This window comes from Cavia porcellus, unplaced genomic scaffold, assembly GCF_034190915.1.
Source record: "Cavia porcellus strain 051 isolate PalLab524CR breed Dunkin Hartley unplaced genomic scaffold, mCavPor4.1 scaffold_17, whole genome shotgun sequence".
NCBI lineage: Eukaryota > Metazoa > Chordata > Mammalia > Rodentia > Caviidae > Cavia > Cavia porcellus.
This window is the reverse complement of record NW_026947500.1, coordinates 55,834,476-55,904,920: the sequence shown is the minus strand read 5'-3', so window position 1 is coordinate 55,904,920 and position 70,445 is coordinate 55,834,476. Positions and strand designations below refer to the sequence as shown.

The following is a 70,445-nucleotide window of genomic DNA, read 5'->3' as shown; positions in this document are numbered from 1 at the left end:
ACATAAGAAAACAAAAGAAACAAAAGAAGCTAGAGGCATCATGATATATAACTTCAAAACACACTACAAAGCTATCGTATCCCAAACAATATGGTTCTAAGCATAAAAACAGAGAGATAGCTCAATGGAACAGAATGTAGAAAGTAGACATTATTCCACATTCATGAAGCCAAAAGGATTTTTTGGCAAAGAATCTAAGAACATACAGTAGGAAGAAAAAGGCAGTCTCTTCAATAAATAGTGCTGGCAAAAGTGGATATGCATATAAAGAAGAATGAAAGTAGATCCGTTCATCTTACTATACAAAAATTCAGCTAAATAGATCAAACGCCTCTTGCAGATAATTTGTTTTGGTTTGGGCTGTTTTCCTCTGTAGAATATTCTTTTTTTTTGTATTTTTGATTCAGAACAAAAATAATGCATTTTAGAAATATCATGATAGTTATAATATTTAAGCTATAGAAGTATGAGCTATTTTTTAAAGCAATAATTTCTAAAATTATTTGGAAATAGTAACTGATTTGGACAGTAAAATTTTTTTCCTCAGGTAACTTGAAGTAAAAGTTAATGATCTCAGAAGACACATGAAATTTGGAGCAATATATAGGAAAGCAAACTGATCATACCAGAAAAGGATCTATAATTTTAAAATAATATCTGTCTTACAGTCATGACATATCTTCTCCTGATTTCTCACTAAAATGAGATGGAAACTCTCAATAACACTGAAAACCAGTGCTATTGATGGGATTTGAGGATAATATCCATTAAATGTGAGATTAATGACCAGTCCATACTTTATTTGGTGTGATCCTAAGTATGGTGTGATCCTGGGAAAAAAAAAGAAACGAGGGGAAAGTATTTTATTTATACCTTATTTTCTGATTTATAAGTGGGGAATTGAGAGTCTAAATGATGTTCAAAATGAAATAGCTGCTCTCTCACTCAATTTTAAGTGTCATAAGGATAGGAAATGATCTTCTCTAGTTGACATCTTATAAACAGAATCTCTCATAGTGCTAGGAATATTTTTTGAGTGAATGGATGGAGGTGGCTCGGAAAGGCAGAAACCTAATTAGAGAAACTAACAAAAATTAAAACCAAACAAAGAAATGTTTTTGGGCTAAAATAAAATTGAAGACTCATAGGTTTGAGGCAAAATCAGGAGACTTAAATATAGAGATATTTGGGGATTTTATTTTTAAAATTCTAAGAATAGAGAAAAAAATTGCAAGAACTTAGAAAGGCCCCCCCTTGCCCCCAAAGTTGTCCAGTATGGAAGGATCAGACATCATTGGAGGTTAAGACTGAAAGTTAGCCAAACATAATTTGCCAGGAATAGAAGCAGGCCACGCACTCTCAGAGCTGGCCCACACTCCTGCAAAGGCATTTCTATTACAGAGCAAGTCCTGGCCCAGGCATCACTACATTCTAGGCCCATCTAGTCACAAATTAAGGTTGTTTATTTATAGGAATCATCTGTTTTTTCGTTCTAGCAATAACAGTTGAAAAATACCATTAAAAAACCATCAAGTCCTTAGAAACAAATTGATTGATTGATTGATTGACTGATTGACTGGTTGCAGTGGGCCTGGGGATTATACCCAGGGCCTTGTGTAGCAAGCCACTGAGCTGTATGCCCAGTCTCAAGAACAAATTCATTGAAATGATTATGAGACCCGAACCACGACAACTCTAATCTTCGATAGAAAATGAAAGAAGATCTAGACAATTGGAGACTGCTTATTTTGATGGGAAACTCAGTATTTTTAGATATTAATTAAGCCCAAATTTATCAATGATTCAATCAAAATCGCAGCAGACTTTTGTGCATGTATGTGTGTGTGCCTGTGTGTGTAAGCTGACAACTTGATTTGAAAATTCATACAGAAATGCCAAGGCCCTAGAATAGCCAGGGCTGGGGATTTAGCTCAGCGGCATAAGCGCCTGCCTTGCAAGCAGGCAGTCGTGAGTTCGATCCCTGGTACCGATAAAAAAAGGAAAAAGGAAAAAGACAAAAAAAAAAAAAAAAAAAAAAAAAAAATAGCCAGCAAGATTTTGAAGAAGAAAAATAGCTGGAAGCCAATTTGATTTTCAGATTTTCACAGAAGAAGAACTCCAGAATTATGACTCTTGTAGTTTATGTGGGACATACACAGATGCCCACCTCTGCTGAGAGAGAGGCATAAATCTTATCCTCCTAATGTAAATAAATCTTTATTGGGAATAAAAGGAGAATGTCTCTAATTCATAATCCTTTAAAATGAAAACAAATGGCTCCCCCTTCCATCCCCCTTTGAAAAGTAAGAGTGCTCTTCTAAAGTGGGTGCACCATGTGTTCCTGTGGGACAAAGGGAAGTGTGTTCTTGTGTGTACCATAGGAATCTCCAGTGCTCAGGACGCTTGGTATCTGTAGGAAAAGAGAAAATCCACGAGAGACTGACTTCCCAAGCAGGTCATAACGTCTCTGTCCTAACTACTGGACTCTCCTCTACACTTGTAGGGAGAAACAGCAATACATAAAACACTATAGAAATGAGTGTGTCTTTGTTTCAGTGAAGATTATTTTGTTTACAAAAACACGTAGCATCCTTAACGCCTGGACCATAAATTGCCAACCCCTGTTGTGATGAGTTTAGGTGTTGACCTGACTTGGTTAAAGGGCCCTCAGACAGCAAATGAAACATGATTTTGGAGGTGTGGTTATGAGAATATTTGTGGAAAGACTGGCATTTGAATATTTGTGGAAAGACTGGCATTTGAATTTGTATATGTAAAAATTCTTCAAATTGTGCTGTTCAGATCTGTTATGTTTACCTTCATAGTATTTATTTCATATAAAAAATCACTACTAACTCCTGCAAACATCAAAAAGATAGTAAGGAAATATTATAAACAATTTTAGGTGCATTCATTCAGCAATCCTTAAAAAAATGAATCCATCCCTTAAAATGTATAAACTGACAAAAATCAATCAAGATACTACAAATAGCCATGTAACAATGGAAGAAACTGAATTCTTAGTCAAAAAGCTCTGGTAAAAGATGTCCCAAGGACAAAATGGCTTCACTGGAAATATCCAGCAATCATTTAAAAGAATTAACATAAGTTTTACATAACTTCTTTCAGAATAGACAAAAGGAGGAACCATTTTCCAATTTATGACTTTGTGATTTTCCAAGTTATGAGACTAATATTAAACTAATATCAAATCAAAGACAATATGAAAGTAAATAAGACAAGCTACAAATAGAACAATATCCCTCATGCATATTGACACAAAAGCCCTTAAGAAAATCTTAGCAAACCGAACTCAGAAATATCTAAAAAGGAGTTACTATAATGAAGTGGAATTTCTTCTATGGGTATGAGGTGAACTTAATGTTTGAAAATCTTTTGACATAACCAGTATTACCAAAATGTAGATATATAAAACTTTTTATCTGCAAAGTAGTAAAAATCAATCTGTTGTCAGATTTCATTTTTCTAACTTAAAATATTGATCAAATCTATATTTGTTCATTTTTGTTTTTTGAAAAGGGTCTTGCTGTGTAGCCCAGACTGGCCTTGAACTTGAACCCAAGATCCTCCCCAGTGTTCAGCTTGCAGCTATGTGCCACCATGCCCATTTTGAATCTCTATATTTAAATGATACTTAAAAGATAATATGTGTTTAATCTGAACTGTTAACGAAATCTATGTTCTTATTCATGTGTGCAAGGACATGTCACATATCCTCTTGCATAGAGATAAATGTAAAAATGAAAAATAAAACAATATTTTTTTTAAAATGGTGGTCTTTCTGAGTACTAGAATTATATGTAGCTCAAATTTTCCATTTTAAAAATACATTTTCTGCAATGGGTCTGAAGAAATACTTAGATCCAGGGAAACTAATGAAATTAATGTAGAAACAAATATGTATTACTATTCATCTTAAATAATTTACTCATCTTTTTTTAATCTTGAAAATTTTATTAAATGCCCATGAGAAATTCTATAATGCCAAGAAATATTTCAGATACTTTCCTTTTATTATAGCTTTAAAATACTATAAAAGACAATTGTGTGACATTTGGTTATATATTTTTAAATTTATTATTATTACCTGGAATTCAAACCAGGTTTTTTGTAATGAACTACATGCCAGTCTTTTTATTTTTTATTTTGAAATAGAGTCTTATTAAGTTGTTCAGTTACCCAGGCTAGGCTAGAACTTGCAATCTGCCTGCCTTAGCCTCTCAGAGTGGCTGAGATTTACAGGGATGTGATACCATACCTGACTTTACTATAACATTTTTAATGACAACCAAACCAAACTGTAAAATAGATTAACACTGACAAACTGAAATAAAATGGTACAATTTCACAACAGGGAACTATGATGGTCAAATCATAAAGAATTATCTTTTTTAAAAATTTTATTTAAAGAAAGACTAAACAAAACAAAAAATGGGTAGAAATAATATGTACTTTCAAAGAAAATAATAAGAAATCACTAGTTCATGATTACAGATTGTCCTCTTACAAATAGTTATTCAAGACACTAAAGTGGAGCATATAAAATGGGGATTCAAACAGCGAGACTGCAACCAGTTCTGTTCAACTATCCAACAAAAACTTAGAAACATGGTTATCAATCCTATACACTTAAACATACATGCACTTATCAGTCTCTTCAATTATGTTGAGATTGAATAAACCCAAGCAGGCTAATACTACTCTGAACAAAGAATAACACTATTTCTGGGTTTCACATTATGACACTCCAGGATCAGCATTGGATACTTTAGTGTCTCTTTTTCTTCAAAGTATCTGTTCATTTCATCATGTGTCATAAGATCAGTTCTCATAAACTGTTTATAGATTATACATATGCATGAATCTTAACATGTATCTCTTCCTTTCTATATTAGAGGGAGAAACAAAACAAAGCAAGACAAAATGAAACATATTCCTATAAACACATGAAACTAAAAAGACATATAAGACCATTGTACAAGGAGTTCTACCATAGTTCCTGTGTTGTCTCTTGTTATCTTCAATAGAATTGGCTATATCATCAGACATAGTATAATTGAATATAGCAGTACATAACAGTATTAATAAAAACACAACTTTGTATATAGTATAAAACTTCAAAAACAGGCAGCTATCAAACCAGAATGTGTATCATAGAATCTTGTCATCTTCAGTGTAGTTGCCTATACTCTCAGACTTGATACTATCAACCACACCAGTCCCAAATAAAATCTGTCAATACCAAACAGCAATCAAACAAACCAGATTAAACCAAGATCAGTCATGACAAAACAGCATAAGTCACAGAGGGCTCCAGACCAAGCCAGCAGGAAACCAAAGATGACCACTGTGCTACATCCTGATGCCTCTGGGATAGCTGTTTGTGCTCCCAAATCCAACGCAAGCAGACAAACTGGGACAGAACAAAATCTATCCAAGCAGAGCAGTGTGAGCAATGTGGGCCCCAAATCCCGATACACTATCAACAATATCTTCTGCCATCTTCCTAGAGACTCTCCCTCCCCCTTCACTTCCCCAGGGTACACTGTGCACTTTTGGGTCTGACCAAGACCCTTGGTTTTAAACTGGTGGGGGGCAACCCACTATGCACCCAAGTGGTTCCGAGCCTTCTCTCTCCTGGACTCCATCTCCAACTGTATTCCTTTACTTATTAAAGCCCATATTTCCAACCTATCCACAAACACTGGTCCAGCCATCCCCATTACCCTCCGGTTCTCCATCACACAGAGCATCACCTTCTCATATTTGATCTCCAGTCCATGTACTCTTCTTCATGTTAATTATATTTCCTATAAATAACATCTTGGTGGACCCTACCTCCAGATTCACTCCATGTGTGGTTCTCTTTTTCCTTTTTTTTTTTAATTTAGTGTATCAAGGCCATCTATATTAGATAATACAACCAACTTTCTCTGTCTCATTTTTGCCATACTCTCCTTTTGCCACTAGTTGTCTGCTTATCTTCCCCATTCCGCCTTCCACTCCATTCACCAAGGCCTCCCCACCACCTTTCCTGGAATCCCAGAACTCCTGTCTCTCTCCAGAATTTCCTGCAGCATTCTCTGTAGAGTTGGATTGGTGGTTGCGAATCTCCCAAGTTCCCCCTTGTTTTGGAAGCATCTTGTCTCTCCACCAATTTCTAGAGACAGTTTGGCAGGGTATATCAATGTGGGTTGGAGATTATTTTCTTTCAGGGCTTGGAACATTTCGCTCCAGGCTCTTCTTGACTTGATGGTTTGTGTCGAGAAGTCCGCTGCCATTCTGATGGGCCTTCCTCTACAGGTTATCTGCCTCTTGTCTCTAACAGCTTTTAATATTCTGTTCTTATATTGAATTTCTGGGATCTTGATTCTTATATGCCTGGGTGTAGCTCTGCCCTGGCTGTAGATGGCTGGAGTTCTGTATACTTCATACATCTGAACATCACTTCCTTTTCCTATGCCTGGGAAGCCTTCCCTAATTACCTCTGTGAATAGCCTTTGCAGTTCCCCTGTTTGTAGCCCTGCCTCTTCACTCACATTCCCTCTTCTCAAGTTATAGATCCTCCCGTTGTCTTCCAGCCTTTGTATTGTTTCTGTTTGTCTCCTTGTTATTTTCAAAAAGTATTTCCTTTCATAATCCCACACTGCAAAATTGTCCTTCAGTTTGGATAATCTATCCCCAGTTTCCTTCAAGCAGATTTGCCATCTTTCCATAGGGTTCCCAATTTCCTGGTAATCTCTTTGAATCTGCCTCATGCACTCCACACTTTCTCCACATTCCTCACCAAACAGTTCTCTCCTCTGAGCTCCTCTCTTCTTCTGTCTGTGTCCTCCCGAGAGGCACTCAGCATCTCTTTCATCAATCTTCTTATATCTTGCTTTACTTGGCTAACTTTACTTTTGAACTTGTCTATGAGGTCCCGAAGGTATCTGCGCATGTTCACTGGTGCTGTGTCTGATATTGCATGTCTGCTGTTCTCATTCTCCTTTGTGTTTACCTGCCTGGGTTAGTGCTCTCAGGGTTGGGACCTGGGGACTTTTTCTTGTTGCTTCCTCTTTCTATCCTTTTTGTTTCTTCCAGGAGGCCCCAGCCTCTTTCTTTGTTAGTTACAATTCTTGTGAAGCACGCTGGCTAGGTGATCCTTCCCACTGCAGTGTGCCATTGAGTGGCCCCTCCCCTCCAGATCAGTCAAGCTGCTGAGGCCTTCCCTCTATTACTGTGTGCCGCCTCCCCACCAGGTCAGTCAAACTTCTGAGGCCTTTGCTGTGTTAGTGTGTGCTGCCACAGGGAATTGATTTTGGATAACCTATTGGGTCTCAGCCAGGTCACGTGACCCAGGCCTAGCTCACTCCACCAATCCCGATCAGGAAAGGAACAACTTACTGAAGTCACTGCTGCCCCTTGTACTTGCCAGTCTTGCGGGGTCCCAGAATGTTGTCTGCTAGAGCCCCCCTTTCTGTGAAATGGCTCCACTCCCATCACTCACCACAGGTTGATGCAGGCTCCCTGCCAGCTCAGCCCTCCACCTGGCTGGCCAACCCCTGACCTCAGTGTGACTGCGCCTCCAGTGAGTTGAAGTGGTGGGACCTCTGATGGCTTCGCAAGCCACCAGCTTGGGCAGGAGCACTGATCCTTCAGCTGTTCCAATAATAGCACCGGGACTGTATGTTTGACTGGCTCCTCCCACCCCAGTCCCCTCTTGGGAGGAGAGAACCCATCTCCCTCTGTTCAAGACTCCCCACACTGCACCATACTGAATTCCAAGCTGATCATCCCAGGGAGCCTCCAAAGCTAGCCGCCATCCATCCGCCATCCCTGCTGGAATCCAAGAATTATCTTTTTAAAAACATACCTTGAAAATACCAACTGTCCATTTTGACAAATTAGATGATTTCCCCCAGATAGATGCTATTATGAAGATATAAATCAAAAGTACATTTGTGGTCATTATTATACTAACAGTTCAGTACTAATATAATGTCTTAGAATCAGATATAATTACAGTGAAACCACATGGATTAGCTCTGCCACTTATTTCTTCCAAAAAAAATCAATCAGAGAAGCTGAAATAGTGAGTCTAAGGTCATTTTTACCAAAAAGAAAATTACATTTTTATTAAATACATCTATTTCTATTTTAAGTGGATCTTAAGAAATACAGCATACATTTAACATGCTAGAATAGAATCTCAGAGAGACCTCTTTCCTGGTTAATGTATTACATATTTTAAACTCTTCCAGGTGTCCAATTACAAAATTATAGATATGACTTTTATCCCTTGAATGAAAGAAGGTATAGAGAGTAACAGAAAAATACCTTGAAAGTTTTTCTTTTGTGGATCCTTCAGGAAGTAGACACGCACGCACACACACACACACACACACACACACACACACACACGCACACATACACGCACACACACTCATACACACACACCTGTCTGTAGTAGAGGGAGAACCAGAGAAGATGCGAAACAAACGAAAGACTCATGTAATTGGAAATCGGGAGGACACAAAGTTTCTTTACTTCTTCTGTATAGTTTTAACTCTTAGACTTTCTGTTCCAGGAACCATGAACATAGTCTGATAACAAAAGTGACCTGAGCATGAGCTAAAGGTCTCCTGTATTTCCTGCTATACCTATAGGTGTAAAACCAAGACTATTTTCCACAGACTCCCTTGCCAGCAGGATGCTAGTTGGATACTTCCAGTGAGTGCCACTCAGTGGGATTTGAAAGGAAGAAGGAGGGAAAAGTCCTATGGCTAGCTTTAGAAAGATTGTATGATTGGCAAATGAAAGATGTCTTATTTGTGGCATTTTGATTATCTCCTGTGTACTGGTGACTCTGACACTACAGCTGTTGGAGACCTTTGGTGGTATATGTCCTGTGGTTCTTCCATATCTGCCTTTCCTCCGAGTCCTCCCTGGCCTTCCCTTTTCCAACTGTCCTTCTGTGGGAGCCTCAAAATTTGTGTAATAAATTTATTTCATTTCCAGATACCCAGAGACTTTGTTTTCTTGACCCAAACCCTAAACAAGAGGAGAAGATACTGGTTTCAAGAGTGAATGAGTATACTCATGTCACCTCTTTTGAGTAAAAGTATTATTTTTGTAAGAAAGCTAAGCAGAATGAACAAACGAAACACTAGCTCACCATGGATAATAAAATCATACATTCGGGGCTGTTGGGCATCATAGAATATCAAAATTTCCATTATCACACTTTTAATATGAAAATATTTACACTCTTAAATAATAGGAATACGATATTGTAAAGTGACCAGTTTATTGGTAGCCATATGAAAAACTAGCCAGTTTGACTCACAAAAGAGTGATTTCATAAGGTTCAGCCTAAAAACAATGTACCTTTTATGATTATTTTGGGTAGAAATGTAATGAAATATCATGGATCCCCAACTCCAGCCACAATCTCACTTGAATCCAAAGATGGGCCAGGAGAGTGACTTTTTCATGCAGATCGTACCTCTGTGACACTTACCATTCCAGCCCCACACATAACTCCTGCTCTCTCAGAGGAATTTCTCCTTCTCTGGCTTTCCCAGCTCTGATGAGATTGGCTCCTTCCCCACCCACTTGCAGTCAGTGTTACTCCCAGTCTGGAACAGCCTGGGTGTATTGTAAGACGTGCTTAAGTTACTTTTAAGATGTGCTTATGACAGTCACACACCCGGCCCCGCAGGTTTTACACCGCCCTTTGCACACCGAGCTAGGGAGCTGTGTTGTACCTCTTTTGTTTTCCCTGCTCTACATTTGAGCTCTGTCACAGGGTCCTGCTATTCACGTATAGACTCAGACTTTACGTCATGGGGATCCTGGGTGTGGCACTCTGGAAGCCCTGATACTCTGCTTTTCCTGACTATTAAGACACCATTTTCTTCATTTTAGATCCCATGGCACTGGCAGATGTGTAGACTGTTGTGGAAATATTGCTATAGTATTGGGCATGGTACTACCACTCATCTTTTTTTTTGTACCAGGGATTGAACTCACAACCTCATGCTTGCCAGGCAGACACTTGTGCCACTGAGCTAAATCCTCACCTAACCACTCTATCTTTAATTAAAAAAAAAAAAAGGTTGTTCAGAGCAGGTCCAGGTTAAAATAAAATCCTGGCATAGGAAGCTAAACATATGGAGGAAATTTACCTCAGAGCTTCAGGCTGTACAGACTTGTAGTTGAGGTTAAACCTAGTGTCTTACCTGCTTGGTTAAAACTGATTCAATGATACTTTGTTTTTTTCCATGAGAAAAAATTATACAGACTCAGGTAGATAATCAAGAGCAGATGTCTCCTCCTTCATGTGCTGGAGCTGCCTTAGCACACCCTTGTCCCCTTGGGCAGTGTGGCCTGGATGTCGCGGGATATCACATTCGCTTCCTTCCCAGCACCCACCGTCAGCTGACTGCACCGATCTTCACAGGACAGTTTTATAGCGACGATGCCACGTGCTAAGTTAAAACAGGGTTTTATCACAAAAAAAAAAAAAAAAAAAAAAAAAAAAGCGAAGCAAGAGAAATAACTGTGAAGGGATCCTCGGCAGGCTTTGCTGTGAATAATTTGAATCCAGTGCTAGGTGAAAGAAAGGGCTTGCTTGTTCCACTGTGCTATGCTGCATCTCCATTTTATAGTTTGCAGGAGATGCAACACTTTAAACAAAATCAAAGAAATATAATCAGATTTATATTTTGAATTGCTCTTTAGGTGCATCAGAAAGAGACAAGGATACACAAGGGACAGCTGTGAAAGTTGAGGCAGCAAATGATGATGACACAGAGTTCTCATTATGATTCTTCTGGTTTTAGGATCCCTTTATGCTTTAAAAATTATTGAAGACCTAAAAGTGCTTTTGTTGGGTGAGTTATGGCTAATGATCTTTACCATGCTAGCAATAAAAACAGAGTACATTTTAGAACAGAAGAAAACACAAACACATTCTGTTAATCATCAAAGTGATTACAGCATCAAATATCATGTAGCCTCTGGAAAATTTTGCTTAATATTTAAAAGATAATGAGTGTAAAATAGGTTAATAATATCTTAATAGTATTATGTCAATGATTTTGACCTCGTGAACCTTCTGAAACAGTCTTGGGGATCCCCAGTGATCTCTACATCATACTCTGGGAATCATTGGCTTAAACAAAAGTCATTTCAAAAGAAGGGGAAGAATAAGACTACAGGCCTTAAGGAAGCAGAAATGGCAAAAGTTCATGATTTGCTTGAAAGATGTAATTTGCAAACACAAGCTCCCTTCTGCATTAAGTGTTGCTCTTTTGAAGCTAATATGTGAAAGGAGCACTGTGCTAAATGCTTAATACTTACTTTCATGCAATGCCTATGGTATGGTATTTCATAAATCCTATGGTAGGTTGCTAAAGTTCTGCAGCGAACAACGTATCATCGTGTGCACGGAGACATGTAAAGCATCCTGGCTACCCAGAGCCAGTGGTCTGAAGGAAGTCAAGTTATAAACAAAAGCCTCAGCCAACAGGGCTATGCTCCTGTCCTTTCAGGGAGTTGCTTACATCACTCGCCTGAGAGTCTTATCTCTGCAGCTCTTTCAGAGAACTGACTTCTTTTGTATTTCTCTGGGTCTTGGTTCAGACACTATTCCTGCTCTAGTTATTCACTGCTCCTCACTGCTCAAATCTCGTGCCATCTGTGTCTCTTGACTTCTATCTTTAGCCTGGATTCCATTCTTATTTCTCCGCTAAGCCTAGTTTCTCAGCATCTGTTCCAACTTTCTTCCTGTTGCTGCTGCCCCATTCTGGTATGTTATGTAAATTGATTTTCCTGTATTCTAATAGGCAATCTGGTCCAACTACTCGCAGATACTCTGAAATTTCCTCTAGTCACTATTTGCAAGGTGACTCCACAGCCATCCCCGGCTCACGGTCAGCCGGAGTTAAATCTTTGGTTTTTGACATGAGCCCTTCCAGACCTGAAAAGGTAGGATATGGTACGAAGAGAAAGTGAGGCAAGGCCAAGGGCCTAAGAAGTGCTTGACAAAAGAAAAATTGCTTCTTTGACCTCCAAAAATTGCCAGTAAAGTTTCTGAGGATTTCATTTTCTGTTTTTTTCCACAATGCACAATATCTATAGTAATATAACTTTGATGATTATGTGGAACTGTGTGCTGACTATTTGAAATGATTGTGTAACATGGAGAAGAACTTTTGAAAGCAGTGTCTTTGCTCAGCAGTTTAAGAACAGTAGCCAATTCATTTAGATAGCTACAAGATGAAGGTCATTTTGAATGTTATGTTTGTTTTGACAGTGGAGAATATACAGAACTTAAAAAAAATAAGTACCCCAAATATCACCACATTAAAAAAGCAAATAATAATAAGAAACAAAATATTTAGTTTTTACATTTCTCTGACTACATATTTTATAAGTGGCATTTTTTTCCTTTAAATTTTGTTTGCTTGAATTGAGAGCCAAACATGTCCACAAGGTTTATTAGGTCTCTTTAATGTAGTCGCTGCCATGTGTCTTTCAAAATGTTTGAGAAATTATTTTTATTTATTTTTTTGGTTCTGGGGATCGAACTCATGACCTCACACTTGTCAGGCCGCTTAGCTATATGCCGCTTAGCTATATTCCTGGCTTTTAAAAAGTTTTTTTCCTTTTATAAGTATGCATTTGCTAAAAAGACAGGTAGCTTTTAAATAGAATTTTCTATTGTCTAGATTTTGCTGATTGCATCCCTGGGGTGTTCTTACACAGTGGCCACTGAATTAACTGCATTATGAGACTGCTTTGAGGTAGTGTTTAGTACTTAACATCTCTTTGCAAATCCTTTTATACTCTTATGACTGGGGATCATTGTCCAGATTCATTAGTTTATTCAGATTTGCAAGTGGCAACATTCTAATTCTAAAACAAATTTTCCCCATATAGCAGCTGAAATAAAGAGAAAGTTTTCAACACGAAGTTTTCTTAGCCTTAAACTAAAGAAAGGCATAGCATGAACTGTATTCCTGCTCTTCCTTTAGCTATTGAGAGCCTGGTCAGATCTTTCTGCTTTTTACAAGATCCACATAGCCTTCATTACCTTCTTAGCTTTCTAAGCTGACAGTAAAGTTCCAGGCTTATCTTGGACATTTTTCACTCTGGATTTGAAGGCTTCTGTTTTTCTAAAGAACTCTGGCTTTTTAAAACAACAATTTATAGCCGGGTGTGGGGGCTCATGCCTGTAATCCCAGCACTTGGGAGGATGAGGCAGGAGGATTGTTGTGAGTTCGAGACCAGCCTGGGCTACAAAGTGAGCTCAAGGTCAGCCTGAACTGCACAGAGAGACCCTGTCTCAAAAAAAAAAAAAAAAATCCAAAAAACAACAACTTACATTAGTGAGCACAGCACAGATATGACTGAAGCTCATAGGTATTAAATCTGTCTTCATTTTTAAGTGAAAGCCTTTTAAGTGAATAGACAGGAAATAGATTTGTTTGTTTTTAAGATATTAAACATTCTGAATTTATATTGATGTTTATAGTACAAATTCTTGGCTATTGAATATGTTTAACCTATCGATTTTACCTGTTTATTTTCTTTTCTCCCATGCTGAAAATCCTAGTTCTTGATAAAACCAATATAATTATTCATTGATTTATTCAATACTACACACAAAGTTATCTCAGGAGAATATCAACGGTTCCTACAGTAATATGATCCATGAAAACACTTTAAGATGTGTGTAGTTTTTTTTATGTGTTTTGTGTTTGCCAGCTTTTCCTTACTCACTGCATTTTTATGTTATTCAAAAATAATTTCTGTATGCTTATGCCACAAACTGATACATATGTTTGTTTATTTCATTTTACTTTTGGCTTTCTGGAGTTGCTTTCAATTAATTTTTATAATTGTTTAGAATGTTCTTATGTTTTCAAGGATAAATTAATAAAACAAATATGTTCAAAGAAGTCAAATGCCTTAGTGTGCTCTTTTCATGCTTTTATTTCTTAATTCTCTTCTGTTCTCTCCACTTTCTCCCTTCCACTCCCTTACATGACCACTTAATTTTGATGTATACTGGGACAATTCTAAGAATTAAAAAGGGGTTTATTGATAGCCCTACCTTGAAAACAAGAATAAATTGCAATTCTCTGGGGCCAGTCGGGCAAGTGTGTCATTCTCTCTTAAATCTATTATCATTAGGGGCTGGGGATTTAGCTCAGCGGCATAAGCGCCTGCCTTGCAAGCAGGGAGTCATGAGTTCGATCCCGAGTACCGATAAAAAAAAAAATCTATCATTTAAAATTTTGTATATTTAATCTGAATATTAGTGTCTGCTCTAGACAAATGATGGGATATTAAACTCAGTTCCTCCATTTAGCTTTCTTCACTCAAATTTATTTTGGGGCTATTTTGAAATAAAGACAGTCTCTACTCCTTTTACAGCTGCAGAGTTTGCATTGTGTACTTGGATTATAATTTATTCAGCCTGTCTCCATTAATTAAAAAGTAGTTTTATTTCCCTATTTTTGGTTTTTAAAAAAGTCCTTTAATCAGTAACCTTGTATATAATGTCTGTATGTTTTTACCAATATCATTTTTGGGGTAGATTCCTAGAAAGGGAATTACTGACACACATAACAATTCTTCTCTGTGGAAATTGTACTTCTTAGCTGCTTCCTAGTAAGGTATGAGAAGTCTTTATAACAACAGTCTCTTGGTACTTGTCAATTTGATATATACCATGTTTTTGAATTTTCTTTGACTATATATATATATATATATATATATATATATATATAGTTTTGTTATTTTGGTACTGGGAATTGAACTCAGGACCTTATACTTGCCAGGCAAGTATTTGTGCTACTGAGCTATGTCCCTGGCCCTAGTACTGTATATTTAAACTGAATGGTAAATACACACACACACACATTACAGGGACAGATAAAGAATTCTAAGCAAGGTTAAGATTGTGAGTCATACCATTTGGGGAGTATGGCAGAGTGACAGACAGATTGCTCCTGGAATTCTTCTCTTTATTTATTGGTCTTCTTGGAAGTGGACTGGGTCCTGTCACTAGTCGTGGCCAATGAAGTGTGAGATATGTGCTGTGATATTTCTGGATTGGAGAAGACATACAAACAGTTTCTAAACTCTCCTGTCTCCTACTGAAACTGAGGAGACACTGTGAACCTCTGTTAGGCTCTGTCTATCTGTAGTCCCCGCTGAGTGACCACGGAGCAGAGACCCCTCCTGATGTGCTCGGCCTGTGGAACAAGAGCAGAAATACATTTTTATTTGTGTTGAGTCACGGAAGTATTATGGCAGTTTTTAACAACACTCATATACTCGGTTTAGGATGAAACAAACTGTTTCTTTTTTTTCAAACTGTTTCAAAAGAATTACGATACCTAAAGTTTAGTGAATATTAACACATTCATTATTTTCTAATTTAGGCAATGGTGATAGAATAATATAATTTAAATACTTTTGAAATGTTTGAGTAGATAATGGGGCTAGAAGTGAATAAGTAGTGTTGATCAATACTGTAGTAATTGATGACTCAGGCCCAATTAGTCTGCCTGCCTGTTACTTATCATTTCCTGTGGGACTGACACTGGTGGGCTTTGGGAGAGGGAGATAAATAAGGAGGGCAATATCTCTGCTTTTATGGAGTTCTTGTCACAGAGAAAAAATCGGTAATAAAAAATGAATAGATTAATTAAATAACTGCATGTTTTGGGGGCTGGGGATTTAGCTCAGCAGCATAAGCACCTGCCTTGCAAGCAGGTGGTCATTTCGATCCCCAGTACCGATAAAAAAGAAAAAGACAAAAAAAAAAAAAAAAAAAAAAAAGCATGTTTTGGAAAAGTGTTATGAAGGAGGTAAGAGACGTTCATCACAGAAAAAAAAAAAAAAAAAAAAAAAAAAAAGAAGGTGGTGGTCAGCCCTAAATGAGATACACAGGAAGGAAAACATTTCAGCTAGGTAATCAGCATCTCCTAAAAGCTCCACCTCTGAACACATGAGGACGTAGGCGGATGTTCTTGATGTTGTACACTAGAAAAAAGAGCTTCGTTATATTTGTATTATACCAAAATACCTGTAATGTGACCCTAACTGTTCTGTATATATTTTTCTTCTCCCTTCTCCCTCTGGGTGACCTAACTGATATGTTAACCATTGCTGCCCTCTACAAATAACAGATGTGGTGCTAAAATAAGGTAACAAAAGGTTGTTAATTGCTGCTAGACCCCTCTGTTCTCTGCTGAGGAAAACAGGATCTTCCCCATTAGCCTACCTCCTGATCCACGCCCAAACCCCTTACTTTGTAAATTGTGATATATACTTAAAGGTGGCAAGTATAGGGAGACACACAGCTTTTGCAATCTCCTACTGCACTGTGTTGCTGGGCCCAGCATAAAATAAATCAGCACTGCTTTTTAAAATATGTTTTGCCTCACTTTTTGAACTCGAGTTTGGGGGCTCGTTTGTGGATTACAAGACTTGATCCAGATGATAACTCATGGTTTCTCCTTCTTAAAAATGTTTTGTGTGTGTTGATCAACTATTTGTAAGATACAATATGTAATCTATTAACTAGTGATTTCTTACTTTTTTTTTGAAATTCTGTATTTACTTGTACCCTTTTACTGTTTTGTTTTTCTTTAAATAAAAAAATGAAAAGACTGTTTTGTGCAGCTTAGTGCTTTCTCTCAGCTCCTCATGCTTTTTTTCCCCTTCTTACTACAAAACTGCAGACAGTAGATTCTGAAAGAATGTCACATTCTTTCTGCTGAGTTAATTGCTTTTGTCACAATCTTCCTTTCTCTTAGAATATCTTGGGAAGTATGGCCACAGTTTTCAGTTTTAATAGAATAATTCGTTTGCTATGAGAGGAAAGGTTAAGAGGACCCGAGTGGAGCAGTTCGGAGGTTCATGGTGATGACTAGGTAGGGGTGGCGGCAGCACAGATGGGGCAGTGGGTGGATGTGGGATAGATTATGGAGATAGAATGATCAGAGCTTGCTGATGGATTGCATATGGGGTAAGAGGGAGAAGTTAAGGTTAATTACTGGTTTTCCAGCACAGATACCTGGGTGGTAAGTGGTGATGATGACCAAGACAGGGAAGCAGAAGAATAGATTTTGGAGGGAAATGAAAAGCTTTACTTTGGATGTGTAAGATCTGAGATGCTTTGAGACATCTAATGGCAAGCGCACAGCTGATTGTAGGACTTCAATTCACAGAAGAGATTTAAGTGAGAGGCCTGAACTTGAAACTATTCTCATGTAGTAATATAGCTATGAAAATATAAGAAGTGGCCTGGGATTGGAAGATAAGAGAATCACCAAAGAGTGTAAAAAGAATGATATTTGTGTTACAACAACTACTATTACATAACATTTAATAATTCAGCAGACAGCTGAATCTACTGGATAATCTGCTCAATAATCAGTTATGTTGAAGTTTAATTGCATTAACGAAATATTATAACTAGCAAAAGAGCAACTGAAAATGTGAGGAGAGAGTGTAGCTTTTAAGTAAAAGTCAATGTTGGGCAGATAGAAAGCCTTAAAAGGTCAAAATCTTTTTGTTTAATAAGACTATTTGAAAAAATACATATACGTATATATTTACAGTATATTAGTATAAGGCAGGCTGGCACCTTTGCTTTTATGGAATTTAGAATAAAATCAAAATATTGCCGAATCCATTTTATCCCATCATAAAAATAACTAAGAGAAAAAAAATCAATGTGTTTTTATATACCCTAAATATTAGGATACACTTGGGACAAGAACTCAGTGATGGAAAATTTATAGTACTATAGACATACATTCTATTACCAGAATTTATGCCTTCCTATATAGTCAGATTAAAGGTAACTTTAGAACAATAGGTTTTCAATTGCAAAATCAAGGCTGAAATTTTATAGACGATAAGAGCTCTCAAATCTCTAGAGAAAAATGTAGAAAAATAAAAACTTACTGAAGGAAAGCAATGTGCACTCTACATTATTATGGTAACAAATTAATAATGGTATTACAATAAAATCTGGTATAATCACATTTTCCTTCTTGGTATTGCAGCATTAATCTCTGTTTCATGGGGGATGGAACAGAGCAAAAGACATATAATGGGATGGGATGCAGACTATTTCGCTTCTTACAACCAAGGCAGTGGGGCCATTAATTACTGAAATTTTTGTTGCTTAACAATTGCTTGTTGTTCATTCAGCCTTTTAAACAGCTTAAGTAGTCCCACCTCACAGTTCCTCAACTTCACACTATTGCTATTGATATTATGCATTTCATAACTTTTTTTTTAATCCCTTTCTTGCACCTCAGTAGCAAAAAAGGCTTGGAGCATCCAGGCATGGCTTTGACACTGCAATAACTGAACACATAATAATTCCCCAAGAAGCAGGCTGAGGGGCCAAGAATGGGCAGGAAGTTACCCATTTGCCATTTCAGTAAGGGAAAGAAACACATACAGATGGCTTTGCTAGTGCTAATTCTTGTGCGATCAAGTAAAGAGCTATTAATTTACAAAGGAATAAGGCATATAGCTATTTCCAAAAAAAATCAAATATAGTTCATTTTAATACTTTTCAACTGCTTTTGATGAACTCATTAGCTCTAGTAATGATGTCAAATTTATTATTTTCTATACACTGTTAAGTTTAGATTGCCATTTCTTCTTTAGAAATGTCAATTGTACTTTGCAGAAATAGTAGCCGTAGGATTTTTATGAACAAGCACTTCACCAGACACAAATACCTAGAAAAGATGTATATAATGTGTCACCACAGGCATATTTATTTCTATTATGGACTTATTATGACCCTGTGTTCAAAAACACATTATTGAAATGAGGTTGCATTACCTCACATGTAAAACTTTCTCACTGTAATAGCCTGAAACATCCACAAAGGGAAAATATGCAAACTTTTTCAAATGAATTCTCGCAACTGAAAATTAGAGATAGACTACTAAACATTCAAGAAACAGTCAATCTTACTGTCTTTTGATTTCAGGAAATAAAACAGAGAACGTCTGGAGTATCTACACTATCTGGAGAGAATACACATCACTAAATGATTCTAAAGTAATCACATGAATAACAATATCTTATTTCTGGAAGCAGTCAAATGAGACCCATATGAGTAGTTACTATAATATCTGCTTTAAATCTTCTGTAAACAGTTTCTGTAATCTTTCCTGAACATGCATCTACATCATTCATTAGTATTCTTTTACTGTCAAGCATTTGGCATCTCTGTGATAGATAATATATATCTTAAGAGAGGCAGGCACTGCAGCATGTGGCTACTGATGCAGCCACTCAAGTAAGCTGAAGTTTGACGGGAAGCGTGTGGCAGAATCTCAGAGAATGACAGGTCATGGCTGCTAATTAAAAAGGGCTTTTGGTGAATCGCACTCTAGTGTAAAGTTTTGTTCTCACTTAGACATAGGGCCATGCAACCCTTGAGATGTCAAGATTCGACTCTATTACTCAAAGTAAGAGTATGAAATCACCCCTGCCTCATGCATAGGCTTAATGCTTGTGTTATATGACATTCCAGTAAACTATTAGATAGCTGCAGATGATATCGGCATGAAGAAATAGTATTCATTTACTTGGAGAGGGAAATGAAATGTCCACTAGTCTTAAAATCCTTGCCATCTGATGCAAAGAAGAATAATTGCATTGTGTTACCCTAGGAAATCTTTGGAGACTCACAGCATATTAATGAAGGTTTCTTTTTAGCTTAATGGGAAACATTTAGTAGTTTGTCTACAGATGTCAAGATCTCCTTGAATTTTAATTTTCTGTAGAACAGTCTCAGTGAGATGTACCACTGTACAAATATCTGATATCCAGAGTCCCTGCTCTCAGTGAACTATTCATATGTGACAAATCAGCATTCAGGGTATTTTGATGGATATTAGTAAAATATCAAGGCAATTGTCCTGCATGAGATATAACTTGACATTCTTGAAATAACTAATTTTAGGTATATCAATCAAGCAATAGATTTTAATGAAGTATAACTTTGATATTAATATTTGTGTAGACATAATACATTGTATTTCTTTAAAGCAAAAATTAAAATGATAAAGAAGACTCTATTTGTGGTGAGAAGATTATAAAAGTCAGTATAGAGATGACTTCAAAGGGATCTTCCAAAGGAAATGAGCAGATAGATTCATCTCCCTGTGTGAAACAGTTGTGAAGCTTTGGTTAACACAGGAGGATATGTCCTAAATGGATGAGTTGAAATAGACATGTTTTTAATACACATTTCATTCAGTGTTAAAATGTCATAGTAACAGTAACTGACAGGAGACAAAGTGCAAAAATAAGTGGGAGAATTGTTTTTATAATAAATTAGAGTGGGTTCAAGACTATATTACTATCTCTTATATTTGTCCTAGTTTATGTTTTCAAGAATGTGAGAGAAATGGGCTAAAGAAACTGAACAGGAGGGGCTGGAGATTTAGCTCAATGGCATAAGCACCTCCCTTGCAAGCAGGTGGTTGTGAGTTCGGTCCCCAGTACCAATAGAAAGGAAGAAAAAAAAAAAAAAACCAGAAACTGGAGAGTGTGACACACATGTGACCTCCATTCCAACTTGCAGAATGAGGTATGATTATTATACAACATGAAATACATATTTGTATGCACTCCTAGTTCCAGCACAGAGCCTCTAAAATCCTTGTAATATCTTTGGTGATAGGAGTGGTTTTTTGGTTAGAATATTTGGTTTTAGCTCTTGGTTCCTGTCAGAGTTAGTAAGATCCTTGAAATTTGGTCAGAATGGTGTATATTTTTGTATGTTAATGAGATGACTGATGACTGGGGCCTTATGGTACACTCCATGATATGACTTAGGGTCCCTTGCAGCTTCAGGATGAGGGCTAATCATCAGAAAAACCAAAGTGTGATTAGAGGGTTGGGTTAGAACTTATGCCTCTATCCCACAACCTCCTAGAATCTGAGTTAATTGCTAACAGCACACAATACAGGCATTCATGCCTAGATAGGGAAAGTTCCATTAAAGTCTAAATTGTAGGGTTCACAGAACTTTTGGGTGCTTTGCAAGGTACTGGGAGGTGGCATACCCAGAGAGAGCATGGACATTTTCCTCCTGCATCCCATCTCTTCCGTTTGATTGTTTCTGCCTTGCATCACTTACGGTAAACAAGTTGCAGTTAGCACACTCCTTTCCTGAGTTCTGTAAGCTGCTCTAGTAAATTACTGACAGTGAGGAAGGGCTATGGGAACATCCTCCATTAACCAGGATGGGTGGAAATGTGGGTGCCCAAGACATGCAATTAGTTTCCAAACTGGGAAATCTTGTGAAAATGAATCCTTATCTTATGGGATCTGATGTTAACTCTGGTAGTCAGTGGGGAATCGAACTGAATGGTAAGACACCCATCTGGTATCTGAAGAGGTGAAGAATTATTGTCATGAAAAAAACTTACAGTTTTTGTAGTATGAAGCAAAAAGATAATGAATTCCTGGTTTGCACTGCTGTACCCTAGCACAAAGAGCTTCGTTATTGTTCTTATGTTTGTGTTATGCCAAAATACCTGTAACGTGGCCCTAACTGTTCTGTATGGGGCTTTTCTTCTCCCTTCTCCCTCTGGGTGACCTAACGGATATGTTAATCAATGCTGTCCTCTGTAAAGACTATAAATCCCTGGGGACCTAACCTAAATGATATGTTAACCATTGCTGCTCTCTACAAATAACAGATGTGGTGCTAAAATACAGTAACAAAAGATTGTTAATTACTGCTAGACTTCTCTGTTCTCTGCTAAGGAAAACAAAGATCTTCCTCATTAGCAGATTTCCTGATCCATGCCCATAAACCTTACTTTATAAACAGTGATATGTACATAAAGGCTGCAAATATGGGGGAGCGAGACACAGCTTTTGCAATCTTTAACTGCACTGTGTCGCTGGGCCCAGGATAAAATAAATCAGCGCTGCTTTTTAAAATATGTTTATGCCTCATGTTTTTGAACTCGAGTTTGGGGGCTCATTTGTGGATTACAAGATGCCCAATAAGAAATAATGTATTATAATTAGTAATATTATAATGTGTTAGACAAACTGGGAATAATTTAAAGGTTAAATATTAGGGTTTTTATTTATTCTACAGATCATGTCTCCATCTGTGTTCCTTACTATTCTCTAAATTCAAGCTGCATTTACTGTAACAGTTGACTCCCACATAATGTTTATTTAGTGTCTCTCCACAGAATTAGCTTTTTATATGAAACTGTGTGTGTTGACCTCTCATTAAATTAGATTTACAGCCTCCTCTACTTTTTCCTTTTAATGATTTTTGAACTTTACCTGTTTTCTAAAGTTTCTTGTGGGCATATGTAATTACTGCTTTGGATCCAATATATCAATGTCCTATTCTTTTTATTCTAGAACAGTTATTTTATTTGATATCATAGTTATATAGTATAACATTTAGGAATTTACCTCTGTTAATTTTCTTGACCTATGAGAGTGATTGTCAAATTCCTGATATTAGCTCAATGTACTTGTACATAAACAGTTACGTGTATGTATGTGTGTGTTAGATGACTACAATCAAGAAAAAGATTTAAAAACAGATTAAAAATTGGAAGCTAATAGTTCAAGGTAGATAAGAAGCTAATTAATTACCTTTCCTACCATACAATTTCATTGTATTACTATATTGTATAGGAAAATTATCAAATACAGTTTTATCAAGGAACAGTAGATTTGAAAAAGAATTTGGCACTCAATGTTTTACTCTGTCATAATGTTATAGCTTGTATCTAGATGTCCCCCCAAGCTTCAGGAACTCATAGGCGGAGCTGTTGGGAAGTGACTGGATCATGAACGTGTGCTACTAGATCATGGGTGTGTGATGCTGGATCAGTTCACTGATAGGTTTATAGCTAGGTGTGAGGTTGAGGGGAAGCCTGGTAGGAAGAGATGGATGACTGTGGGCCTGACCTGAAGGAGCCTATACAGGTAGCTCTCTTCTGATGGCTTCTGCTTCCTGCCTTCCACACCCTGGCCTGCAGTTTCTCATCTGCCTTGCCCCTCTGCCATGCTGCCCTGCCTCGGTGGCCACCAGCTATAAACTGAAACCTCTAAAAACTGTGTTCTAAAATAAACCTTTTGTCCTTTACCTTGTGAATGCTCAAGAAAGTAACTAAAATACATAATTTTTATTTATTATTTTAAAAATATTCTGAGAGGAAAGTAACAGTAATACTAAATACAGATACATTTCTAGGACTAGAGTCTAGAATTCTGTCGTGTGTAATTTGTAACCTTTCCGTGTAGTTTCCACAATCATTTTCATTAAGGCACTTGGTCTTAACCACTCTACTAGAGACATAAGGAATCTCTTATGTCTACAGACATGAGGAATCTCTTGAGAAAGTTTTAGAGCCAGGCATATTTGTGTATTTACTGTCCTAGAACCTGTCCTACCTTGATGGCCTTTTGCTTTTCTTCTTTGGAACACTTTTTGACACTCCCTGGTTACTTCTTAAATTCCCAGTTTACTGGGAATATATACTTTCCACTTATTTTAATCTTCCCCTTTCTTTAAAACAGTCTCTTTTCCTTTGCTGATGCTTTTTAAAGCTTTATATAGCTTATAGTTCTTATTGTTGGTTTTAGTCACTTTGTGGATGACATTTATTGCCTGTACTCTTATGCTCTTAGGTGTCATTTCAGGTAGTAACGGATATACGTGCTTTAATGTCTCAAATGAAAATGGTAGGTACACATTTACTGTGGTTCATGGTAGTTTGTCAGTAACCTTTTGGAGACTCCTGGCCTTAATCAGTTTTTAAGTGTGAGGAATCTCTGTTCAGATGCATTTATATTGAGGCATAAATGTGTATTTATTATTTCAGGATTAATTATCCTACCTCCATTGTCTTTTGCTTTTCAAATCATTAAAACAAATATTGTTTGGATTTGTAACTAACACCTGTTACTTACCAGGTGCTGTTTTAATTTTGGGAGGGAAAACACCAAGTTGAAGAAGATATTCCTTATAGAATTGTGCTTAGCAGTGGGGAAGATACGCAAATAAGTATTCGAAATCATAGATCCCAGTCTATACCAGTGCTCTGGAGAGCGGGAACTTTGCAATGCAGTTTGTGAAATGCTGGAAAAAGATCTAAATATTTTGGTTGAATCTTCATATATGGAGGCAAGAAATGAATTTTAGCCAGAAGTAAAGGGCATGTGAAGATATTTACTGCTTCAAAAGCAATATCTCAAATATAGCAACTTTTCTGGCCTAGAATTCATGGCATAAACCACAGTCTACCTCCAGGTACCCTTGTGCCTTCTTATGATCTGGGCCTGAGGAGTGGTCACAAGGGGAGAGAGTAGATGTATTCTTCAGCAAAGTGTTTTGAAACAGTGTTGACAAAGTCCACTGGTGAAAATGTTTGCCTTTAGTTCTGGAGTAGTAGATGTGGTAGAAATAAGATAATAGCTTTCCTGGAGAAAGGTGTTTTTTTTAGTATCGGGGATTGAACTCACGACCTCGTGTTTGACAAGTAGGCACTTATGCTTGCTGAGCTAAACCCCTGTCCCCTTGGAGAAAGATTTTGATTGTCTTTTTCAACTTCATATTTCCTCCAAAATCTTGGCTTCTTAAGAAACTGAAGTTCCTATACTTTGACCTTCAAGTTGTTCCCTGAAATTCTGAGAATTAACCTCAGCATTTCCATATTCCTGAGCCTGATAACAACCTCTACAACATTCTTTTGTTTCTACGAAATTATCTGTTGAATTAAACACATATGAACAAAAAAATCATATACTACTATCCTTTCTTATTCACCCATGAGGGTGTGGGTATTAAAAACCCTGTAAATATGAAACATTTCATACAGGGAAGGATATTTGTTTTCAATCGTAGATACTCATTATTGCAATGATAGTTCCTGCACAGGGTTTCTAGCTATCTACAGTCGTAGTTTGTTTATAACACCATCTCCCTTTTTCCCACAGTGCGGGGCATTGAACTCAGGTCTTTGCCTATGCTGGAAGGCATTCCACCACTGAGCTACATCCCCCAGTCTAGTGAGAACATGCTTTTTGTTTAGTTCATATCAAAATGTTAGTTCTTCACATAAGGCCCATGAAAGAACCCAAGAGCTTTTGTTCATCCAGGGAGAAATGAGGTACTCACTACATATTTACTTTCCTTTTTTTGCTCGAAATCCCCACTTGGTTGCTGTATAGGCCATAGACACCTGCATTGCGGTGAACAGGAACATATATGCTGAGAGCAATTTAGCACTTTTCTGTGTTCAAAAAGAAAAGGTATGTTTTTTACCTTTATATATTTTGTATTATAGAATTGCGAGCATAAAAAAATAGAAACACTACTTAGTATATTTTCTACCTTCAACAACTGATCATTTTACTGTTTTTTTTTTTTTTGTGGTACTACAGATCAAAGTTTGTGTGCTGCCCAAGCTAAGCAAGTGATTTACCACTGAATTACACCCCAGATTGTTCATACATTTTTGATTATAATGATAATAAATAATAATTATTAAGAGTAAACTGTTAAAGATTTCTGAGAATGAGGATCAGTGATTGTATTTTCTTGTTTGTTGTACATAAAATCATCAAATTTTCATTGAGGCCAATGAAACTCTGGAGACAATAGAATCGAGAGACTCTTGAGGTTTGGTGTTACAGGACTTTTTAAATAAAGAGCTCTCCAAAGTTTGCCTTGTTATTTAGTAAATGATCCTACAGAAGAACTCATAGTGAGGGAAGAGGAGGTTTGAATTTGAAGGCTGGACTTAGGTGGCTATGAATCCTGGGGCTGGATGCTCCTGGCTGGGATTGTGCTTCTGATTTGAAGTCCCACCAGGCCCTCACAGGATAACTGGGTTGAGGACAAGTACAGAGTCTATACTAGTGGAGTCCCAAGTTTCCTCAGTAATCAGTGTACTTTTGTGACAAGACTACCAACGGCTATGCAGACCAGTCTTTAGTAATGGCACTGTTTCATAGCACTTTAGAGGTAAGTACTGGGCATGCTTGTGGACTGGTGAGGTGCTTCAGGATTTTATGGGTTTGGAGTTAATACTGAACCTCTGGCTCTCAGTCTCCTTGAATGACTTAATAGAATCAAAAAGGAGGGGGCTTTAAAAGGATGAATCTAGAACTCCTGCTAAGATGAGCATTGGTGGTTCAAGAGATGAATTGGAAAAATGAAAGACTTAAGACTTTAATTGAAAGATTGTTCGGTAAAATCGCTATTACTTTTATACAAATATAATATTAAACAATATGCTGATGTTCATATTAAGATATCACTTGAAGGTATTTATCAGGATGTCATATAATACTAAGATTCTTTATGTGGCAATAAACTAGCCCTTGATGTGCCAGTGAGTAGATTTCTGTTAAGACTCAGTTTTAGTAGTGAAATAATTTAGAATGTAGACAATCCATGATTAGAACAAATCCTTCGTTAGTCACTCTACAGGTGAGCAGAGTGTGAATCTGAGAAAATAGCTTCATCTTTCTAGGCTTGCTTCTCTACGGAATTAACAATATAGGTCATTTCTTTAAGAATTATGGTCCCACTCACTGTAAAAATCTTCAAAACTATGTAGAAATGGAAAAAAAAGGCAAGATACAGAGCAATATCTGCTGTGGAATTAGCTAATTAACCAAATATGGTTTATATCTAGATGTCCCCCAAGAGCCTTATGTGCTCAGAGGCAGAGCTTTTAGAAGAGAATTGGACTATAGAGATCTTACAGTGGACTTGTGGTGAGGAAGAGGGGCCTGGTGGCTTACTGGGACCACGATTGGGAAGGATGTATCTCTCTGTCCAGCTCCTCTCTGTTTCCTGGCTGCCAGGATGTGAGCACCTTTTCTTCTATGACTCCTGTCTGCCACACTGTTGCTTCTTTGGTGCTGACCAATCATGGACACAAATGTGAGTCAAAATAAACCTCTCCTTCTTTAAGTAGTGGGTGTGGGTCTCAGATATGAAAAAGTGATTCAGACACCAAGAGCTTTAGATATTGAAGTAAGCAGAGCTTTCCTAAGTAGGCTACGGACTTCGGAACCTCCAGTAGGATCCACTCAGAGAAGCTGGTTGGTAGGTTTTATCAGAGGTGCAACAAGCTCTGGGCAGATGAGATAAAGCAGCATGATGGGAACTCATAGACACGACTTTGGTTTCTATGTCTTCCTCCCTGTGCAACTTGATTGGTAGTAGCGTCTTCCTGCTTGTACACCTAACACCTTATCTCTACACCAGTAAACCTGTGCAGGTGAACACACACATGTCCACAGTGCTGCCACACAGAAACACAGATACACACGGACTCTGAAGTAGGAACATAAATGCCACGGGACAGTCTTACACAGACCACCCACATACACCAAGCAGATGGTGCAAACACGTCCATGTGCTCATGCACATGTAGATCTGAGTACACATGCATTCTAAGTCACATGTGCCTCCTGAATGTTATTCGTGTATAGACAGCTGTACTTATATGACTATAAAGTCCTGGGAGTCACAGGGATGTAAGGGTGCCATTTTCTTATTTAAGGATTCAGTTTTGTTATAAGAAACTTGGTCAATAAGGCCTTAGGAGAACAGGCCTTAAGAATTGCAGGTATGGACTGGGGACAGCTCAGCAGCATGAATACCTGCCTAGCAAGCACAAGGTCTAAACACAGTGATTCCTCGTTTGTTGAAAGGTTCAAATCAGCAAAGTTCACAAATATCTGCATGGTGCTTATAACTTTGCTTGATACTTGAACTGATAGTCTAATTGAAATGGGCTGTGAGTAAGTCTCCCTGGGAACCAAAGGCGTTATGCTTCTGTCTAAGCACTGTTCTCACCCATGGGGCATACAGCGTTTGCGTTAGTGTGTTAAAACGTTTGCCATTGAGTTTTATTGTATTTTATTCACGTAAAATATTGTAATCAGGGCACCAAAGAAAGGTAGCGTTACCAGCAACAAAGCTAAGAAGAAAACTCAGAACCGTGGTACAGTTAAAGAAATCATTGTAAATCTTGTTAAAATACCAGAAAAATGAATTTACAACTGTGATTTCTGGACCTCAGAACCAATTTTGGCTTTCCATTACTTTTAATGGAAAAATTATGTTTAGTTCTCAAACTTTGGTGTTGAAACATAAATTTGGAATGAATTGAGTTTGACAACTGAAGTGTCATGCTAATACATAGCAATCAGGTATATCCAGAAGTGAATACAGTGCCTGCTCCCTTAAAATGCCTATTTTAGTATTTATCATACCTTTCATTTGCTTAGTTGAGAGTCTGGGTGATCCCGGGCTTAGGGATATGACCTGTGATTTGAATCACATTTTTAGTCAGTGCAGATAGATGCCAAAGAGTAAACTAGTGATAATCATCCCTTACGGCTTTTCTAACACTTCAATAATTGATCACTCATTGAAGAATTTCATGCATAATTCTAATGCAATGATGACACTCTCATAGGAACCTGATACTTACCAGTTGCCAAATAGGTGATGATATTAAAAAGATAGCTATAGCAAGCTCAATTAATAGTAAAATCAGACCGATCACTGAGATACAGAGGCTGAAGATGTTGATTGAAATCATGCAGGGTATCTGCAACAGAGAAACAGTACCAAGTGGCCATTGAGATTACTAAAATTCTGGGTGTTTTTATGGTTCACTTTGGAGAGCCAGCCTGTGAGTTATAGCGACTTTTGTGGGAAAAGTACAGCCTGTTTCGCTAGAAACTCGGGTATTATCTTGAGGATGGTGGGGAATCTACGCTTGTGTTCAGGTCACATTTTTGCCAAATGGTATATACTCCAGATAGTACGTATTTATGATGTTGCTGCATTCCTGTCCTTTGTCTGTAGTTGAGGCCAGGGAGGTGATAAGTATGATACTGTTATTAAGACTTATTTCCTTGTCCGTATCTGCACTAATATATTTCTTTCTAATACAAAAATAGATTAAAAAGTATGAGTTTAAATCACTAGATTCTGAAACCTGTTTCACTGTATAAAACATATGTCTCTCTAAATTGTTATTGCAGGTTGCCCAGTGAGCTCAATTAATTTGTTATTTTTCAATGTATACTATATTTTTATAAGGTTAAAAATTACATTTGTTTCTTCATTTTTTACTAGCACACATCTGTAGCACATCAGGTTCGCAACTCTTTTGGGCTCGGCCTGGGCACGGTACCCATCCTTATTCCTTTGTCAAGCCCTCCCTTCCCTTGCTCCCCTTTCTCCAGTTTTTGACTCCCCGCCCATTTGAGAAAGATCTGTTGGGCCCAAATCTCCACTAAAGAAAGAGAACCAAATTAAAATCGAACATTCATTAATTCATTTTTATGTTGAAATAGTCAACATTATTGCTTAGCAAATCATAGCACTGCATGTTAACATAATTAAAATGGAGTACTTGCTAAAATTTTAATTATGTGGGCAAATACACCTTCCAAAATAATCTATTTTTGTTTGGAAAAAGAGCCTCGTTAAGCAAAGACATTGGTAAGCTGTCAGGAGCCAGAAGTGTTTTCACCTGAGGTTTTGCTGGTGAAAGATTATCTGAATAAAATGAGCAAAACATTTATTTTGGCTCCTGGTATAGATGGGCAGGAGTGCAAGAGGCACTTAGGAAGATGATTTGGTAATCTCTTAAAAAGGTAAATGCACACATAGCACGATTCAGGGGTTTACTCAGGAATGAAGGCATTTTATATTAAATATGAATGCATTAAAGATGAAGTCTGTGTGAAGACTTGTGCATGAAGCTGTGCTTATAAGAGCTTGAAACAAAGCAGCACCGGTTCCATCAGAGGGTGAATGAGAAAACAGTCTGCCGTCATCCATCTGTGCAATCTGACTCCAACATTAAAGGGGGTTTTGGACACTCTCTAGTCTGGATGGATCTCATGGTTTTATATGGCTGTAATCCTTAACCAATTTTTGTAACTACTGTTTTACTTTTTCTTTAAATTTTTATGCTAATGAGGCTAGTTATGCGCTCAGCACAGAATCAGAATATGTCTCTCTTTTTACCTTTATAACAAAACTGGTGATTTACGCATTGTATGGCAAATATTTTGTCCTTGCAGTGGGAAAGTTGGCTATTATAATAACCAAATTTTTTTGCTTGTCGTTTTGTTGATTTTCTTGTTTATTTTGTCTTTACTTTGTTCTTTTCTTCTGTTTTTGTTGTGCATCTGTGTGGTTTGAGGGTTTACTATACTGACACCAGACTCCTGTGCATCTTTTTTTCTAGTGGATTTTTATAATTTGACTTGTTTTCATGATTGTAATGTTGTTATTTTTTTTAGTTTTGAAATTTTTATTTATTTATTTATTTATTTTGGCTGCTGGCTGTGAAACTAAACATTTTTTGTGGGGTCAGTTTTGCTTATCTTGAAAGTTTATATGTCTTCTTTATTTCTGAAGGATAGGTTTGATGGGTATAGTTTCATTTTGTTTGCAGGCTTTTAAAAAGAACTTTTAATATGTCATCCCACTTCCTCTCGGGCTGTCAGGCTTCTGCTGAGCAACCTGCTGACCTTAAAGCTTCTTTTAAATATGACTTGGTGTTTTTTCCTTGCAGTTCCTAGGGTTCCACGGCTTGTACCCTTGCCAGTCTGGCTATAATAGGCTATGTTGTGGATCTACCTGGGACTCTATAGGCCTCCTGCACATGGACGTACAAACCTTTTCCAAGATGGCAGAAGTATTCAGCTATTATTTCATGACATAGGTTTTCTATGCTTTTATCTTACCTTTCACTTTCAGGTAACCTTAACATTCAAAAGTCTGTTCACCTCACTCTGTCCCATACATTCTGGAGGCTCTATTAATTTTTTTCCTTTTGTCTGACTGGGATATATTGAAAGACCTGTCTTCAAGTTCAGATAGGCTTTCTTTTGCTTGACCTAGTCTGTGGTTGAGATTTCAACTCGTTTTTTGGATGTATCAAGATCTTCATTTCCAACATTTGTGTCCTCCCCCAATCTCTTTGATCTCTCTGCTGAACTTCTCATTCATATGATGACTTGTTTTCCCAATTTCGTCGAACTGTGTGTAATCTCACTGAGTTTCCTTGTACTTATTCTTTCAAATTCTTAATCAGGCAGCCCATCAATGTCTTTTGTCTTTGGCGTCTTTTGCTAGAGCATGGTTGTGTTCCACTGGTGGTGTTGTCTTGACATGTGCCCACTGGTCCAAGAACAGCACACATTTTGCTGGTGGGTTGGCAGCACAGTGCCCCTCCAAGTGTGTTAACTGTGTTGTAATTGCCTGCACTCTAGAATTTGGGGGCAGATAATGAATTTCTCTGGATCAAACATGCTGTGCAGACTCCAGCTTCCCTAATTGGGACTGTAAAGTCACTCAACTATTCTCAGAGTTAAGATGCTGAGGTCCACTGCAAAGGGATCCACAGGGACCCTCCTGCTCACCTTGTGCTGAGGAGCTTCCCTGCCAGGAAGCCAGGATGTGGTCATGATACGCTTCGTTCCACTCCTATCACTGTCTCAGTTCTGCATGGCTTTCTATCTCCCCTTTGCTGGGCTCCAGTGACACTCAGCTCACAAGTGCAGCTGCTGATTTGTTGTTGTGGCTCTTGTGTGTAGAGGAGAAGGCAAGTTCTGGCCACTGCTGTTCACCACCTTGTCTGGAAGTTGATGGAGCTTTTTAGAGTGCTATATGGTTGTTTCCAGAATTTTATTACAGATTCCTGATAAGGCTGTTATTCACCTGAACTCACAGCCTCATTCAGCTGCACCAGTGCCAACAGATTGGTATTGCTCCAGCCACCTAGGGGCAGGGCTTTGTTTCCATAGCAAACAGAAATCTGTGTCCCCACAGATAGCTACAATATCCTGGGGCCAGTAATTTTTTGGGGCGCTGCAAATCCAGACAAAATACTGAATATTCTCAGTCAAGGGAAAAGTCTTGCAACAGAAGACAAAATTATGTGAGCTCTCTTCATTGGCTGTAGTATCATTGGCTTTTCCATGCTGTTGACCTCAGGAGAAAAAGAGACAGAACTAGCTCCAAATTAAAGCCTGACAGACCTTTCTGTCTTTCTGGGGTTTGGTAGCATCTCTTGGGTGGAGGACTTGCAGTTTCTGCCGTGTTTTTGAATAATTTATAGTCTTCTGAAATAATTAACTCTAGTTGTTCTCCCAGGTTTTTGCTTTTCTTAGAATAATTCATAGATTTCTTTCTCTACTATCCTACATATCAACCTACAGGTATTAACATATATAATTATCCTAACTTCTTATTCTTCCGTCTCAGTAGCTACCACCACAAAACTCAATATATTTTAAAAGAAATCAATGCAGTCCACACTCTTCACAACATCTTACTCAGTTTCCATCATAACAAAAGTTCTTTTTTTTTGAGTTTTTATTTGTACATGTTTGCAGTACATAATGATTATATCCATTGCGGGGAGTTGCTGCACATACACAGCATTCCTAATTCTTTTTTCATACCCTCTCTTGCCCTCCAATTAAATGCTCTTAAACATGTTAGGAAGCCAAAAAGGGAAAACTGAAGATGGCAGTAAAAGACATTGGATCATTTCAAGATAACCACACTTACAAGTCACATCTGACATTTATCTCCTGTGTTCATTGAGGATCAAAGCCAGGGCTTTGTGCATGCGAGGCAAGTACTTCTCTACTACTGAGTTCTGTCCTCAGCCACAGCTGACATTTTAATTTGTATTACTTTGTTATATATAAGTTTAATTTACTGATTTACTTCCTGAATTGACATAGTCTGTAAATTACTTTTATAATCAATGAAGTCCAGCACAGATATCAGTAGCTGTGGTGTGCACTTTGATTGTGGGTGAAAATGCAGAAACTAACATTTTTTAGTATTTGCAATATCTGTCCTCCCACAATGTTGAGGTTTCCAGTGACTCTGAGATAATGCCAACTCCCCACCAACTTTCCTCTTACTGCCCATTGAAACTGGAATTGCTCCGAGCACTCTGACTTACCATGAACTTTGTTTGCCTCCTCTCTGTCAATATTGTAATCATTCCTGAGAGCAAGTACTGGAAAAGAAAGAAATTTGTGAAAACTCAGTTACTGTGCTTATAGAGAATTTATTTATTTATTTGGACTTTATTTTTGTTTTTAAATTAAAAATAAAAGAGAATGAAACAAAAAATAAATAGAGAAAATAATAAAGAACAGAAAACATAATCCTTTCTCAAACTGTTAACATCATCTTTCATATAGATTACCATTATCTTAACTTTTCTGTAAAAATAAAAAAGACTCAGAATAGTCTAAACAACTTTGAGGAACAAAATTAGAGCTTGAACCATCCCCAGTCCCACAGCTTATCACAAAGTTACACCAATCATGACAAATGACACTGATAGCAAGATAGACAAACTACCAAACTACCAGTATAAAGTCTCAAAATAGATACCTACATAACAGACATCTGATTTCTGGCAAAAATGCAAAAGAAATTAATTGAAAAAAGGATTGTACCCTCAATAAATATAATGGAACAATTGGATACCCACATGAAAAAAACCAAACCTTATAGCACATCAAAAATTTCTTTAAACATCCAAAAGTCAACTCAAAATGGCCCACAGTTAAAGGTTAGTTAAAGTGAAGGCAGGTGTACCCTGAGTCATTACTTGGCTGAAATCTTTCTCTCTGGGACAAAAAAAACATGTTTTTTTCCCTTATCGTACTAATGAAACAGTGTGATGATTATACATGCATGACATATTTATTTCACCAATAAGTATGTTTTCAAGGTGCATCCATTTACCTATAAAAATTTAAAAGGTAAGAGAATTCTGCAGTGTTGACAAACAGCATCTTACTTTTTCAATGGAACTATGAGCAAAGTGTTGAAATAATTCAGGGGTTTATATTTACAGAGCTGGGGGAAATCAGTGTTGTCTCTGGCCACTAATGTAGTACATAATTGGAAATGGATTCTAGGAAAACTGTTGTGTGACTTTATGACAAGAGAAGTATCAAGAGTTGACTTGGTTTTATAGTTTATTGAACTCAAATGGTGAGTCATAAGGGGATCAATGGCTGGTTTTACTATTTCATGATATTATTTCTTGGGTAGTTCATATGCGAGTGGCTTTAATATAATGCTGAAATGCTTTATTAATTGAAAACATCATTCAGAAAATATTCAAGCTCCAGCTTATACATTTAAATGTAAAAGCACATAAAACATTCTACACAAAAAGTAAAATCATTAAGGTTCTAGATTAGTACAAAAATGGAAAAATATTTATTGTCCCTTGAGTGCATATCAGCTGCCATTGGGGATGCCTCCTGCTGGTAACCAGTTCAGGTCTGGGAAGCACCAGCCCTGCCCGCAGAAGCACACCAGCCACTATCTGGGATGCTTCCTGTTGCTGGTAGTGAGCATAGACTGGGAAAAGTAGCAGCCAGTGCCACACCAGCATACCCAGCGGCCACCATCATATACCCATAGCCAGAACTGGGCAGGAGAACCAAACAGTAACACTTGAGAGACATTGTAGGCAATGTGGGAAGTGCCTGGGACCCTACTACCCACTTGTCTGGAAGGACCCCAGAAAGATGAAGTAGCAAAAGGCAGTCTCTGGCCTTCAACCCACGCAGAGCAAGTCCAGGAGATGAAAACATAGAAGAGACTGGAAGTCGTCCACTTGAAGTTTCTGAAGTGATGGCAACTGAAGTAAAGAAACAATTTCATCAAGCTATAAAATAAATTAGAACAGAAATAGTATCTCAGGTGAAAGAAAAAATGAGAAACATAATAAAAGAATTGCTAAGCATCTCTAGAGAAGACATAGATTAAAAAATAGGAAAATGAGGGAAACCTTGAATGAACGATATAAGAAAGGTTTAGAATGCATGATTCAAAAAAAATCCAGGAAATTAAAAACTCTATTGAAAGCTGGCAGAACTACTTGAAAGAAACTTAAGATAGACTTTCAGACCTTGAAGACAGGTTTGCAGCTGGTAATCATGAAAGAAAAGATCTATTAAAAATAACAAGGAACCAGGAAATAACAATTCAATGGTTTCAAGATGACGCAAAGAAAAATAAGAATAACAGGTGTCAGCAAAAAAGCAAGGTTCAACACAAATGACATAAAAAGTCTATTTACAGAAGTAACATCAGAAAAATTCCCAAGCATTGGAAGAGGATGTGACATTCAAATAAAGGAGGTATATAAAACTCCAGCTATCCATAACCAAAATAGATCTACATCAGACATGTAATAATCAAGATCCCAGAAATTCAGCACAAGAGCAGAATATTAAAAGCTGCCAGAGAAAAGAAGCAGATCACCTATAAAGGAAAACCCATCAGAATCATAACAGACTTCTCAACACAAACTATCAAGTCAAGAGGAGCTTGGAGTGAAGTATTCCACGTCCTGAAAGAAAATAACCTCCAACCCAGATTGATGTACCCTGAAAAACTATCTTTCAGACTTAATGGACAAACAAGATACTTTCAAGACAAAGAACCCCTGAAGGAATTCATGATCACCAAGCCAACCCTGCAAAGAATACTGAAGAATATCCTACGGAGAGATAAAAATGACCATGGTTCTAGGAACAGCAGCAGTGTGGGATCACCAAGCAGGGCAGACAGTGGAATGGAAGGGAAAGGTAGGCTGCCAATGGCAGGAAAATAGCATGGCAGAGATGAGCCAGTGATTGGCTGTAATCATTAATGTAGATGGCCTCAATTCCCCAGTAAAAAGAAATACAGGCAGAGTGGATCGGGAGACAGGATCCATCAATATGCTTTATGCAAGAAACACATTTAACTTGAAAGAAAATTCATAGACTGAGAGTCAAAGAGAGAACAATCCTATCTATGAAATGGAACAAGAAAAAAAGTTGGAGTAGCTTGCCCATCAACTGCAGATTGGATAAGAAAGATATGGCATTTTTACACAATGGAAAGCTACTCAGCTATAAAGAAAGATAATCTTGAGGCTCTTGTACAACTTGACATCATGTTCATCGGTGAAATGGTTCAGAGTCATATCAGTGAACACCATGTTGTCACCTTAGTATAAAAAGTATATAAGCTATAAAGGAGTTAGTGGGATCCAAAATGCACAATAGATATTGTGAAAGTGAAAGGAGAAGGCAGTGGCCATTGTTAATCTATTATCATGCTTTGAAACCCTGTATTGTTTTCATTATTCTGTTTAGTTTGGTTTTATTCTGTTGTTTTGTTTGATTTTATTATATTTGATGGCATGGGCAACTATTTCAAAGATGACAAAATATATTATGGTGGCCATTATTGATTTCCTATTATCTTGTTTTGAAGTCCTGTATTGCTTTCACTGTTTTGTTTTGATTGATTTTATTCTGTTTTATTTGATTTTATTATGTCTGATGGTATAGGCAGCTACTTTGAAGATAACAAGAGGAATTATGATAGCCATTGCTGTATTCCTATTATCTTGTTTTGAAGTCCCGCATCATATTTATTTTGATTGATTATATTTTGATTTATTTTGTATGGTTTTATTCTCTTCAAAATAAAAAATAAAGAAAACCCAAAACTGCCTTCCTGAACTTAAAGAAAAGACTTATTTGTAGGAAGCTGGTCTACCCTGGGCTGTGTCCCTGATTGGAAGTCCTGTACAGGAAGCTGGTCCTGCTATTTGTCACCCAGACCCAGGGGAAAATGAGGATGAAGAACAAACACAGTTGAGCATACAGGCATCCAGGAGGCTCTTGGCTCTAGTGTCTGTCAGGAGCCTAAGTGTCTGGCTCATCCTACTTTTATTCATTCGCACAGGTACGAAGAATTAAACTAACACAAGATCCACCTGTTTCCACTATCCATTAGTACATGCCCAGGTAAACTATTTGATCTTAGCTGTACTGACTTTTCCTTTGTGCTCACAGAGCAGGCCAGTCAGATCTCAATTTTCCTCATTAATCAGAAAACTAAAACTACAAAATAAAAGATTTGGCCAAAATGGCTAAAATTGAGAGGAATGACAATACAAAGTACTACTGATATGAAACAATGGTAACTCTCCTAATCTGCTAATAGGGATATAAACTGGTAAAAGTACTTGGGAACATCTGAAGTTGAATACATATCATCTAACACCTAGTCATTTCACCTTCATGTGTATACCTAAAAGATATATCTGCACATGTACAATTAAAGGTATGATACAGAGCTCACTGAGTCAACCTGGAGGCATTACAGGGCTTCATTTATGAAGTGACACAAATATTTTTAAATTTTGTGTGAGCAGAATCATAATGTGTACTATTTTATATCTAGCTTCTTGGCTCAACTCAGTGTGAAATCCATCCTTGTTAATGAGGTAGCTGTATGATACTAATGTACTAACACAAAAAGTTTTAAGGTTAACATGCTATTAGAAGTCAAGTTAGTGGTTAGGCTGGGAAGGAGAGCACAAAAGTTCTTTGGAAGTCATGGAATATTTTTGAACCTGGATCTTATCACATTGACATAATCACCTTGTGACAATTGAGTTTTACAATTAAGACTTTGGACTTTTATGTATATATATGTTACTTAAAAATTAAAAAAAAACTAACAAAGAAGCAGCAGTTAGAGACGGGGGGCTGGAAGCAGACAGTGGTCACAAGTCTCTTGGCAATATTTATCCAGAACAACATATTTAGGCAGAGTTGGGTTGGGAAGCCATCCTGTGAGCTCTTTTGCCCTCTGTCTTGGTAAAACAGACAGACTTGAATTAGGGCAGGCAGTCATTTTGAGTAATCTTTCTGCCTAAATTCATAAAATCTCCATGTTTTCCATAATTACAAGATATCACTGCCACTACAATATGGGACAGAAGTGGGCATTCATTTTTTTTTATTTAAGAGGAAAAAGAGAAAAACACAAAACAAACCAAAGCAGTGTAAGGGTACACGTAATACAGAACTACAAAAACAAAACAAAACAAAACAAAAAAAACAAAAAAAAAAAACAAAAAACAAAAAAACAAAAAACATAACAGTAAGAAATCACCTGTTAGTAGATTACATATTATCATCTTGAAAATAGTTCCTCAAATCACAGTATCAAAGAATACAAGGTGGACATTCAAACAGGGAGACTGCAAACAGCTATGTTCAATGATCCAAAAACATTGACATAGTCAGCTATTTAACACCCCTAAACACACTTGCTGTTATATCCGTTAGAGCTATTTTTCTTTTTTTTTCCCTCTCTTTTTTACAACAAAATTTACACATTTTGGATTTTATTACTTCTTAGTGCTTATTACATTTTTTTGGGGGGGGGGAAGAATACAGTCAAATATGGCAAAACAAAGCTGTCAGTCAATACCAAGGATAGACATAGCACATGGTGTAGAACAGAGTACAAGTTTATCAACAATGGTTATCAACGTTGTCCCTTGTTTCCTTAAAAAGAATTGTCTATCTTATTAGATATTATAAAGTTGGACAAAACAGTAGAGAACAAGACCAATAAAACTTAGGCATTGTAAACATTACAGGACTTCCAAAGAAGACAATAGTCAAACCAGAATGGGTATCTTAGTGAATCTTATTGTCTTCAAAGTAGTTGCCTATGTCTTCAAACTTGATACTATCATATAGAATGGAACAGAGTCTAATCAGTCAAAACAAGATCGTGGGAGTACTACAGGACTTCAAAACAAGTTAATAGGAAATCGAAAAGAGTTACTATTTATATATCCTAATTTTTTGAATTTTTTCTTTAATTAAGACAAACATAAGAAATGACTAAATAATTTTTTTAAAACAATAAGGGGGAGATTGAGATAAAACAGGACATAACAATATAACAATAGAGGTCACAGCATGACTGTTTCAACAACCTAGTACTTCACCACCATATAACCCGACTTAATAGTAGTTACCATAGTGTCTTTTTCCTTGAAATATTTGGATAAAACTTCATATACTCTAGTTTCAAATATTTTCATATCAAGAAGCCCAGAATAAAGCCTTTCTAATTAATGAGTGAAAACTTTATAAGGCTTCAAGGCCACCTAATGGGGAATCATGATTACCACATATTTTTATATATTTGAATCATTACTTACATTAGGGAAACTATTCGGTATTCACACATGCGAGATTGATTTATTTCACTTATGAGTATGGTCTCAAGCTGCACCCATTTATTGATAAATATCTCAATGTGATCCTTCTTTATAGCTGAATAATACTCCATTGTATAGAAATACCACAACTTTTTTATCCATTCCTCAGTTGATGGACACTTGGGTTGTTTCCAAGATCTGGCGATTACAAATTGTGCTGCTATAAACATAGGTGCACATATATCACTGTGGTATGATGCTTTCAGTTCTTCTGGGAATATGCCTAGAAGTGGAATAGCTGGAATAAATGGGATTTCCAGTCCCAACTTTTTGAGAAATCTCCAGACAGATCTCCACAAAGGCTGTACCAGTCTACACTCCCACCAGCAGTGCAGGAGAGTTCCTTTTTCCCCACAGCCTCTCCAGCATTTGTTGTCGGTTTTCTTGCTCCTGGCCATTCTTTCAGGAGTGAGATGGTATCTCAGTGTGGTTTTAATTTGCATTTCTCTAATGACCAATGATGATGAGCATTTTTTCATGTATTTATTTGCCATTTGCATTTCTTCATCTGAGAATTGCGTATTCATCTCAGATGCCCATTTTTGGATTGGATCTTTGAATTTTGGAGGTCTGAGTTTCTTTAATTCTTTATATGTTTTAGACAAGAGGCACTTGTCTGAGAGAGAGTTCACTAAAATCTTTTCCCAGTTTGTGGGTTTTCTTTTCACTATGCTGGAGATTTCTTTTGACATGCAGAAACTTTTTAATAAGAAGTGGTCCCAGTTATTGATTCTGGGAAGTATTTCCCATGTGGTTTGAGTCCTGTTCATGAATTCTTTACTTACTCCTATGTCTCCAAGGTTTCTACCTAATTTGTCTTCCAATAGATTTAGTGTTTCTGTTTTAATATTCAGATCTTTGACCCATTTAGATTTTAATTTAGTACATGGTGATAGACATGGGTCTAGCTTTAGTTTTCGGCAAATGGAGAGCCAGTTTTTCCAGCACCATTTATTAAAGAGACTGTCGTTCTTCCAGTGAACCTGCTTGGCTCCTTTATCAAAGATAAGGTGGTTGAGTGTGTTCGTAGTTGTGGTTGTATCTTCTAATCTATTCCACTGATCTTCGGCTCTGTTTTGATTCCAATACCATGTTGATTTTACTACTGTTGCTTTGTAGTATAACTTCAAGTCAGGGATTGTGATGCCTCCTGCTTTGTCTTTGCTGCTTAGAATTGCCTTTGCGATTCTAGGTCTCTTCTGGTTCCAGATGAAATTTAGGAGTGATTTCCCTAGATCTATAAGGTATGTTGATGGTATTTCTATTGGGATTGCATTGAATCTGTATAACAGTTTTGGGAGAATGGCCATTTTCACAATGTTTGTTCTTCCTATCCATGAGCAAGGGATGTCTTTCCATTTTCTGAGATCATCTTCAATTTCCTTTTTCAGTGTATTATAATTTTCACTGTATAAGTCTTTCACTTCTTTCGTAAGAGTAATTCCTAAATATTTCATCTTTTTGCTTGCTAATGTGAATAGTCCAGTTTCTCTTATTTCCCTCTCTGTAATTTTGTTGTTCGTGTATAGGAATGCTACTGATTTCTGAGTATTGATTTTGTATCCAGCCACATTACTGAATTTATTTATTGTATCTAAGAGTATTTCAATGGAGTTTAGGGGGTCTTCTATGTAGAGTATCATGTCATCTGCAAACAATGATAATTTAACTTCTTCTTTTCCTATCTTTACCCCTTTTATTTCCCTTTCTTGCCTAATTGCTCTGGCTAGTACTTCCAGTACTATATTAAATAGGAGTGGTGATAAAGGACATCCTTGTCTTGTGCCCGATTTTAAAGTAAAGGCTTTCAATTTTTGGCCATTTAGTATGATGCTGGCTGTTGGTTTGTCATAAATGGCCTTTATTATATTGAGGTAAAGACCATTTATTCCAATTTTCTGTAAAGTTCTTATCATGAATAAGTGTTGGACCTTACCGAAGGCTTTTTCTGCATCTATAGAAATGATCATGTGATTCTTATTTTTGGCTTTATTGATATGGTGGATTACATTTATTGATTTGCGTATGTTGAACCATCCTTGCATTCCTGGGATGAATCCCACTTGGTCATGGTGTATAATCTTCTTGATGATTTGCTGGATCCTATTTGCCAATATTTTATTGAGGATTTTTGCATCTGTGTTCATTAGGGAGATCGGTCTATAGTTCTCTTTTATAGTTGGGTCTTTCTCAGGTTTTGGTACTAGAGTAATATTTGCTTCCATGAATGACTTAGGAAGGATTGTTTCCCTTTCAATTTCATTGAATAGTTTGACGAGTGTCGGCATTAGGTCTTCTTTATATTTCTTGTAGAATTCTGCAGTGAATCCATCTGGGCCTGGGCTCTTCTTGGTGGGTAAGGACTTAATTACATTTTCAATTTCATTAGCAGAGATTGGGTTATTCAACAGTTTTATATCCTCTTGATCTAGCTTTGGTACTTCATATGCTTCTAAGAATCTGTCTATTTCTTCTGTGTTATCAAACTTTTGAGAGTAGAGCTTTTCGAAATAGGTGTTGATGATCCTCTGTATTTCTATTGGGTCTGTAGTGATTTCTCCTTTTTCATTTCTTATTGCATGAATTTGAGCTTTTTCTTCCCTTTTTTAAATAAGGTTGGCTAGGGGCTTGTCGATTTTATTTATTCTTTCAAAGAACCAACTCTTTGATTCGTTGATTCTTTGGATTGTTTTCTTAGTCTCTATTGCATTGATTTCTGCTCTGATTTTTATAATTTCCTCTCTTCTTTTGGCTTTGGGCTTGACTTGCTCTTCTTTTTCTAGCTGTTTGAGGTGTAGCATCAAGTTATTTATTTGTATTCGTTCTGTTTTCCTGATGTGGGAACTCAGTGCAATAAACTTTCCTCTCAGAACGGCTTTCATTGCATCCCACAGATTCCAGTAAGTTGTATCTGCATTTTCATTTTCTTTTAGGTATTGTTTAATTTCTTCTTTCATTTCTTCTGTGACCCACTGATTACTCAAGAGTGTGTTATTTAGTTTCCATGTGTTTGCGGAATTTTTGCAGTATCTTTTGTCAGTAATTTCTAATTTCAGAGCGCTATGATCCGATAATATGCAAGGGATGATTTCAACTCTTTTGCATTTGCTTAAATATGTTCTGTGAGCTAATATATGGTCTATTTTAGAAAATGATCCATGTACTGCTGAGAAGAATGTGTATTCTGATGTTGTTGGGTGGAACATTCTGTATATGTCTATCAAACCCATTTGTTCACAGGTGTGATTCAGTTCTGTTATTTCTTTGCTCATTTTCTGTCTGGTTGATCTGTCCCTTGGTGTCAGTGGTGTATTAAGGTCTCCTGTTACAATTGTGTTACTGGTAATTTGAGTTTTCATTTCTGTTAATAATTGTTTTATATAACTGGGTGCTCTGGAGTTTGGTGCGTATATATTTAAGATAGTTATCTCTTCCTCTTGGAGTTTTCCCCTTACGAGTATGTAGTGACCTTCTTTGTCCTTTATGGTCATTGTTGGTTTAAAGTTCACGTTGTCTGCAAACAGAATGGCTACTCCTGCCTTTTTTTTGATTCCTGCTGCATGAAGAATTGTTTTCCATCCTTTGACTTTCAGTCTGTGAGTATCCTTCTGGGTTAGATGGGTTTCCTGTAAACAGCATATGGTTGGATTTTGTTTCTTGATCCATTCTGCTAGTCTGTTTCTTTTGATTGGTGCATTGAGACCATTTACATTAATGGTTATTACTGTTAAATGCTGGTTAATTGTAGGAATGTTATCTCTCTGCTGTTGCATCTTTATCTTTCTGTTCTGTTTAATTATTTGCTTTGCTTAGTGGCTTTTCCCTTTGTGTATCTAAACTGTCTTTCAATATTTTTTGCAGGGTTGGTTTGGTGTTCATGAAGTTCTTCAGCTGTTCTTTGTCATGGAAGTATCGTATTGCACCATCTATTTTGAATGATAGTTTTGCAGGATATATCAGTCTTGGTTGGAAATCATTTTGCTTTAGGATCTGGAATACTTCACTCCATGCTCTTCTTGACTTTATTGTTTGTGCTGAGAAGTCTGCTGTGATTCTGATGTTTTCCTTTATAAGTGATCTGTCTTTTCTCTCTGACAGCTTTTAATAATCTATTCTTGTGTTGGATTTCTGGGATGGTGATTATTATATGTCTGGGTGTAGTTTTATTTTGGTTATGACTGTTTGGAGTTCTATATGCTTCACTGATCCTGATGTCAGTTTCTGATCTCATGCTTGGGAAATTTTCAGCTATTACTTCTCTAAATATCCTCTTGACATCCTTTATGTTGTCTCCCTCTCTTTCATTAATCCCTATCATTCTTATGTTATTCTTCTTTGCATCGTCTTGCAGTTGTTGAATTGTTGTTTCCTGATTCTTTGTTATTTTCACAAGATCTTTCCTTTCCTGTTCACTAGCTGCAATCATGTTTTCAAGGTCTGAAATTCTATCTTCACTTTCAGTAAGGCGGTTTTTACAACTTTCAGTGGAGTTTTTTATTTCCTGTACATCTCTGTGCATCTGCATTATGTATTCTGTTTGTTTCTTATATTGCTCGTCTAGGGATTCTATCTTTTTGTTTAGTTCCTCCAATTTTTTATCTGTGTTTTCTTTAGATATATTTAGAATCTCTTTCATTTCTTTTATCATTTCTTCTTTTATCTGGGAGATTATTTCGAGTTTGAATTTCTTTAAAGCTTCCTGGAGTTGCTTGTCAATTTTAGTGGCTATTGTGTCCAATATATGAGGTAGATGGGATATATTTTCTTCTATATACATCGCTCCTAGGGTTTCTTGAGATGGGCTGGAGGTTTGAGGTTGTAATTTGGTCTTTCGTTTTGTCATTTTCCTATATTTCTGTGTTTCAAGTGTTATTTGAAAGCTTCCTCAGGATCTGTTGAAAATCCCCTTCTATGTTTGGAGCTACTGAGACTCTGGCACCGCGCTACCCCAAGGCATTGGGCCTACAGAACCAGTGGCCCTCCTCTGCCTGCTCAGAACTCCGCAGTTCCAGACAAGCTGGGCCTCAGGGATACTGTGCGCCCACCTGCCCCTTGGAAGCTCCACAGTTCTTCAATTGCAGCCGGGTTAGGGTACTCACCACAGGCCGCAGTGCTTCAGGAACCTGTGGACCCTCCCTGGTTGCAGAGATATCCAGAATCCTCCAGACACGCAGAGAGGCCGGTGAAGGCACCCCAGATCTGCCCAGCTCCTCCTCTGCAGACCTATGGCCAGGCGCCGCAGCTAAACAGGCTGGGCTAGGCTGGTAGTGTGGGCCAGCCCACCTATCAGGAGCTCAGCAGTTCTCCAAGTGAAGCCGGAATGGGGAGGCTGATGTGGAAGCCTCAAACCCACCTCTCCCCTTCACTGCACCTGGAAGCCTGGGGGAACTCCAGCAGTCTGGGCGGAGATATCCAGAGTCCTCCAGACACACAGAGAGGCCGGTGAGGGCACCCCAGATCTGCCCAGCTCCTCCTCTGCAGACCTATGGCCAGGCGCGGCAGCTAAACAGGCTGGGCTAGGCTGATAGTGTGGGCCCGCCCATCCATCGGCAGCTCAGCAGTTCTCCAAGTGAAGCCGGAATGGGGAGGCTGATGTGGAAGCCTTAAACCCACCTCTCCCCTTCACTGCACCTGGAAGCCTGGGGGAACTCCAGCAGTCTGGGCGGAGATATCCAGAGTCCTCCAGACACGCAGAGAGGCCAGTGAGGGCACCCCAGATCTGCCCAGCTCCTCCTCTGCAGACCTATCGGCATTCATTCTAATAGAGTGGGCCCACGAAAACGACGATAGTGACATGAAAGAACTAGGAGAAAGACCCTAGCTCTTGGTTCAGCTCCTGAGCTCTGCTGGGAGAATCTGAGCTGGACACTATGGGACAACAGTGGTTGTAATATGAATTCAGTTGTGTGGGTTTTGTGGTGGGAGAGTGGTGTGGGTCTGAGGGCAGACCTGCAGGGACCAGCAGAAGGCTGCGCACCTATCCTTAGCCTTAACACAAATGCAGACTCTGTGTATCCATTGCCTCTCCAGTATGCTTAGAGACATTTAGGATAAACACAGCAGCATGCAAGCATGCTGCCAAAAGTGTGGTCTGCAAACTTACAGAGGTTTGACCCATGCTAGACCTGACCAAAGGATACATGAATGACAGAGTGGACAGCTCAGATTTTTCAATATCATTGATGGACACAGATGCAAAATTCTACAATAAAATATTTTCAAACCACTCAGCAACACATTAAAAATATCCTTCACTGTGAGCAAGTTAGTTTCATCCCTGGGATGCAAGAATGGTTTAACATATGTAAATCAGTATATATAACATATTATATAAAAAAATCACACAATAACCTCAATAGATGTGTAAACACTGTTGACAAAACACAAGAGCCACTCATGATAAAAACCCTGATGAAATTAGGGTAGAAGTATCTTAAACAGATAAAAGCCATTTATTACAAACTCACAGCCAATATTACATCAAATGGAGAATAACTGAAAGCATTTTCTTTAAAGTTAGGAATGAGTCAAGGGTGTTTATTTTCACCACTCCCATTTAAAATATAATACTTGAAACATTAGCCAGGGCAATTTTTAATTAATCCTGTTATAAATTCTAAGAAATTACATACTTTTGTCATGGACCCATGGTGCTTGGACCATGCTTTCGGCCCCTTAATTTAAAGTGTAGCCACTTTATATGCTTTGGCTGGACTTCAGTGGGCCCAAGCTGAGACTTGAGATGTTACTGTATGGAAAGGTTTGCCTGCTATCTTTCATCTTGAGAAGAATATGCCTTCTGGAGCTACTGGTTTAAGCAGGGTTAGATATACGTGGAGCAGAGCTAACACCAATCTGTAGCCTGAAACCAATTCTGATTAATTCCAGCTTTGGTCAGCTGCATTTCTGCCAATGGTGTATGAGGAGGAGACAGGTGCTAGGGGTCCTTTGCCATGGATTTTGTGGAGTTTGTTATACAATGGAGATTAGCAAGAAAGTGACTTTTTCATAATCCCACTGTAACTATACAATTTAAAACAATCACCTGTATATTTATTAGAAATTTCCCTAGAAATTTACCCTACCCTTTATTCTTTTGTTCTTCTACCACCTTATCATCTCTTAGAATATAACCTCCTGCTACAGTAACATTAGCTCAGAACTGGAGTTTGTGAAGAAGCCAAAAAGAAGCTAAAACCTCCTGTGAGTTGATGCCATGTGTGGGCTAACTGAGGGAGAGCCAGATGCGAGCTTTCTCCTGTGAGCTGCTGTGGGTCACGGACTTCAGGGGAGAACAAGAAGTCAACGAGAAGCTAGAACTTCCTGTGAGTCAGCACCAAGTGCAGGCTGACTGGGGGAGAGCCAGATGCCAGCCTTCTCCTGTGAGTGGGTACCATTTGCTGTCTATGGGGGAGAACAAGAAGTCAAGAAGAAGCTAAGATCTCCTGTGAGTTGACACCATGCATGGGATGACTTGGGGAGAGTCATCCTGGTCTTGGGGCATGCAGGTAGGGAGACAAAGTGACCTGCTGATCCAGAAACACAGGCTGTGATAATGACTAGTGGGATAGAATACAATTTAATGCTTGTAGTGTTTAGTGTTTTACTGACTTTTCAGGCCTAAAGCCAGTAGTATGATCACTGATTTAGAGGATAACAATATGCAATATAGCATCTATGGGGGATCTCTTTCTGAAGGTGGTAGCCATTGTTGATTCCTGATTATCTTGTTTTGAGGTGCTATATCATTCTTTTGTTTTGTTATCATATTCTTGTTTTGAGGTGCTGTATCATTGTTTTGTTTGGTTGGGTTTTATCTTTTTTGATTTTATTATGTCTGATGACATGGCAGCTGTTTTGAGGATCACAGGATATATTACGACAGCAATTTTGGATTTGCTATTGTCTTGTTTTCAAATCCTGTATTGCATTCATTGTTCTGTATTTATTCATTCTATTCTGTTCTGTTTTGTTTGAGGTTACTATGACTGAGGGTATGGGAAGCTATTTTGGGGACAATGGGAGGCTTTATGGTGATTGTTGTTGATTTCCTATTACTTTGTTTTGAAATCGTGTGTCACTTGCAGTGTCTTGATTGGCTTTGTTCTGCTTTACTTTGCTTGGTTTTATTCTCTTTAATTCTATAATATGCAATAAGTATATAAGGTGGGTGAAGATGGGGACAACTATTTGTAAGAAACTAGAGACAGTTAGATAGACAGTGAAGATCTCCAGTGGACTTGCTTTGAAATCTGTATTTCTTTAAAAATTTTTTAACTGTTTTGTTCTGTTTTGATATGTTTAATCTTACCCTCTTTGAGATGTAAAATAAGTGTGGAGGACTGATAACCGTATTACTGAGTTTTTGTTCGATCATTGAGCAGAACTGTTTGCAGTGTCACTTTTTGAATGTCATTTTAAATACTTTAATTTTGTAATCTGAACAGCTATTTCTAAGATGACAATATGTAACTTATCAACTAGCGATTTCTTATCATTTGTTTTTCTGTAATTTTGTACTATTTCTACTCTTTTTTATCTCCATGTATTTTTTGTTTCCTTTTCTTTAAATAAAAAAAAGTTCAATAGATTGTCTAATACATTTACACAGATTGTTTAATATCAATTAATTCTTAAAATTTGGGAAATACTACCTTAATATTTTAAAAAAGGAAAAATTAAGGAAGGAAAAAAGGAAGGAATTAATGCTTAAGAGAAGTTTGTCTTAAATCACTTAGCTAATAAAACTACAGAACTGGATACTTCGTTTCCAAATGTACTAACACTACACTCTGATAATCTGCTTTAAGGAAGAAATGAGACTACCTGAAAGACAAAAGAACCATCTGAAAAATCAGCTCTTCCCTGTATAGCTTTATAAACAGCAGAGCAATAATACCCAGAATGGCATAAGGTTTTTTTTTTTTTTTTTTTTTTGTCTTTTTTGAGACAGGGTCTCGCTATGCAGTTCAGGCTGGTCTTGAGCTCACTTGGTAGCCCAGGCTAGTCTCAAACTCTCAATGATCCTCCCACGTCAGCCTCCTGAGTGCTGGGATTACAGGTGTGAGCCACCATGACCAGCTCATGCATGAAGTTTTATACTCACAGACTAGACATTTCCCTAGCCAGTAACATCCCTTCCAGTGGCAATAAAACAGGACAAAGGACCATAGCCAACTCAGAGTAACAAAAAGAAACCTGGTTAAACAATGGAAGAAAATACGCTTGTGCTTGCCTATTTACTTTGTAAACCAATATTCTGCAGAATTGCTTCCTAAACTACTAGTATACTAAGAATATGACTGAATTCCTAGAGTGAGGATGCTTTTAACTCATGAAGACCAATGTTTTAATTAGGTTGGATGCTAGGAACCAGGAAAGAGGAGAAATTTAAAAAGATCCTTGGATTTCAGCAGTCTTACCAAAAAGTGATAATTATGATTGGGTAAAGTATGAAGGTCTTGAAGAATTTCTAAGTCCCAGTTTAGTCACATTTATTTATTTTGAAAAATCTGAAATTCTGTGGCAATAGTAAAATAATCTATATAATTGCAGAGAAGCAGAAAACTTCAGTAATTTAAAATAATGTGCAAGGAATCCAAAGTACCTGGTGTCTTTTTAAAAAAAATCAAAGATTTAATACTTTTTAAGTAACTAAAAGGATTCATAAGGAAATTGGTAATTTTTAGTTCCTTAAAATAGCCTGAATTTCAATCTCCTAGAAAGTTGTTTCAAAGCAATTAAATGCCTTTTTTTTAAAGAGAAAAAAAAAAAAGAAAAAAAATACAGTTTAAAAAAGAGAACTGGAGGTTTGCAGTATATCCCAAGCACCATCCAGAATAATGACCAATGGGGTTGTCAGCAAGCACCAGTCAGATGACCAAGCTTCAAGTGAATTGTTATTACCATTATTACTATTGTGAATTTCACTTGGGATTTCATGAGGAACAGTGACTCATCACCTACCAAAATACCCTTCCCTTAAGAATATCCTCACTTAAGGATAAGGGCACATTATTATCATTCTATCAGATATACCAAAATTATAAATTTCTGTTCAATTTCATGAAGTCCTTCTTGGACCAATATAGCACAAAGATTTAACTTCTCTTTTTCTACACAAAATCTCTGTCTCTCAGTAATTCCCTCAGCAATTGTGCTTTTTCATATTACTTGTCTCACTGGCAAAATATGTGCTACTCATATATAGGTGACAGGACAGACATCAACAATTTTCTGTCTTTTCAAAATGCCTCTTGAGTATCCTACCATTGGTGCTAATGGAGAGAGTGGCTCTGTATCAGAATAAACTCTTACTATGAAACAACGTTACACAGAAGAAACTAAAGTTTTTGTTTTCACTTTGGATTGGTTCTTTTCAACTAGATATAAGAATGAATTGCATGAGATTGAGAATTATGCATTTTGGTGTTCTTTCTTTGGCATACTGCCTAAGTCACAGACAGTCATCAAATGAAATGAAGAAGTTCAATTCACCAGTCAAAAGAAAAGGATTGGCAGGATGGATTAAGAAATAAGATCCATGAGATTTATCCTTATTTTATATTTTAATCTCTTATAATGATGTATTTTGTTTTTATTTGTCACCAATATGTGGAAGTACTGTTGTTTTTCAATAAACATTTATTAAAAATAAATAAAAAAGAAACAAGACCCAACAATATGCTACATTCATGAAATATATTTAACCCAAGAAGAAATTAGGAGACTAAAATTCAAAACAATTCTCCATGTCACAGGAACCCAGACAAAGAGCAGTGGTAGGTATTCTCTTTGCAGACAATGTAAACTTTAAGCCAAAATCCATCAAAAGAAACAAAGAAACTATATACTTGTTAAGGGAAAACTCCAAGAAGAGATAATGATCATAAATATATATGTATCAAACACTGGTGCACACAACTACATAAAGCAAATATTAACAGAAATGAAAAACCAAATAAATACTAACACAATTGTAGTATGGGATTGTAATACACCACTTTCACAAATGGATCAACTGCACAAAAATCAACAAAGAAATATCATAATTAAACCAAGTTTGTGAACAAATGAACTTGGTAGATGTCTACAGACATCTACTCCATCTGTTCCACTCCAAAACATCAGGATGCACATTATTCTCAGCTGCACATGGAACATTCTCCAAAACAGACCACATATTAGACCACAAAACATGTTTAAGTTAAGTGTAAAGGAACTGAAATCATCCCATGCGTACGATCTGTAGCACAATGAAACTGGAAATCAATGACAAAATAAAACTACACAAACACATAGAAATTAAACAATACCCTTCTAAAAACCAGACAAAATAAAACAACATATACAATTAAATGATAATGCTGATATAATATACCAAAATGTGTGAGACGCAATGAAAGCAGTTCTATGAGGGAAATTCATAGCACTGAACTCTCACATCAGGAAAACAGAATGAGCTCAAATAAAAGCCTAATACTGAGCTTCAAACTTCTACAAAAAGAAGAACAAATCAAATCTAAAGCTCAAAGGGAGGAAATGATAAAGACAAGGGCAGCAATTAGTGAGATTGAGACTAAGAAAACAATTCAAAGAGTCAATAAATTGAAAAGTTGGTTCTTTGAGAGAATAAATAAAGTTGATAAACCATTAGCCAATCTCATCAAAAAGAGGAAAGAAAAAACACAAATTCAAATAATTAGGAATGAAAAGGGAGAAATCACAACCTATCCTATAGAAATCTAGAAGATCATCAATACCTACTACGAGAACCTATATTCTAATAAGATGGAAAATACAGAAGAAATTGGACAAGTTCCGGTAAAGATGGTGGATAGATAAGAGCAGAGTACAGAGACTCCCAGAGACAGACAACTCAGATGCCAAAATAACGCAGCATGGGGAGTTCTGGACAGAGGGAGATGGATTCTCTTGACCCAAGAAGAAACTAAAGTGAAAAGAACCAGTCAAATATGCAGTCCTGGGGCTACTACTGAGGCTGCTAAGATTCTGTGCTCTCACGCCCCCGAATTCCTGCTGCTTCAACTAACTGGAACTGCAGTTGCGCTGAAGTGCAGTTGCACTGAAGTCTGAGGTCAGCAATCCCAATGGAGAATGGAACCAGCAAGGGTCCTGCATTGACCACGGGAAAGGGGCACCAATGGGACAACATTTTGGAATTGGGGAGGACTGGCAAGAACAAGGAACCGCAGTGACTTCAGTCAGTTGTTTCCTTCCCAGACAAGATTGGTGGGGTTAGCTAGGCCTGGGTCACACCCCTGGCTGAGACCCAATAAGTTGTCCCAAACCAATTCCCTATGCGTGGTGCACACTAATGCAGTGAAGGCCTCAGCAGGTTGACTGACCCAGAGGGAAGGAGCCAGCATACACTGCCCCTGTTTGCACTTCAATAACACACTGGAGTGGGCAGGATCACCTAGCCAGCATACTTCAGAAGAACTGTAACCAACAAGGAAAGGGACTGGGACCTCCTTTATACGACTGTATGGAACAAACAAAAAATATGAGAAGAAGAAGCAACAAGAAAAAGTCCCCAACCATGAGAACACTGATTCAAGAGAGGTAAATACAAAAGAGATTGAGGACAGCAAACATGCAATATCAGACATGGCATCAGTGGACATAAAGAGATATCTTCGGGACTTCATAGATGAGTTCAAAAGTGAAATATTTAACCAAGTAAAGCAAGATATAAGTAGATTAATAAAAGAAATGCTAAGCATTTCTCAAGAAGACACAGACAGAAGAATGGAGGAGCACAAAAAAAGGAGAGAAACGTTTGATGAAGAATATAAAGAAAACATAGAATACATGAAGCAGGTTCAAAGAGATTACCAGGAAATAAAAAACTCCATTGAAAGCTAGCAAAACTGCTTGAAAGAAACTAAGGATAGATTATCCAAAATGGGAGACAGGTTTGCAATGTGGGATCATGAAAGGAAAATTTTCTTAAAAATAACAAGGAAACAGGCAGTAACAATACAAAGGCTAGAAGATGACAAGAGGATCTATAACTTAAGAATAAAGAATGTGAATAAAGTAGCAGGGTACAAATAAAGGAACTACAAAGGTTACTCACAGAAATAATTAAGGAAAACTTCCTAAGCATAGGAAAAGGAAATGATATTCAGATGTATGAAGCATACAGAACTCCAGCCACCTATAACCAAAACAGAGCTACACTCAGGCATATAATAATCAATTCAGTATAAGAACAGAATATTAAAAGCTGTCAGTGAAAAGAAACAGATTTCCTATAAAGGAAAACCCATCAAAATCACAGCAGATTTCTCCACACAGACCATCAAATCAGGAAGAGCTTGGAGCAAAGTATTCCAAGCCCTGAAAGAAAACAACCTCCATCCCAGATTGATGTACCCTGAAAAACTGTCTCTAGAAATTAATGGAGAAACAAGATGCTTCCAAGACAAGGAGAAACTGGGGGAATTTGGGACCACCAATCCAACTCTACAGAGAATACTGCAGGACATTCTAGAGATAGAGAAAAGTACCAGGATTTCAGGAACAGTGGCAGAGAGGCCTCAGTGAATGGAGCAGAAAGTGGAATGAAGAAGAAAAGCAGACAACTAATGGCAGAGAAATAGTACAACAGAAATGAGGCAGACAACATTGGCTAACATCTCTAATATAGATGGCCTTTATACACTAAAAAAAAGAAGAGAAAAAAAGAAACACAGGCAGAGTAGATCAGGAGACAGGGTCCACCGAGATGCTCTTTATAGGAATTATAATTAACCTGAAAAAGGGTTTACGGACTGAAAATCAAATATGAGGAAACAATGCTCTATGTGACAGGGAATCAGAAATAGGGGCAACTAGACCAGTATTTGTGGATAGGTTGGAAAGATAGGCTTTAATAGGTAAAGAAATACAACTAGAGATGAAGTCCAGGAGGGAGAAGGTTTGAAACCACTTAGGTAAATAGCAGGTTGCCCCCCCCCCAATCTAAAAACTGAGGGTGTTGGTGAGACCTAAAAATGCACAGTGCACCCTGGGGTAGTGAAAGGGGAGGAATAGTCTTAAAAAAGATGGCAGAAGATATTGTTAATAATGTACTAGGAATTAAAACCCATATTATTTGCACTGCACTGCTTAGATAGATTTTATTCTGTCCCGGTTTGTCTACTTGCACTTAGATCTGAGGGCACAGACAGCTATCCCCAAAATAGGATATAGTACAGTAATTATCTTTAATTTCCTATTAACTTTATATGGAGCCCTGTATAACTTACACTGTTTTATCATGACTGATCTTAATTAAATTTGGTTTGTTTGATTGCTGTTTGGTATCAACAGATTTTATTCACACCTGTTATGATTGATAGTATCGAGTGTGAGAGTATAGGCAACTACACTGAAGATGACAAGATTCACTATGATACTCATTCTGGTTTGATTACTACCTGTTTTTGAAGTTTTACACTATCTACAAAGTTGTGTTTTTATTAATATTGTTATGTATTTCTATATCCAATTATACTATGTCTAATGATATAGACAATTCTATTGAAGATAACAAGAGACAACACAGTAATCATGCTAGAACTCCTTGTACAGTGGTTTTATATGTCTTTTTATTTCATGTTGTTTATAGGTATATGTTTTGTTTTGTCTTGTTTTGTTTCTCTACTATAGAAAGGATAGAAATACATGTTAAGACTCATGCATGCATAGAACCTATAAACAGTTTACAAGAACTGATCTTATAACACCTGATGAAATGAACAAATACTTTGAAGAAAAAGAGCCACTACAGTATCTAGTGCTGATCTCATAGTGTCATGATGTGAAATCCAGCAATACTGTTATTCTTTGTTTAGAGTGATTTTAGCTTGCTTTGGTTTGTTTAATCTCAACATAAATGAAGATATGGATAAGTGCATGTATGTTTAAGTGTATAGGATTGATAACCATATTACTAAGTCTTTGTTGGATAGTTGAACAGAACTGTTTGCAGTCTCGCTGTTTGAATCCCCACTTGGTATGTTTCACTTTTGTATCTTGAACAACTATTTGTAAGAGGACAATATGTAATCATCAACTAGTGATTTCTTACTGTTTATTTTTTCTTTGAAAGTATGTATTATTTCTACCCATTTTCTGTTTTGTTTAATCTTTTTTTAAATAAAATTTAAAAAAGAAATTGGACAATTTCTAGACACAATCTAGTTACCAAAACTAAATTAAGATTGATATAAAATTCTAAATAACCTGACATCAGCTAATAAAATTAAAAATGCAATTAAAAACTTACTAACAAAGAAAAGCCCAGGCCCCTATTGGATTTGCTATTGAATTCTACAAGAAATTTAAAGATGAATTAGTGTCACTATCGCTGAAATGAAGTTGAAAAGGGAAGCAACACTTCCAAAATCATTCCTGGAAGCAAGTATCACCCTGATTCCAAAACTAGAGAAGAACCTATTCAAAAAGGAAAACTATAAGCCAATTTCCCTAATGAATATAAATGTAAAAATCTTCAATAAGATACTGGCAATAGAATACAGCAAGTCATCAAAAAGATCATACACTATCACTACGTAGGATTCATTCCAGGAATGTGGGGATGGTTCAACATACACAAATCAATAAATGTAATATACCACATTAACAGAACCAAAGGGAAAAAATCACATGATCATCTCAATAGATGCAGAAAAAGCATCTGACAAAGTCTAACACCCATTCATGATAAAAACTCTACAGAAAATTGGAGATGACCTTTACCTCAATCTGATAAAAGTTATCTATGACAAACCAACAACTAACATCATACTAAATGATCAAAAACTGGAAGCTTTCACTCTAAAATCAGGAACAAGACAAGGATGTCCATCATTATGACTACTATTCAATATAGTTCTGGAAACATTAACCAGAGCAATCAGACAAAAAAGGAGTAACAATAGGAAAGGAAGAAGTTAAATCATCATTTGCACATAATACTCTACATAAGACCCCCAAAACTCCACCAAGAGACTTCTAGACTTAATAAATAAATCCAGTAGTATAGCTGGATATAAAATCCATACTCAAAAATCAATAGCATTCCTGTACATAAGCAAAAAAGTCACAAAAAGAGAAATTATGGCTATCACACCCCTTATAATAGTATCTAAAAAAACAGAAAAAAAGAAATATGTAGGAATCAATCTAACAAAGAAAGTAAAAGATTGAAAATTATAGAACTCTGAAAAAGGAGATCAAAGAGGATATAGAAAATGGAAAATATTCCTTGCTCATGGATAGGAAGAACCAACATAGTGAAAGTGGCCCTATTCCCAAAATTGTTATGCAGATTTAATGCAATCCCAATCAAAATAATGTTAGTACACCTCACAAAGCTAGAGAAAATATTCCTAAAATTCATTTGAAAGCAGAGAAGACCTAGAATTACAAAAGCAATTCTGAACAACAAATGCAAGTCAGGGAGCATCACAATCCTTGACCAGAAATAACACTATAAAGCTACTGTGATAAAATCAGCATAGTACTGCAAAAATACAGACCTGAGGAACAGTGGAACAGATTAGAAGATGCTGACACAACTCCAAATGGACTCAGCCACCTTACGTTTGACAAAGGCATCAAACATGTTCATGGAAGAAAGATAGCCTCTTTAGTAAATGGTGTTGGAAAAACTGGTTTTCCACATGCCAAAGACTAAAACTAGTTCTGTGTCTATCACCATGCACTAAACTGAAGTGAAAATGACCAAAGATCTAAATATAAAATCAGAAACACTAAATCTGTTGGAAGAGAAAATAGTTAGAAATTGTAAAGATATAGGCAAGAGGTGGACTCTTCATGAACAAAGTCCCGACTGCACGATAAATACTACAAAGAATCAACAAGTGGGAACTAATCTTTTTTTCTTTTAAAGACAATAAAACCAAACAAAATAAAACAAGATAAATCCAATCAAAACAAAACAGTGAAAGTGATACAGAACTTCAAAACAAGATAATAGGTAACCAATAATACCACCATAATCTATCTTGTTATCTTTGAAATAGCCAGGATCTAATCTTATTAAAAGCTTTTTGCAATAAAAGAAATCACCAACAGAATGAAAAGAACTCACAGAGTGGGAAAAATTATAGCAAGTTATCCCTCAGATTTAGATCATATAAAGAGCTGAAAAAAATCACGCTCCCCAAATTCAAAGACACAATTCAAAAATGGGTATCTGAGATGAATACACACTTCTCAGATGAAGAAATACAAATGGTAAATAAGTACATGAAAAAATGTTCAACACTGTTGGTCATCTGAGAGATGGAAATTAAAACAACACTGAGATTCCATCTCACTCCATAAAGAATGGCTATTAGCAAGAAATCAACCAATGAAAAATGCTGGATAGGCTGTGGGGAAAAAGGAAGCCGTCTCTACTATTGATGGGAGTATAGACTGATACAACTACTATGGAAATCAGTGTGGAGATTCCACAAAAAGATAAGATTAAGAGGTCCCATTCAACCCAGCTACTCTCCATCTGGGTATCTTCCCAGAAGAATTAAAAACACCATACCACAGCAATATATGTGCACCCATGTTTATAGCAGCATGATTGGTAATAGCTAATTCTTGGAAACAACCCAAATGCCCATCAACTGAGGAATGGATAAAAAAGATGTGCTTTTTAATATAATGGATTACTACTCAGTAAAGAAGGTTAAACTCGAGAGTTTTATAGGTAAATGGAGACCATACTCATAAGTGAAATATATCAGACCCACATGTGTAAACATTGTATTGTCTCACTAGTGTGAAAAACTGAACAAGTCAATAAGATCCAAAATTTATAATAGATATGGTGAATTGGGAAGAAACTATTTAAAAGAAAAAAGAAACTGTGATGGGAGAACGGGGAAAGGAAGGAAGAGAAAAGAAAAAAATACATATATGCACAAGATAGTTAAGAGAGTTATACCACTAGTTTCACTTAGTTCATTGAAAGAAAGATTTGTGCTAATATTGTTTGGCCAATATCTTATGCCTATATCTTATACTCTGAGTAACTACTAGGAAGATAACAATACTCAATGTAGAATTAGTGTTACCCTTCTATTATCCTGTATTAAAACTCTGTTTTATTTTTAATTTTTCTATCTTTAGAATAAAAAAGTAAGAAATGAAGAAGTTAATAAATAGCAATCAGAAATTATTTACTCACAGTAAGAGATGACCAAAATGGGTATCCCACTAGCACTGCAATAGGAATGTATACTGTTGATATTGCACTCATTTGTGAGATGAAAAAGTATCTCCAGAGTCCTCCCAGGAGCTGAATATGCATGCCATTCATTGCTTGTATGGCCTAGGGGAGAAGAACATGATCATTTATCATTTCCTGTTCCAGTCCAACTTTTTTTTTGTCTTTTTGAGTCAGGGAATCACCACGCAGTTTAGGCTGGCCTTGAGCGTAAGCCCAGGCTGGTCTCAGACTAGCAATGATCCTCCTTCCTCAGTGTCCTGAGTGCTGGGATTACAAGTATGCTCTACCACCCCTGGCTCCAGCCCAACTTTTTAAAGGAACATGAATCAAGAAAATGCCAAGGTGAATAAAGGTGATGGTCTCACAGAACCACTGTATCTTACACGACTATTTACAACATCAGGATGCTATAAAGTGTGTACAATGGTGTGCACTGGTGTGTAACCGATGATAACAAGATAAAGTATTCTGTCATGACAATGATATCCCTCATGCTACACCTTCACTGTCACTTTCCCCTCAATATGTTTAACTCCTGGTAGTCACTACTCCATTCTCCACATCTGTACTTGTGTTGTTTTGAGAATGTTAGGAAAAATGGAACAATTTATTAGGTGTCTTTTGAGATTAGCTTTTTTGCATTCAGCATAATACCCTTGAGATCCAACAAGCTGTGGTATGTATCAATGTAGTTTGTTCTTTTCTCATTTTGGAGTGGCATCTTACGGTATCAGTGACTATACTTTCACAAGTGGCATTTTGATAGTTTCTAGTTTAGGGCTATTACAAACAGAGATGCTGTGATATTCTTATGTCACTGTCTTTGTAGGTATCAGATAAGTGGGTTAAGTGTCCAGGAGAGTACTGGCTGAGTTGAGTGGTAAGTGTGTGGTTTGGGGGGTAAGAACCTATCCTACTGTTTTTCTGAGTGGCCACTCCGTTTTTATATTTCACTGTCCATTTCTGATTTTAGTTGTTTTTAATAGTTGTGCAGTAACAGCTCATCATAGTCTGTGTTCAGTTATCTGGTGGCTAATGTTAGTATTTTTCTGTGTGCTTATTTGCTATCTATCTGTCTTCTTCCATGAACTGTCTCATTTTATATCCTTTACAGATTTGACAACCAGATCATTTGAATTTTAAAATAAAATATTCTAGATATAACTCCTTTGTCAGACATGTGGTATGAAAGTATTGTTTCCCATACGGAGTCCTGCCTTTTCGTCTTCCTAACACAGTCTTTCTTAAAACAATAGTGTTTAAATAAAAAGATTTTTTTCTTGTATGGGTAGATCATGCTTTTAAGGGTATGTCTGGAACTCCTAATTAGATATCAAATGTTTTTCTCCTGTGCTCACTTCTAAAACTGTTACAGTTTTACATTTAATGTTTGTACTTATGATCCATTTTGAGTAACTTTTATGTAAGTTTGGAACTTAAAGTTCTATCTTTTTTTAAGCCAGTGGCTATCCATGTTTTTGTTGAGAAAACTACACTTCTTCTAGTGTATTATTTTTTATCAAAATCATCTGGCAGTCTTTCTGACATGCATTCAGTTCCATTTCTCTATATGTCTCTTGCTAGAACAATACCACACTTGATAACTGTAGATATATAATATTTCAAAATTAAGTACTATAATTTTTTCAACTTTATTGTCCTTTTTCAAAAAACTAGATATTTTAGTTTCTTGGTCTTTATAAATTTTAGGTAATCTTCTTAATATCTACATCTACAAAAGATATGGCTAAAGACAGGGCCAAATCTATATGTCAATTTGGAGACACTCATCACCTTTACTATGTTGAGTTCTGTGACCCACAAACATCTTCTCAAGTATATAACCTATTTTGAATTCTTTCATTAGTATTTTATAGATTTAGAATTATGAGACCTGTAAATTTTTTAAAAATTTATTTTAAGGATAATAAAATCAAACAAAATAAAACAGAATAAAGCCAATCAAAACCAAACAGAGAGAATGATACAGAATTTAAAAACAGGATAGATAATAGGCAATCATAATGGTTACCATAATGCCTCTTGTTATATTCAAAATTGCTGCCCATGCCATTAGACTTAATAAAATCAAACAAAACAGAACAGATAAAACCAATCAAAACAGAACACTGAAGAAAACAAACCAATAAAATGAAACAAAACAAAACAGTGAGAACAATATTGGATTTCAAAAATAAGATAGAAGGAAATCCCCCATAGTTGCTATACTGCATACTGTTATCCTCCAAACAGGTGCTTAGGCTACCAGCTTTCGTCAATCAAATAATACAAGAATTAAGTTGTTTTTGTACCTCAGTTCCTATCAACTCAGCCTGTGATCCTCCAAATAAGCTGGCTGCTTACATGTGGCGTGGGAGGGGCTCAGCTCTTACTGTCTCCCAACCTGCTCACAGGAAAGGTGGATTGGCTTCTTCTTTTTCTTCCTGGCTTTGCATGGCCACCACTGACTCATGGGAAGGGAAGACTGGCTTCCTGCTCCTCTTTCTGGTCCCACATGGCTGCTGCTGGCTTACTGGAAGGTGGCCTGGCTTCCTGGCCCTGCATGGCCGCTTCTGGTTCATGGGAAGGGCCTACATGTTTTGTTAAATGTATACCTAAGTAGTTTTTTGAGTGACTGTAAACAGCATTTCATTTAAAATGCTGATTTCTGTATGGTGATTACTACCATACAGAAATACAATACATTTTATATGTATTGTGGAACACACTTATTAGTTCTAGATTCTGCCCCTCACCTTTTGATTTTTTTGAATTTTCTAAAATGAATCTCAATTCCACTGGTTTGACTTCTCCATGGCTCTACCCTCCAACAGTACAATGGATGACACAGAATCGTCTGAGTCTAGTAGTAAAGTAGCAAGGTGGATACCTGTTGTAGTTAATGCTGCCACCTGGAGAAGAGGGACTGCTGTCCACAGAGCTCCATGCTGCGTGAGAATGCATTTTTTACAATCTGACCATCTCATTAAGGCTAAGTAAGCTCAGGTTAAAGTGATTTATAGCTAGAAAAGAGATTTTTTTCTATCTAGTTTTATGCTCTGAGCGTATTTTCTAAAATTATGAGGGAGTCAGTGATACAGCTCAGTGGCACAGCACCTACCTGGCAAGTGTGAGGTTGTGAACTTGACTCCAGGTACAAAAAAATTAAGAGCAGGCTGTGATGGGTTATTGAAATAAAGTGATAGATTCATAATTTATATTTTATTTAACTTAAATATATAGCTTACATGCTCTGGTTGCAGGTGGAAAACTTAAATGCTACATAACACTTGCAGGACACTTCCTTTAACCCTGCTACATTAGGGGAGTCCATGGTTGAGGCACTAAAGCTTCCTGCCTTGTATATTTAGAAACTGTGACACTATAGTTATGTATTTATTCAAGTATCACTTAGTTCTTACCCCCACCATTCGCAACTCCTCTTCTATCCGTTGATAAGTTACTGACATTTTCCACTAAGATACAGCAGAGAAATGAGAGGACAAATGGCTTTTCTTTTCTGTAAGAAAATATGGAGGCAAATTAATATTCATGATGTTTTTGACAAGGTACCTAAATTTGAGAGGCTAATTCTACACTGTTCATTTTTTACTTTTCTATAGTCCCCAATAGATGCTTGTGTATCAAATCACCAACATGTACTTCTCAAAAAGTTTTGCTCACTTGCTAATTTTAGACAAGAGTCAAAATATGTCCCAATCACCTGAAGCCCTCTAGAAATTACCGCATCTCCATATTGACAAGGGCAGAGAACATTGGGTTTTGGTTACCATGGCTAATTCTACTGTTCACTGTTGCTACCTTCCAAGTTAGAGCTTGGCTCAAGGTGGCTGAGGGTGAGTGTCTAGGTCATATGCCTGGATCAGCCTCGGGAGAGGCTGGATCATATTATACTTTGCCAAGACAGGCTTCGTGAGTTAGGAAGTTACAAAAATAAAGGAAGTGTTCCATTACCAAAAAATTATAGCTCACAGATTCCTATTATGAAAATCGTGGATGATCTTTGTTATTCTGTGTAACTCCTATTAATCCCCTTCAGTTTCCATATTTAATATCTATGATAATGACTCCTAGGTCATTGCTGACTGGGACAAAGATAGATGAATCCCTAAAGCTGGGCCCAGGATAACCCCTGCAGCACCCTTTCTGAACCTGTGCTGCACTCGAGGAGTTCAGGGCACAGGGGACAAGTCTCCCCAAACTGCTTCGACTGGACTGCTGTTGAGAAGATGTGTGAACAGGCACTAGGAGTAGTTTCAAGGAGGGCTGAGAAAGGGAGTTTCGATGGGGGCTGAGCTCCACGGAGATGGAGAAGGACCAGGACCACCACCTTCCCCATGGCATCAGCCTTAAGTCTGGTTCCCTGTGGAAACCTGGCTGACTTTTTGCCCTTACGTTATGTAAATACACACTCATCTGCCTGTACCTCACTTTGCTAACACTAGTGAGACAGTTCTTGTTTACGCAGCTGAAAAGTTTATTGATGTAGTTAGCAATCTAGCAGCCTGTTACCTAAATTGTCTCTCGCGGCCGTCACCCTCTGCACTACCCACGACTTGTAAAGGTTGAGGCTGTCCCATGGGGTGTTCACTGACCCCCAGAAAACGGGGACAATAGCAGGAAGGCGGGCTGGAAAGTGCCTAATGTGCTCGCAGCGTTCGGGTCCTAACTCTGCCCGTGTGACCCAGTCTGTGCACTTACTCTTTCAAAGGCTCTTTCTTCTGCGGAGGGAAAACCCAGCGGATTGTCACTGGGACGCCAGCTGGGGAAACTCTCTGGAGCTCCAGCCGGGGGAGTGCTGCAGCGCCTGCCCGCTGCGCGGTCGGAACTGGGCCATGGATTTCTACACTGACCGGATAGTTGCAGGCCCAGGAGGGCGTGACCTTGTCCGGTCTTCCCTGTGCCTTAGATCTTGCTCGCCGGAATTCCTGGAGGAGCCCTGCCCGGTGGGCGCCACCTCCTCCTCGGAGAGCCCCGCTTCGCCGCGCGGTCCCAACGCCAGCCACGGTTGCGCGGGCGCGCGGGACCGGTGCACGCTGCGGGAGAAGGCCTGGGCCCGGGTGCGGAGCCCGGCCCTCTGCCCCTCTAGGTCAGCGTCCCGGAGCTCTTCCTCCTTTTACGACGAGGTCCAGAAGAAGGAGTACTGCTCAGACCCGGACTGTGCGGGTCCTCCAGTCGCGGCCCCGCACCGCGGAACCAGGGAGCACTGGCTGGCTGACCGACCTGCTGAGATCAGGCACTGAATCAGTGTCAGGTCTCGCACAGTCGTGTCCGACATCCAGTTAACAGAGCCCTGGCTTGAAGAGCATCTCCACCAAAGTAATAAGAACTGTGGGAGTAATAAAACCCAAAATGTGTGATTGTTATTGTAAAAGAGAGAGGAAAAGAAAGTGCTCTAAAGGAGACAACTGCAAGTGTGTTTAGGTATGTAAGATAGATGCCCATATTACTAAGTTTTTGTTGGATCATTGAACACAACTGTATGCAGTCTGTTTGAATGTCCACTTTGTATGCTTTAATTTTGTAATTTGAACAACTATTTCTAAGATGACAATATGTAATCTAGTAACTAGTGATTTCTGCTTATTTTTTTGAAATTCTGTATTACTTGTACCCTTTTAATGTTTTTCTTTAAATAAGATTTTAAAAATTAAGGAAAAAAAAAAAAAAAAGAGCATCTCCGCCAAGCCAAGCATCAGGGAGAAGTTTTTTAAAAAAGATTTAACTTCTTTTGACTTTTACCAGCACATTTGTAATACATGATTACAGCCACTGTAATCACTGTAATTGTTCATATGTGTTTAATTCAACAGATAATTTCGTAGAAACAAAAGAATGTTGTAGAGGTTGTTATCAGGCTCAGGAATATGGAAATGCTGAGGTTAATTCTCAGAATTTCAGGGAACAACTTGAATGTCAAAGTATAGGAACTTCAGTTTCTGGTAGTGGTTGCTCTAACTGATAGCAACTGGTAGTGAAGTGATCCACATACACATTTCAATTATTTCTTTACCCTTTCGCTCCACCCCCTTTTATTTCTCCAGCACCATTCATTATCTTATAAAGTCTTATGAAGTGAATTATCGTTTAAATCATATACATAGATGGAAAACCAAATGAATAGATCAAAGAACATCCGAAACTTCAGTCAAGGTGCACTTAGATGCCCTGTCGGTGCTGGACGACTCTACCTTTCTTCAAATTGTGTAACTCTTTCACCTTTCACCACCTTTTTTTTTTTTTTTTTTTTTAAAAGCCAGGGAGCATTGTGAAAGTGCAGAGCACTTTCTGGCACAGAGCAGAAATGCCTCAGGGAATGGGGTCACAATCAAACTCCGTTGGGTCCCACTGACCATCACGAGGCTGGCCGTGGAGGAGCCAGTGTGATGGAGTGCAGGCACCTGGGTGTTCCTCCTGTTGTGTGAGTGAACGAATAGCTATGGGGCATCACTGTGTGTCCAGAGCTGTTCTGGGTGCTGAGCCTAGGCAGCGGGGAGCTGACCTGGTCAGGGAAATAAGTAGGCTCCTGCCTAGGAGGACAGGTGTGGCCAGAAAGGGGAACAAATCCAGAGTCTGGAAAGCTAAGAAGAGCCCTCAGGATGATGGCCAGAGTCTCTTGTGGGATTTGGGGTGTGCGCCTCATTACACTTTGCAGTGGGGAAGTTGGTGTTGCAAAAGTCATCTCAGAAGAGAGGCGGAGGCTGGATCCTGACTACAGCAGGTTCAGGAGCAAGTGGGAGGTGATCATGTGGGGATAACCAATATGGATAGACAAATGGAATTTGTTTTCAAGTAAGAAAGAAATGTGGCACATAGAGGCCGAAGTAGAGTTCAAAGGTATTTTATGTTTTACAGGAGAAATAATAACACGTTTATATTCTGGGGAGAATAATCCAGGAAAAAAAAAAAAAAGGAAAAGCTGAAGCCATCTGTTGAGCTGAGAATGGGGCAGGAAGATTTGGGTCCGCTGGACTCTGTCTTTCATGCGGACAGACTGCTGTGTATGCTCCATTGTTTCACAGGGTGCTTCAGCATCTTGGCCTGTAACCCATCTTTCTGCTTTTTTAAGAGTTTGTCCACCCTTTGTGGGTGGGAAGGACGGAGGGTACATTTTCTGTGAATTCTCCTGACATTTCAAGTCCCACCTTTTCCAACTGAGAGCAACCAATGCTCATGTTTGGTGACCTAGGGGCTGAAATGTACTTACTCTGAATTGATATGCATTGTAAGTGTAAAATCAACACCAAATTTTGAACACTTGACATGATAAGAAAGACTACAAGGTATCTCAAGAATTTTTATCCTACTTCCGGGAGAACATGGCGGACAAATAACAGCAGGCACGGAGGCTCTCTGAGATTATCAGCTTAGAATCCAGGAGTGGTGCCGTGTGAGGAGTCCCATGCAAGGGGAGATGTACCTTGCCGACCCAGGAACAAAGTAAGCTGAGAGAAACCAACTGGAAATGCAATCCTGATGCTATAACAGGAACAGATAAAATCTCAGTGCAGAAGCTGAATCCCGCGCCATTGGAAGCTGTGATTTGAATTTCCTGCTGCCAATACTGCGTCCCAATCCGCACGGCAGGGAGAGAGGCCCGCCAAAGCTCTGAGAGCGGGAATCGCCCCAAACGGCGTTGAGAGCGGGACTGGCAGGGAGCCCTGCATCGAACTGTGGTGAGTGAGAGAAATGGGGACCCCTTTCATAGACTAGGAGGCTCCAACAGAGGACATTCTGGGAACAGGCAGACAAGCTGGAACACAGCCCTGCAGGGACTTTAGTCGCATATTTCCCTCTCAAGCGGGAGTGGTGGGGAGCACTTGGCCTGGTGACTCTGCGGACTAAGATCCTGTAGGCTAGGCCAAATCAGGTCCCTACACCTGGTGGTGCACCCTAGCAGTGCAGCATTCAGTAGGTTGACCTGGAGGGGTGGGCCCAGCAGAGGCTGCCCAGGTCTGTGTCTCCCTAGTACACTGCAGTGGGCGGGAACACTTAGCCGGCAGATACAAACAAACTGCCACAGACAAAGAGAAAAAAAAAAAAACTGAGCCTCCTACATACGCTTGTATGGAAGGAACAAAAAGTATGGGAAAAGGGAGCAACAAGAAAGGCTCCTCAGTCCCCAATCCTGAGAACACTGATCCAGGAAAGGTAAAAGCAAAAGAGAATGAAGACAGAAAACATGCAATATCAGACACGACACCTATAGATATAAAACAATATCTCTGGAGCCTCATAGACGAGTTCAAAAATGAAGTATTTAATGAAATAAAGCAAGAAATAAGTAGAATAGTTAGAGAAATGCTAAGCACTGCCCAAGAAAAAACAGATGGTAGAATGGAAGAACAGAAAAAAAGGGGAGAATTGTTTGATGGAGAAAATAGAGAAAACAGAATACGTGAAGCAGGTTCACAGAGATTACCAGGAAACTAAAAACTCTATTGAAAGCTGGCATAACAGCTTGAAAGAAACTAAGGATAGATTATCAGAACTGGAGGACAGATTTGTAAGGTGGGAGCATGAAATGAAAAACTTCTTACAAATAACAAGAAAACAAACAGCAATAATACAAAGACTAGAAGATGACAAGAGGATCTGTAACTTAAGAATTAAGAACATAAAAGAAGAAGTAGGGACTCAAACAAATGAACTACAAAAGCTATTCACAGAAATAATTCAGGAGAATTTCCCTAATTTATCAAAAGGTAAAGATACTCAGATGTATGAGGCATACAGGACCCCAGCCACCTACAAACCCAAACAGAGATACACCCAGGCATATAATAATAAAAATTCCAGAAATCCAATATAAGAACAGAATATTAAAAGCCATCAGAGACAAGAAACAGATCACTTACAAGGGAACACCCATCAGAATTACAGCAGACATCTTGGCACAAACCATCAAATCACGAAGAGCGTGGGGGGAAATAATTCAAGCTTTGAAAGATAATAACCTCTGGCCAAGATTGATATATCCTGCACAACTGTCCCTAGAAATTGATGGAAAAACAAGGTGCTTCCAGGATAAAGAGGAACTAGGGGAATTTGCAACCACCAATTCAACTCTACAGAGATTACTGCAGGATATTCTAAAAATGAAAAGTACCAAGATTCCAGAAACAGTGGCAGAGCGGCCACAATGAATGGAGCAGAAAGCAAAATGAAGAGGACAAACTGACAACTAATGACAGAAAAAAAGCTCAGCAGAAATGAGGCAGAGAAGGTTGGATGGTAGGAACCGCCATTTTGGAGAAAACAAGACATCATAATAGGTAGTGCTGATTTAATTTCCTCTTGTTTTGAAGTCCCATCAAGCTTTTGTTCTTCTGTCTCCATCGGTTTTAATGTGTTGTATCATATTGGATTTTATTATATGTGATAATATAAAAAAAACTTTTATAGACAAGGAGATTATACAGAAACCATTGTTCATTTTCTGTTAGTTGATTCTAAATACCATGTAATACTGTCATTCTCTTGAATGGTTTTACATTGTCTTGATATGTTTGAGGCTACAGTATACGAAGTTATACCCAAAGATTTTAAGGGAAGAGACACTATGGTAACTACTATTATGTCGAGATTATCTTGTGGTGAAACACTATTTTGCTTAAATGACTATGTTTTACCCTGCACTGTTTTGTTGTTATGCCCTCTTTTTTAAATCTCAATCTCCTTTTTATTATCTACTTTTTCATTTTTATCCTTTTAATTAAGGGGAAAAATAAAAAATAGCAGGATATATTATAGTAACCCACTTTGATTTCCTATTAACTTGATTTGAAACTCTGTATTGCTCTCACCATCTTGTTTTGACTGATTTTTCTCTATTCTGTTATGCTAGATAGTACCAAGTTTGAAAGTATAGGCAACAACTATGAAGACAATAAGATCCACTGTGACGCCCATTCTGGTTGACTATTATCTTCATTTGAAGTCCTCTAATGTCTCCAATGTTTTGGTTTTATTAGTCTTATTCTTTACTGTTTTGTTCAATTTTATTATAACTGATGATATAGGCAATTATTTTTAAGATAATAAGAGGCATTATGGTAACCATTGTTGATCACCTTGTATTTTGTTTTTACATTATGTATTATGTCCATCCTTTTGATTTGACTGACTCTATTCTGTTATGTCACATTTGGTTTTACTCTCTTCAAAAAAAGTAATAAGAACTGTGGGAGTAATAAAACCCAAAATGTGTAATTGTCATTGTACAAAAGAAAGGAAAAGAAAGTTCTCTAAAAGATATAACTGCATATATATATATATATATATATATATATATATGTGTGTGTATAAGATAGATAACCATATTACTGAGTTTTGTTGGATTATTGAACAAAACTGTTTGCAGTCTCACCTTTATATGCTTTAATTTTGTAACTTCAACAACTATTTCTAAGATGACAGTATGTAATTAACTAGTGATTTCCTACTGTTTATTTTTTCTGAAATTCTGTATAACTTGTACCCTTTTTCTGTTTTTTTTTCTCCTTAAATAAAATTTAAAAAAAGAATTTTTATCCTGATTCTTTAGATGGCATAGATTGCACTGTATGCTAACTAATTATTAAAATTAAGTTAACCTATTACCATTTCTTTTCTTAGGGTGGCTCCTAGAAAACTTTAAAAGGATACCCATGGCTTATATAAATTGGATAGTGCCGTTCTACACTTTTCAAGGTCTTAAAAACCTCTTTCCCCTTTCAGCTCTTCTCATCTTTTTAGTTTTTTCTCTGCATTTATATGACAACAAGGCCAGAAAAAGTGTTGGTTTTGCCTGTATTTTGAATTTCATTTTTTTCTTCTTCTGGGGATTGAACTCAAAACCTTGTGCTTGCCAGGCAGCCACTTATGCCACTGAGCTACATCCTTGGCCTTAAACTTCATTCTAAATCACCCTTCTTTTTGATTGATTTTTAGCCACATCTTCTCAAATCAGCCAAATCCTTTCTCATCTCTGAGAAAATACAGGGAAGGCTGCTGCTGAGCTCCAGCCAACAGAAAAGTGGGCTCAGAAAACATGACAATGTGTCCTCATCACACTGCATCTGACACTGTGTGACTTCTGGCTCCTTCCCTGAAATGCTGCTGATCAAGGCAAGATATTGAGGCAGCCACCATAGAACAACTAAAGACCTCACTTACAAACAGGACTCCAGAGTTGCTACAGAAAGTGGCAAGGACCATGGCATAAATGTGTTTGAAGAGAGGGGGAATATTTTGAGGGAAATTCATGCCAATGTCTTTTACTATACTAATGTTATAAAAAAATTTAAAAAATTTACTGTACTAATTTTTTTTTTTTTTGTCTTTTTCCTTTTTATCGGTACCAGGGATTGAACTCACGACTGCCTGTTTTCAAGGCAGGCGCTTATGCCGCTGAGCTAAACCCCCAGCCCCTGCACTAATTTTTTTTAAAAATTTAAACTTGCACCATATTTTTCTATTACAACTTGTAGGTTTTGCTTTGTAGTTAACAAGGTATAACATATTCAAAATATAAGCTTTACATAAAACATAACAGGATATTTTAAATTGATAAAAATTTAACTTTAATCACATAAAAACGCTATACTTTTACTCCATTCCACCAATTTTTTAACGTTCTGGTGTCACAATTTTCATCTTTCTATATTGTATATCCCTTAAAAATGATTGTAGCATTACTTTTATGTTTTGTCTTCTGACAGCATTAAAGATGTGATTTATACTCCATCAATATAGTACTAGACTATGCCAAGTTTGACTGTACTTGCTTTTACTAGTGAGTTTGATGTGTGTTTGTACTACTAATTAGAATCTTAAGTTGAAAGAATTTCCTTTAACTTTTGTTGTAGAACAGTACTGGGGTGATTAACACTCTTGTCTTTTATCTTTCTGGGAATCTTGCACTTCTGAAAGCCAACTCCACAGGATCGCATGTTTTTGGTTAGCTATGTTTTTCATCATTTTGTGTCATCCTGCTGTGTTCTGGCATGTTCCCTTTCTGCTGGGAAATCTGCTAGTATGCTTCTCAAACTCTTTTATTTGCTATGCTTCTTTTTTTCGTGTTTTCAGGCTCCTGTCTTTGCCTCTTAATTTTTCACATTTTAGTTACACTTAGGTGTGGTCTGAGTATCTGCGTGTCTTACACCTGGATAAATTAGATATTTTCTTCAGATTAAAAAAAATTGGCTATTATTTTTTAAAATAAGCTTTCAGTCTTGGTCTGTCTCTTCTCTCATAATCTGAACATGTATTCTCTTGCTGCTGTCTCCTTATGCTTGCATCTTTCATATTTTTATTATCTCCCCTGACTGTATATTTTCAAGTAACCTAGTCCCACCTCCCCAGATATCTTTTTTCCATGCTTGATCAACTCTGTTGGTGCACTTTTAAGCTCCAAATTAAAAACAATTGAATTCTCTCAGTTAAATTTCCCATTTTAGTTATTGTTTTCCCAATCTCGTTGAATTGCTTCTCTGTGCTTGGAGTATGCTGAGCTTCCTTAATACTTTGAATTCTCAGGTAGGTTGTTTGTCTCCACTTCTTTTGGGGTGATCCAGTGGGGAAGTACTGGGTTCCTCTGGAGGTGAACTGTCTCCTCAGTTTTTCATACTTGCTGCCTTAGGCTAGAATCTGCAGTTGCTGGCTCTTCTAGACTTTATGGGCTTACTTTGGGGTACTTTTCAGGCACTCTTGAGTGTACTGCCCTGCTCTTGTCCAGCTGTAGGATTTCTGCTGGGAAGCCTGCTATGGTGGTGGTGGTAGCCTTCAGGACCCACTGCTTTACTCGCACTTCTAATTCCTTATGTCAGGGTCAGTTTCATTTGCACTGAATCTGTTTGGAGACACTGAACTTTCTGTAGCTGAGTATCTTTCCCTGAAGTTTGCCATTTCCTTAAGTAAGCTTCTATCTGGTTTTATCT

General features: G+C 37.5%; 1 protein-coding gene across 1 annotated transcript; it reads right to left on the bottom strand.

Annotated features, from left to right (window-relative positions):
* Positions 1-15,020: 15,020 nt before the first annotated feature.
* LOC106026778 (uncharacterized) lies at positions 15,021-62,803 on the bottom strand. The gene is made up of 7 exons (XM_063229096.1): positions 62,679-62,803; positions 62,227-62,610; positions 60,927-61,024; positions 57,463-57,606; positions 33,084-33,140; positions 28,569-28,688; positions 15,021-15,272 (listed from the first exon to the last, which is right to left on the bottom strand). The coding sequence occupies exons 1-6, from the start codon at positions 62,801-62,803 to the stop codon at positions 28,615-28,617; spliced, it is 882 nt and encodes a 293-aa protein (XP_063085166.1). The 3' UTR covers positions 15,021-15,272; positions 28,569-28,614.
* Between the last annotated feature and the right edge of the window lie 7,642 nt (positions 62,804-70,445).

Excerpts from the sequence above, each read along its gene's own strand:
- LOC106026778 (XM_063229096.1), bottom strand. The coding sequence starts at position 62,803 with ATGTCGGACACGACTGTGCGAGACCTGACACTGATTCAGTGCCTGATC. Across the intron at positions 61,025-62,226 it reads AAGAAAGAGCCTTTGAAAGA|AAAAGAAAAGCCATTTGTCC; the intron begins GTAAGTGCACAG and ends ATTTTCTTACAG. Across the intron at positions 57,607-60,926 it reads AGGAGTTGCGAATGGTGGGG|GCCATACAAGCAATGAATGG; the intron begins GTAAGAACTAAG and ends CTTCTCCCCTAG.